This window comes from Haemaphysalis longicornis, unplaced genomic scaffold (assembly GCF_048455015.1).
Source record: "Haemaphysalis longicornis isolate Haplotype H1 unplaced genomic scaffold, Haemaphysalis longicornis Haplotype H1 scaffold_7, whole genome shotgun sequence".
NCBI classification, from domain to species: domain Eukaryota; kingdom Metazoa; phylum Arthropoda; class Arachnida; order Ixodida; family Ixodidae; genus Haemaphysalis; species Haemaphysalis longicornis.
In genome coordinates, this window is record NW_027526422.1 from 167799138 (window position 1) to 167863351 (window position 64214).

General features: G+C 47.0%; 1 protein-coding gene and 1 pseudogene across 1 annotated transcript; one reads left to right on the forward strand and one right to left on the reverse strand.

The window, feature by feature from the left end:
* The first annotated feature begins 19676 nt into the window (after positions 1–19676).
* On the forward strand, positions 19677–21095 carry LOC144145455 (uncharacterized; annotated as a pseudogene).
* Positions 21096–23851: 2756 nt separating this feature from the next.
* On the reverse strand, positions 23852–56191 carry LOC144145456 (uncharacterized). The gene is made up of 8 exons (XM_077677078.1): positions 56148–56191; positions 48125–48211; positions 42305–42462; positions 37591–37786; positions 36099–36206; positions 33707–33807; positions 31473–31584; positions 23852–24619 (listed from the first exon to the last, which is right to left on the reverse strand). The coding sequence occupies exons 4-8, from the start codon at positions 37705–37707 to the stop codon at positions 23888–23890; spliced, it is 1170 nt and encodes a 389-aa protein (XP_077533204.1). The 5' UTR covers positions 37708–37786; positions 42305–42462; positions 48125–48211; positions 56148–56191; the 3' UTR covers positions 23852–23887.
* Positions 56192–64214: the final 8023 nt, after the last annotated feature.

The window sequence follows — 64214 nt, forward strand, 5'->3', positions numbered from 1 at the left end:
GGTAGCCAAATATATGGTATTTTTCCCAATTTCCGCAAGGCTTTTGGCACTGTATGACATTCGGTCCTTTTGCTAAAATTATCGGGTCTTGTCTTATGGCCTAACGCAGGTGGGTGGTTACAAGCCTATCTTCTATGCCGAAAGTAATACACTGTTCTAGATAGGGCGTCCTTACCGCATGTATCCGTCTTAGCCGTTGCGCCACAGGGCTCCGTTTTGGGGCGTCTTCTTTTATTTATATAAATGATCCTGCTGCATGTGTAGGCAGTCGTGTCAAGTTGTACGCAGATGACTGCCGCTTATATCGCGATATATATGCACAAAGGATTCTGTACAACTGCAAAAGGACCTCGACTCACTATTGTCGTGGTGTAGCAAATCCGAAATGAAGCTTGAGCAGTCAAGAAGCAGTGTCGTTAGGCGCACAAGGAACAGCCTCTACTTAGTGATTGCTACAAGGAACAAAAGATGTTACGTGTTGTTACGGAATATACGTACGTAGGGGTTGTCATTAACACCCCCCTCTCCTGAAATGATTTTGTTAATAAGGTATGAGCAAAAGCCAGTCGCGTTTCAAACTTTTTTCGACGTAATTTCAAAAAAAGCACTTTCTGCACTTAAAACCCTCTCTACGTATCAAATGCACGCCCAGTGCTAGTATACGCTTGCAGCACCTTGGAGCCAGTGAATAAACTTATTATTGATGAACTAGAGCGTGTCCAGAAACGTGCCACCCAGTTTGTGACTGGCAGTTACAACTCCCGGAGCCTCTCAAGCACTATTGTCAACGCACTGGGATAGTTCTTACTTTCATCGAAGCCTAAATATCTCAGATTGCCTATCTTGGGTAACATATTCTACGACGGAACAGGCATCGATATGCATTATTGATGATGAGGATGTTTGGATTTTTATGGCGCAAGGCCGATTGAGGGAAAAGAGCGCCAAAGGGTGATTATTTCCTTTGAGTGACGTGAAAGCCAAAGTAAAGCATTTCAGTAAAAATACACGAAGTAAAACACAAGCTAATGAAGTTGAATGGTGTGAAGGGCCATATAGCAATGATGCATGGTGAGAAATGAGATGTAAAAACTTGACAACAGTGGGAAACTTATAAACACACCAGATGGAAAACATGGGCTCGTTTTCTTAAGAGTATGACGGGTGAAACGGGATGTGTTGTCAGTATAGTTGTGGGAAGGGTTTGCATAATGTTGTGTCAAGTGCCTTGCATTGGATGAGCATGTGGATTACGGATAGGGCCCCTCCACACCCACTCGACATTGGTCTTGGTGATCCAGTGAACAGGTGGGAGTGTGTTACGTGTGTGTGGCCTATCCGTAACCTTGGTAAGGTGACTTCGGTTTGTCTACTGTTTGAGTCAGTTGTGCGTCGTCCCAGGTGCGGCTTTATTACATGTACATTGTTGTCTGTCGGTTCACTCCAGTGTGTTTTCCATGTATTATGCAGATCTTATCTGATGAGTGGCTTGAGGTTAGTCTAGGGTATTGTTCCTTGTCTAGAGTGTTTCTGAGTGCAGCAGCAGTGGCCCTTTCATGAGCCTACTCGTTGCTAGCGATCCTAGGGTGCTCTGGAACCCAGCACACGGTCACATTCAGGTTTGAGGCATATGCTGACATCAAAGATTTAAATACGAGATTGACAACATAATTTTTGCAAGACCTTTGGGGCGATAATGTGCGCACGACTCGAAGTGAATCTGTGAAAATGATGGACTTTGCGATATTGCGTTCGATAATGTAATTTAAAACAAGAAGTATATCATATGATTCCACCGAAAAAATGCAGGAATTCACATTCATGGTTTTACAAGCTGAAGTTGGGTCCGTGTGCAGCACAATACACCGTAGTGGACGTTTTCGATTCATCAATAAAAATTCTGCTACCCCCCATTTTTCCTGGAGATGCATGAAATGATACATGAAACTGACCTTTAGGCAGTTGGAGGTACAGTGTTTTTCTTAAATTTGGTAATCGAAAAATCACATAATACAGGGCGAAGATGCAAAGATACCATGGGGCCACAGAATCAATGACAGATGTTTTTAAGGCGTCTAAAAACGAGACTACGTTCAGAAGCATTGTCCCTCGCCTTGAGTGAGAAAGGCGCAGTGGACGATTTAAAAAGAGCTGACATGTGGATGTATCATTTATTATACATTTATTAGGATGGTGAGTCATTCATGAAACTTTGAAAGCATACAGTAAATCGTAATAATTGGGCTGATACCCTAAGCCCCATTTGTCACATTTACGTACAGGCTTTGGTCAGGGCTAGTGCGGAAAGCACCAGATGCAACCCGAAGGCCCAAGTGCTGCACTGGGTAAAGCATTTTTAAGCTGTATTCCCTCCTGAAGCATATACAACACTCCCTTAATCCAACCGTTACCCTACCAGGCTTGTAAACACAAGCAGCAGAAGTTGCTTGTCAGCACCATACGAGTGATGCGAGAGGGCCTTGAGAATATTTAATGTTTGAAGATATTTTTCTTTGATTTGTTTTATCTGCAGGATAAAGTAAATTTTTTTATCAAGAACTTTACCTAGGAACTCGTGGTCTTTTTTGACCGGGATTGTGACACTTTTCAGTTTAATGTCTGGGTCTGGCCTGATCCAACTTTTTTTGGAGAACACAACACAGGTGCTCGTAACTGGGTTCAGTTTAAAACCGTTTTTATCAGCCCAAACAGATAGTTTATTGACACCAAGCTGAACTTGTCGTTCGCAAATTGATATACTGCATGATTTAAAATTTATTTGCTCATCATCAACATACATCAGGCAGGAGATGGTTAGTGGCAATGCCTTTCGGAAAGAGTTCATCTTCGCTACAAACAAGGCACAGCTCGAAACACCACCATGCGGCATGCCATTCTCCTGCACGTGAACTTTTGAAAGTGCCGAACCAACTTTGAAACAAAATGTTCGTTCAGACAGGTAGCTGGAAAGAGTGTTCAGCATGTTACCTGATATACCAAAGGATTTGAGGTCTATCAGAATGCCGTAGTGCCATGCGGTATCATATGCCTTTTCAATATCAAAAAAACTCCCCCCACCTTCCCGAAGGGGATCGTGCGGAAATGCGAATGCATTGGGTGCACCGATGAGTGCGCTGCGGCAAGCAGTCACGGAGAGAGGCGCGCGCTCCACTGCATTTATATATATTTTTCCGAGCGCAGCGAGCGGAGAGAGGGTACGCGGAGAGGAGACAGAGACCCGCGCAACACGCCCGCCCCGCGCGCGAGCTCTCTCCGGCGAGCTCCGCGATGCGAGCGCCCTCACAAGCCCGAGCGCGCTCCTCCTCTCCACTCACTCTCCGCTACTCCGCCCGAGCTCCGCCATGCTGGCGCCCTCATACGCCGAGCGCGCTCCTCCTCTCCCCTTGCCCTCCGCTACTCCCGCCCGAGCTACCACCTGCTCCGGTTGCTAGGCGCGCCACAGCTGTTGCTAGGCGCACGCCGGCCAACGCACGACAACCCCCGACTAAGAAATGCATTCGCATTTAAGCGCGCGAGCTCTCTCCGCCGAGCTCCGCGATGCGAGCGCCCTCACAAGCCCTAGCGCGCTCCTCCTCTTCACTCACTCTCCGCTACTCCGCCCGAGCTCACGATGCGAGCGCCCTCACACGCCGAGCGCGCTCCTCCTCTCCCCTTGCCCTCCGCTACTCCCGCCCGAGCTACCACCTGCATCGGTTGCTAGGCGCGCCACGCGCCACAGCTGTTGCTAGGCGCACGCCGGCCAACGCACGACAACCCCCGACTAAGAAATGCATTCGCATTTAAAAATACCGTCATTCAATATTGCCCATTTATGTAGGCATCTAATGTAGGACTCCAAGGCAACCAATTGATCATTGGTGGATGGCCCCGCCCTCAAGCCTGCGTGGCAGCTCTCAAGACCTTTGTACTCTAAGAAGTACACGCGTCTCCTGTTTATCACCTTCTCGAGAAGCTTGAACAGGCAGCTTGTGAGGGTCATCGGTCGATAGCTAGCAGGAAAGGATGGGTCCGCCCCCTCCTTAAGGAAAGCCACTACAATGGCCTCTTTCCAACACCTTGGAAGCTACCCCGAAAGCCATATTTTGTTGTATAGGTGTAGGAGTGTCTCAAGAGTGCCTGTCTGTAGGTGTTGTATCATGGTGTATGTAATATTATCTGCGCCTTGAGCTGAAGGTTTACATGTGCTCAGGACAACCCTCAACTCATACAGTCTGAATTTAGAGCTGTAAGCAGTATTTTATTTGTCTTTGTCATGTAAGGGCTTTTTCTCTGCAGATGTTTTGTGCTGCGTGAAAGTGTCTGTGTAGTTTGCTAAACTAGGCACATGTTGGAAGTGTTGTGCGAGTGTGTTAGCCTGGTCTTCCAGTTTGTCCCATGTTGTACTAACCAGGGGCAGGCTGTGTGTCTGATGTCTGAGTTTTTGTATACGCGTCCACACTTTGTGTGTGTCATTGTAGGAGTTTATGGATGTCAAGAAGGTGCACCAACTCTGTCGTCTTGCCCCAAGGTTCACGTTTTCTAAATGATTTACCCGCTTGAACAAAAGGAGATTATCCGACGTGGGGTACCGTCGAAGGATACCCCACACTTTATTCTGGGCATCTCACGCCCGCCTACTGTCCTCATTTCACCACGGCCTCTTCTGGTTTCGCGGGGCACCAGAGGCGTGGGCAATGGACTTTCGGATGCGTCGAGGATGTTTGCCGTGTGGAGTTGGGTAGCTTCTTCAACGTGTAGGTGTCCAGTGGATGTGTAGTGTAGTTTAGATGTTTCTTTAAATGTTTTCCAGTGTGCTCTTGCTTCATTGAACCTGGTTTGGGAAGCTGGACTGCGTGGGCCTTTACATATATATGTTAGTGAGGTGAGGAAGTGGTCACTACCTAACGGGTCCGTGCCCACACCCCACTCAAGCCACGGAAAGAGAATATCAGAACCAATATCCAAGTAAAGATGTGAGGATTTATTGTGTCCTAAGTTTGGTATGCATGCTCTTTTTTGTTGAAGAAACATGCTCCCGAGAATGTTAGGAACTTCTCTATCAGGCCACCCCGGGCATCCGTGCGAGAAGAGACCCAAAGAAAATTGTGCGCATTAAGGTCGCCTATGAGAATGAAAGGTTCGAGTAACTGATCTACCAGACCTTCGAAATCTGAGCTCGAGAGCTGGAAGTCAGCAGGGATGTAAAGAGAGCATAGTGTTATAGGACTGTTAAATATTATGGTTGTAACGGTCATGGCGTCTAGGCTGGTCTGCAGTTGGACAGTGTGGCACGCCATGGCACGCCACGGCCACACCGCCTGAGGATGCGCAACCACCATCTCTGTACTTTCTTAAATACCATTGTGCGCAGAGTTTAAAGGGATTTCTTGGAGACATATCCCACTTGGCTGATTGGAATGCAATAACCCATAGACATCATCATGATTTTTAAGAAGGCCTCTGCAGTTCCATTGCATGATATTTTCGGTTTGCATTATTTAAGTTTAGAGCGACTTAAATATGCGCGTGTTTATGTGTAGACTTTCGTTGCCTGATCTCTTGGAAGGGGTTTTTTCACTTACTCAACTGACCTGAATGCCACAGCCCGTTCCTTCCGCTGTAATGCAAGCCGGAACAGCTCGCCGTCCATGTCGTCGTCCGATGCAATAAGGGTCCCTGAAAACCAGACCCCCTGAACTTGGCACCCTCTTCGGTGCCCTTCGTTGGAGCCGCAACTGCCGAGGGCGTCAGGAGCACCCCGGCTGGCAGAGTGGGTGCGGAGGTGGGAACTGCAACGCCTGTCTCCGTCTCTACCTCCTTAGTGCCCTCGCGTGTGCTTTGGGCTGGTGGAGAGAAAGCAGTGGATGCAGCCGCCTCCCCAACTGACTTTGTTACCACCACAGCCACTGCTGGCTCAGCAAGCGTTGGGGGGGTTGGGGGCCGGACGGGCCGCCAGAGGCAACCCGATGGGCTGCGGGGGCGGGACCAGGTCTGACTCGTGGTACTGGGTTCCCACCGGAGCGTGACGCCGCTCCGCCCCCCCCCCCCCACTAGCCACGTCGGCGTACCTCCCAAGGGGCAGAAAAGGCGAACCTCTTTGGCGCCTCTGGGAAGGTGATTTTTTTCTGTTATCTTTACATTCATGACTGATTTCTTTACTTGGAACGTTTCACAAGTGCGAGAGTATTCCGCTTGCGGACCGTGGATGTTCGGGCAGGTGAATTTGGTTGCAGCGCAGTTGTCAGATAGATGATAATGCTGGGCGAATTCGGCCCATGTCGCTCTGCTGCGACAGGAGTTAGTACGATGCCCGAGCCGCTGGAACTTAAAACAGCGTCGCGGGATCGATATTTGCGGCCAGACAAGACGACGACTGAAACCAGCGTTGACACTATACTGCAGTGTGCATCGGTCAAAAGTCAGTATCAGGTGCTTGGTGGCTATTTTTGTTGTCTTACCTAATGACGATGCGCCTTACTGCTGTCACGCCTTGGTCGTTTAGGCCTTCGAGCAGATCGGTCTTTTTCTCGGTTAGAAGATCTGACACAGATATCACACGCTGGGAGCTGTTGAGGCTGTGGTGGGGTGTGACTCTGATATCCAGGTCTGCCATGGGGCTTTGCCTGAGCAGAGTTGTGGCTTGCTGCTGCGTGTTGACCTCAACTAAGACCTCATCACTTTTTAGTTGTTTAGCATTGTATATCTTGCAAAGGATGGCTTCAACAAACTTAGATACAAGGAATGCGGATTGTGAAGAAAAAGGCTTGGATTTGTCAACAGATTCAATTATCACAAAGCGGGGGTAGTTGTCGGGTTTGTGGGGGTTTATGGAAGGAAGACGTGAAAAAGATACTTCAGTGCGGACCCCTTTCAGGATCTGATCATGCTTGTAGAGGGGTTTTCGATTTACCATATGGCCTAAGATAAAGCAGGGGACGGGGGTACTTTCTTCGCTCGGGTTACCCTGATACCGAGAGAGGTCCCGGAGCTCCCTGTCTGGTAAACAGACACAGAGCCCACACGCCGGAGCTTGACCTGGGCTCCATCGGCCAGCTTTTGTGGTTTGAACCCTCCACCTTTAAACATATCGCCAAGGTAGGTTACAAATTTTGTATGGGGTCTCGGTGTCCGCGGTGTCGCCAATACCGTCACCAAGATTATTCAAGGTGCCCCTTGCGGGGAATATGCATGACTACATCAAGCCACCTCGCAACATGTTATCACGTAGGACCATCCTATGAAAGTACGCCAAGATATGTGCCGAACAAGCGCTTTTAGAAACGCATTTTTTTCTGGAAGAATAGATGAGAAGAATTTCCCCCACGCCAAATTGTTACCGCCCCACTCAGTGTTTTCTTCACCTAATAAACCATCTTGGGATTGTGCTTTTTTGATGTTTTCGAAGAGTTTGTTAGTTCATGGTATATGTATTTTATACCATTCGCCGCGTTCTGTTGAACTAGTTATTAGTTGTGCGTAATGTGTTACATACTGTCGTTTTTGTATTCTTCTGTAGTATATCCTCTACAACAATGCTACTTGAGGGCGCTATAGGTGCATGTATAGATGTATAGATCCAGGGAGATATAGCCTGGGCGGCGTTTGAAGTTTGAGACGCGCAGAGTAAACGATGTTTTCAGAGGAGTTTGAGAGCAATGAATCAACGTTGGTGGACAGCTAAAGTTTTTTAGGCACTTATACATAAAAAGCGTGGACACGCAGTGGCTAAGGCTAGAAGGCTATCGATGAACAGCCAAAGTAACCAAAAAGATGTAAGGCAGGTACAAACGACTGAATGGAAAGAAAAAATGAAAGGTAAATCTTTGTTAAAGCTATGATGGGTTGATGAATTAGTCATCAGAAAGGAACATTTCTACGATAACTCCAAAGGCAGTGCTTCGCTTTTTGAGGCTAGAGCAGGTTGCTTGTGAACTATGGGCTTTGTGGGGAAGTATACACAAAATTATGGGGTATGCTTGGTCTACGGAAAAGAAACAGAAACTATGCAGCACGTAGTGTTAGAATGTGAGGGTATCCATCCAAATCTAGAGTGAAATTTCCTCCTTCCAGAAGCCTTATGATTTAAGGGTAGCATAGAGAATGTTAACCTCCAGGATATTGAGGCGACTAAAACAGCATTAAAATTCTGGTGGACGAAAAGCAAGGAAGGAAATATTAACTACGATAGCTACCAGCTATAACAAAAACAGGTGTTTTGAGGCTGCCCTAAAAGCACCGGTACAATAATCAAAGAGTATAAAACATAGATACATTAGTTTATTTTGTAAGATGACGCGTCATTACCTCGTTATGAAGGGATACAATTAGCAATAAGATATTCAATCAATCAATCACTATAGGAATGCTAGAACCACATTAGGATTCGTCAAAACGCACCACCAACTAATGAAAAGTACAAGCCTTGAAAAGCGACCGTGACTTGACGACCAGCCTACGCTGCCCAGCCAGGAAGAAGATGCGTGGATAATCTGTGTTGTTTTCGCGTGAATGCTTTAGTAACATAGAGCTTAAAAAGGGCCTGGCCAATCGATAAGGTGTACCCCAGCTCCCAAAGTGTCCTATGCACTTTTCTAGAGCCGTATTGTTTCTTTTAAGGTACTTTGTTTGATTGAAATTAGAGGACCGTTATTACCATCAGGCTGGTAGTCAAAGCAAAGTGACGCCTACGCCCCGGGGCGCCTTGGAAAGAACACAAAGCCGCTCGTCTGCAGTGCAAGAACTATTGAGGTGGTGTTGACTATTGACAGTAACAGCTGTTTAGGCTTTCTTCGGTACATGCGGCTTGTTAACAGGAAATACCACACGGGGGAGTGGAGAGGAAGAACATGATAGGCCTAGAAGTGGAGAAGAGGCAAAGAGCCCACGAGAAGTTTTGGGGAGAGCGGGCCTCAAGCAAGAAACACTTCCCGTGGGCGCAATCGAGCCTTGTTCTTAAAACAGCGTCGCGGGATTACATCGACCGAGACGATTACATGGCTTCGGGTCTCAACAGCTTGCATTATGTGAACTTAGACCCCGATGCACATCAGACGTTGTGGGACGAAGCTGCCGCTACGCTTGCAAGATCAGTTGAGCCCCGCCTGCAGTGAATACCGTGGTTCTCAGCCTTGTATTCCTCGGATGTGGATCCACAACGTCAGCGTGTACAATGCCTGGACAACGGGCCTTAATGAGAGCCTTAGAGGAAGTGAGAAAGCTGTTCAAGAAGCACACCAAACCGGTGGACGCACCACAGACGAGCTGACAACGTGGGTCGTCATAAGGATGCCTATAATTCAGTTCTACCTTGGCATCCCCGAGGTAGTATTCATACTCAAGCACCCTGAGTCTCCGGCTGAAATTTGTGATTACGCGAGGAACATATTAGGCACCGCTCAAAACACCGTGAAAGAGTTCCATCAAAAAACACAGCTGTGCCACAAGAATCGCTCCGCGGGCTTGTGGCAGGAACCATTCATGGTGTCAATTCCTATAGTGAGGCTTCCGACAGTGCGATGGGCCACGCAGCCGCTGACCGGACTGATGGCTTCAGCTGTTTGATGACGAGGAAAGTGGTAAAATAAACATCTCTTGCTTCCAAACAAGGCATCAATATTAATATTCATACAAACTAGTCTGCATCAACAACAGATCAATACGTTTGTAGTATTTTCATAAAACATATCTCAAGCTACATTTTATTAATACGGTATACATGAACGTAGCAGTAATTCGATACACATTCAGAAATATTTCAGTAGGCCTAAATATACCAAAGAAAAACACAGCGCATCTACATTCCTTTTCCTACTTTCGAAAAGAGGCAAGCTCTTGTTTTATTACCTCGCAAAAATATCATCAAAGCTTCGGGGTTGCGAATTAACAATACATATTATAGCCAAGATTTCAAACCAACGCATTGGGTGTATGATTGCCACGCATGGGTAAAGTACACGTTTCGTTCAGCGGTCGAAGCGAACCGCCCTGACATTGACATTGAGCTCAAAGAAGAAACATCTTTTTTTATTTTTTTCTGTTTAAAAAGTATTACCCCCGAGATATTCTTTGTTTTCATACCTCTTACATCTAAATCTATGCGCAGGACATTCGCGAAAATCGCGGATAGAACTGTTGGCGGAGAGATAGACAAACATTTATAATATTTGAAGCCAGCATAGTCACGGTCAGGGACTTCGGTGGCAAATCAAGCTGGTGCGGTTAGCTGCCCTTTCTGCCAACATAGCTGCGTGCCAGAAAAACCAGCGTAATCTACCACTACTTGCGTCAGACATAATGATACAATGTGAACGAAGCTTGTCAGCGAATACAGAAGGGACCATACGTACAAGGATGTATGGTTTGTGGGCCTTTAGTCGTATCAGGACTATTTTCTGTTCTCTCGTGACCTGATCGGTGACGGTATAGTATAGTTGTCTCGCTAGTCAGTAATGTAGAGTGAACTTTCGAAACTCAGAAAGTTGGGGTACATGCATGGTCTGAATGTGACAATACCGTTACTATGCGCATTACGTAACCTGAAATACTTGCACCCACCCATTCGTTTTTGTAGGTATCAATGTTCTGTCCTTGTATTATTTTCAAAAATTTTGTTACCTGCTCCCTCATGATCTGCAAGGATAACATTTTGAGGAGCAGTGCAAAACATAAATAACGTGGAAAAGTTCCGGGCTCAGCTCTTGACGTCGCGGCTCGTTTATAACGTGTAAACAAAAAAAAACTGCGAAAGGAAATGGGAAAGCCTGCACTTCAGTGACGTTTTAGGAGGGCACAGTTTTTAAATACTACTTTCTATCTCCCTAGAAATAAAAGCACACTGGCGCAAATCAGTGTCATAGCTGCCAGCATTGTTTTGCCAGTAGTCGATATTCAAATTCGGCAGTGAAACATTTTAGGTCGAGAGCAGCGAAGGCATTTCGGTTGTGGGGACCAGGGTTTTTACGGCGGCCTAGCTCGATTCTCGAGATTCGGCTGCAAGGCTAGCTCCGCTGAACACCGCCACGGATCGCCAACTTGGAGCAGCGGCAGCGAACAGCAAGGAACACAGGACACAGAATTCGCCCACTCCGACGTTTATTGCACTGCAATAAGGGACGTCGCGCGCGTCGCTCTGCACCGCCAAGACCACCTTAACCAGGATGGGAGAAACAGGCGCGAGGGCGGTCAAAGGAAGGCCAAAAAGGAGCAAGTCGTACTTACGGCCGCTCCCGACGATGGTTCGTATCCAAAGAGAGCCTCCCTCCGTCGGGCGCCCCGGACCAGGCCGCCGGAACTTCAGGGCAAACCTGTCATGTGAGGGGTTCGGCCGCGCCCCCCCGCTCTCACGGGCATCCTGCCGGAGGGGGAAGCGCGCGACCGCGAAGAGAGAGGTACCACCCCTCTCGTCTCCGCGGCGGGCCGAGAGGGATAGGAAAGATGGCGGAGCTCCGCAATTCCCACATCCCTCCCCCATTTCACCAAAGCCGCTCGACCTCGAGGGCCCCGGCGAACGATGACCTCACCGTTCAGCGCCTGGGAAATTCATCCAGCAGCTTCAGCAGGTCCCTGGTCGGCCCCTGGCCCTCCATGCGCTGCTCCATTGGGGTCGCTGCCGCCGGATCCGCCGGCCGCGGTTCGAGAATGGAGGCAACGCCTCCCCCCGAAGGCCCCGGAGCTCGACCGGGAGTGCCACGAATGCGACTTTGACGGGCTGGCTGACCTCCGCCGCCGCCGAAGCCAAAATGGCGGCCGCGAAGGCCGGATCGGCCCGCATTTCTGCCTGGACGGCCGCGAGGTCGACGCGGGCCACCGCCTTGGAGCGCGACGATGCCGGCCCCTTTGCTTTTGTGTCGCCAAGGTGCCGCGCAGACGCCTCGTGGTGGTCCTTGGCCACGACCGCAGGCCCGCAGGCCCCGCAGTAGTCGGCGCCGGGATCCGCGGCCGCGACGCCGTCCGGGAACCGGGCGTGCTGCTCGCTCATCGTGCGGCTGCGGAAAATCCAGGGCACCCGCTCGGGCGCCAGGTCCCTTTCGATCACCAGCTGGTGGCCCGACGCCGCCGCGGAGAAATAGCAGCGCGACGGCGCGTGCCCCTCCTGGGACGTCCAAGTGGCCACGCTTCGTCCCTCCTTCGGACGGGACGGTGTCTCCACCCGGGGGGGGGGGGGGGGGGGCGCCGCGGCTGCCGGTTTTCACGAACGGTGCTGCCGCTCCTTGCGGCGTCTGCTTGGCCCTTGCTGGCCTGGCGATGTGGACGGAGTCACCGGCCGTGGGGCGAGGTGCGGGCCGTCCGCAGGATAGTGCGGACGTGGCCGGCGGTGCTGGAGCTGGCCCAAGGTGCGGGACTCGCGGGTGCTGCTTCCGGGGGTGGGGCGGGGGGGGGGGCATTTCTCGATCCGTCACCTCTGCCGGGACCAACGTTACTAGAATAAACTCAGTTTGAAAGCTCCGCCGGAGAGGCGGGCCGCGTGGCGGGCGCGAGAACTAGTGGCGCTGTAGTCGAGTCTTTAGCTACTCTCGGCACGTCGTCTGCTACTGCGGCGGGCCACCGCAGCAGCCGTCCGCGGCGGGCCACCGCCCTGACGTACCGCGGCGGCTTTCTAGCACTGCTATTGCTAAACTTAAACATATATCATCTTCCCGGTCGACAAGCTTAAGCATCTTCATCCTTCCAGTCGACGTTACCACATCCCATTTGTGCACTGTTTGAGTACATATGCATACGACCGTCTGTATGCGCTTTGACTTGCATGCGTTGCTCATTGGCTGGCTAAGAATCGACGGTGGGCCTATATTTGATCTGTGTAGATTGGGTTTAACTTCCATATGCGGGAGTTTCTTAGCAAGTGAGCATTTTCAGCGTAGTTTCGAAAGTACTGAGCTGTCTTATCTCGACGAAAAATACCCAACACGTTTGTAAAAGCCGTGCCTTTATGCCTGTGCAGCAACACGACAGGTTTTGTAAATCTCGTCAGTGCGAGGTTCCGTTAACCAGTTTCCGATGTAGAGTTCCTATTCTCAACTTTTATATGCACCGGGCTCGTCTCACCTCCTCCGGCCTCAGCCCTGTTTGTGGTGCATACGAGACATTGGATCACCGAAGATGAAAGTTCGCCTACAGTTCTGACGCTCAGTTTATCTCTCGCAGATGCACTCGACTTTTGCGAAATCACGTTAAAGCTTTAATCCACAATTTAAAGGTGCGGATTCAACGCCTAAGTTCACAAGGATCTTTGACCGCCTTTTTGATGTTTTGAATTCAAAAAATCCCTTCACCTGATCGTACAAGGCACCTCTGCTAAAGGCGAATGAGGATTCAATGAGGACTCTTAAAGGCTGAATTGTACATAACAGGACTCCAGGATGCACAAGGAAAATAAGCAATTGAGGGCCTCAAGAAAACCGTATTTTTAGGACTCCCCATACGTATGAACAGTGTCATGGCAACTTCTGACAGGCTTGTGGAAACAAGGAAGCTGCAGAATTCGCTCACGCACAAGATGTCTCAAAACCACCTGAAAGCATTTTTTGGTTGCGTAAAAGAAAACTGGTGTCAAAAAATAACAACCCTACTACCTTCCAAAGGAGCTGCATAAGGCAGTTGTTTAAGCAATTCCATAGTAGCCGAACGCGAATAAATATGATCGAATACGCCTTCAGCCGTTCGCGGGCGTAATGCGTATTCGCTTGAAACATTCCAAAAGTCAGGTACTCGGTGGAAGCAACAAAGGGGTATATGATTTTTATTCACCCGGAATTAATTCGAAAGGCCGTAGAAGGTGAGACCAGCCCGGCGCACATAAAAATTCAGCACAGGAACTCTACACCAGAAGCTGATTAACGGGACCTCCCACTGATGAGGTTCACAAAAACTGTCGTGCTGCCATGCGGGCCGGAACGACCACCCTCACGTGTTTTGCCTGAAGCCAGGCAAAACACGTGTTGTTTTGCCTGGCGAGCGTCGGCGTCAATAGCGGGCGCCTCCTCCACTCCAGAAGGTTTTCATTAAGCTCGTCGGTGCAGTGCGCGTGCTTTGCAGCGACCAACATTACTAGTAACGTTGGGAGCTTGTGTGTACGCTTTGCTCGTCGGTCATTTTTGGAACTGTTTTCGGCCATGCGAAGGAGCTTGCACGTAGGCACGTACGTCATGTACAAAGCATGGGAGGAGCAAGAGAGTCATCCACGGTTCGGCATGCCGACTTGCTTTGCGCCGGGGTGCAAGAGCGGCTACCGCAACGGCTACTCCACTTCACGCCACTTCTTCGGGCCACCAAAGGACCCTACGGAATTCAAAAGGTGGGAGCAAGCTTTACATCGCAAAGATAAAAAGCTAACTGCGAAATGCAAAGTCTGTGACATTCATTTTGAAGATGACGACATTGTAAAGCACTGTTGTTGCCGGACAAGAAATTTTGATAGCACGCGGAAAGTGGGAGCTCGCGCCCGATGCCATTCCGCGTTTGTTCCTTGAAAAGTTGGAGTGGTTTCCACTGCCTTCTTTGGGCTGCACTGCTTATGATCAAGATATGATGGCTAGAGTAGTTAAGCTTTACATTGTGATGCGAATGTTCTTTTTTTTTTTGCAAGAAAAGCAATCAGGAACTAGAGCTGTCTGAAAAAGTAAAAAATGCCAGAACAAAGGTGAAGTTGCTGTAACATTTTGCACTCTGCTCTAAGGATAGCCGTAGCGAAAACTTGTAAAGCATTGTAAAATAGTGTAAAATCGTGTAAAGCATGGTTACTGTTTTTCTATAACGCCTTTTTTGTAAATAGCAGGAAACATGAATATTTTTTTCTAGAATGTTCTTGTATTTGTGTAAGTCCACTTTTTCGCACATATCCTGTTTGTGCCTCTTGTCTTCAGTACATTGTTTTGTTGTTACTTCATTATTTTGCATTGTACGCTTGTTTTTCTTGTCTGCTCATTATAAATCTGTACCTATTATGCCCACGCCCCTCTGTACCGCCCTACCCGGGCCTTGAGGGTGACCTCAAATAAATAAATAAAATATCAAGTCACTATCTTACAAACGTGTTGGGTCGTTTTTGGTCGAGGTAAGACAGCTCAGTAGTTATCGGAACTACGCTGAAAATGCTCACTCGCTAAGAAACTCCCGTATATGGAAGTTACACGCAATCTACACAGCTCAAATATATGCCCACCGTCTAATCAGCCAACCAATGAGCAACGCACGCAAGTCAATGCATACAGACGACCGTATGCATATCTACGTAAACAGTGGACAAATGCGATGCGGGGTGTCAACTGGAAGGATGACTAATTTTGAAGTTTGTCGACTGCAAGGATGATATATGTTTAAGTTTGGCCATAGCACTTCTAGAAAGCCGCCGCGAGCAACTCCGCGGCGGCCCACCGCGGCACGCCGCCGCCCCCGCAGTAGCAGACGACGCCCCGAGAGTAGCGCAAGACTTGACTGCAGCGCCGCTAGTTCTCGCGACCGCCGTTTGGCCCACCCTCCTCCGCTGGCGGAGATGCGGAGCTCCGAAACTGAGTTTATTCTAGTAACGTTGGCCGCGACCACGGGAACATGATGATGATGATGAACATTCTCCTGCCGGCTGACGCCCTCTGGAGTCACCTCCCGCAGCCCATTGCTGACCTCGCGGCGTAGGCTTCGCGTTCCGTTGGCGCGCCTCGAGGAGCTTCCTCTGGCAAACCCTCCTGTGCGCAACATTGCGCGCTGGAGGGCGGTGACCCGGTCAGCTATCTCGCCGGTTGCGGGTGTTGTAGCGGTGCGTAGGGAACCTTCCTTCCGCACCTCCATCGAGCTCGCGACCTCGCGAGTCCGAAGTGAGAGCGTCGGCAGTTTCTCCCCTTGGAAAGTACTGCTTCAGCTCGCTCACGTGAATGGGGCCGCTGATTCGACTAGACCTCGGGTCTTTCAGTTGTAATTCAGCCGCGAGATCTACTAGGCGACTACGAACGGTCCTACCCACTTGGGTGCGAGATCGGCCGCGAACCCTGCGCTGGCATCGCTCAGCGCGTGGTTACGTTTCAAGACAGTGTCGCCCACTTGGTACGCCACGTCTCGATGAGCTCGGTCACAGGCCGCCTTTTGGTCGGTCGCGAGTGGCTGAACGGTTGCTCACGGCGTGCGTTCAGCAGCACTAAAACACCAAGCGACTCTTTCACTCCCAAGACCCGCGCTCACTGGAACTACGTTCCTAACGCCAGAGGGCTGCCAAATATTGTGCCACTAAACTGAGTACTGCTGCTCATCACACCATTATAGATGAGTGCGAATGTGTTCTTCTGCATCGCATTATTGTACCCACAGCCTCTCACCTTTGTTTACCATATTTTTTAACAGCGGCGCTGTTAAGCGAATCCTAAGTTTTTTCCGTCCCCAGTTTGAAATACCAAAAAAATGCCGAGTGGGCACACGGCCGGGCGTGCCTACCAGCGACCACATGGCAGTTAAAAACCCAACAAAATGCCGATAACGTGAGTGTGCGTGCCTCAAAGTGACCGTCTAGCGTCCACGGCGCGTGTTTGTCAAGCCAAGCATACCCACTTGGGTATATTGGCCAAGATTGGGGCGACCACCTCGAAATTAAAAAAAAACAAGATGCCGAGCGCTCGTATGTACGTGCCTCGGAGCGACCGCTCAGCATTGACCAAAAAAATCCAAGCGTTCGTCCACCGCAACCGTGGCAACATTTGCTCGGAACGAGAGAGACTCCAGCGTTTGCCGTAATCGTGGCAACACTCGCTCGGAACAAGACAGACATGACATAGCTTGCGCCCATAGCGTGCGGTGATGTACAATGATTATCACTGCCAACAAAACGATGGAAGCTGACATTTGTAGCAACAATGATGGAGTAAAGTTAGTTTCGGCAGTGAAGAAGGAGTAAATCGGCTGAAATTGTGGGGATAAAACATCGTGATGGTCCTGAGGGTTTTGTACGGCTTTGCTACCTTTAAATCTTTCGCGTTAGTCCGAGTTTCCTACTTTTTGGTTTTCACGTGCTGATAAGGGTCCTGCGGTGCCTGTTTGGTGACAATACTAGTATGGAGGCCGCATGATATACCCAAGTAGGGTAGTCAGTTATGAGGGCTGAACCGACGGGCAGAAATTTACCAACACAATCAATTTCATGTCAACTGGCAAGGATGCGACCAGCCATGGCAGCATTTGCTTTGAAAGGGTCCAGCAGTGTGCGGGAAGTCACCGGCAAATTCTTTCCATGGACAAAATATTGTGACAGTTGTTATAGGAAACGTAGCATAAGTAGAGGCATTCCGCGCACAGAAATGTAGCATATTGTGAGCTATCCTTTGCATACGATGTTGTAGAATGAACTTTCAAGAGATATTTCGTGCCAAGCATTTGCTATCACTTCGCCTTTGTCACACTTGTTTCCGACATTTTGTAGAGTCAATGCATTGTCAACAATGCGCCAGGGCAGCTGGCTGAAGGCCAAGGAAATATATTGTAAAATTGTGAGTCATTCTACTCCATGTATGCGGACTATCAGCGAAGGTGAGGTGACAAAGAATTTGCAACAAAGGTACAGTGTCTTCACAAAATTCCTGCTGCGACAAACCAGTGACGTCCGTACTGGGGCGAAAAATTCCCATTTCAGATTCATAAATTCCATAGTTGCCGCATTAGTTGCGCTAGGTTCCTCTACAACTCGCCGCAGAATCCCTGCATTCTATTTTTGCAGCAGATAGATGTTTACGTCGGTATTTGTACGTTGTTGGACGCTAGCTAGCGCCACCTATGCATACTTTACGTAGCCTTCCAGAGGCACACCATGTACAGAGCTTCAGCCTTTCAGTGTCAACTGAATTCTACTACATCTGCGGGTCGGAAACTTTACCCATGCATTTGACGTTTTTTCCTCAACAGCATGCTTACTTTGCAGGCTTAATATTTAAGTTAAAAATACCCGTATGAAAGAGAGTGAGAGTAAACTTCATTTGAAAATAGGAAGACGGGAATGCGGAAACAGTTGTGGGTGAAGTCCTATTTCCAAGACCCGTATGAAAAGGAAACAGTCATTGTTCGGCCATTGAGGTAATTTTGGGTCAGTGCTGGGACTGCTGGCGCCATCTCTTGTTGACAGCACGCACACTAAAGCGCACCAATATATTGTTTTCTATATTTCTCCGTAATACATGCGAACAGAAGTCAGCCCCTACGGGTTCCGTCCGACCATCCAGAACCTGATAGACATCTGCTCACCTTATGGAATAGAAGGCTCCGGATTCTCGCTCTATACAGGCGGTCCGGTCGCGCTGCGCGCCACAAAGCACGGTTGCGCAAAATACAGCGTTCCATCGAAGAGTACACGAGTACGCTCGCGTCAGACCGCTGGATGGGAATTTGTGAATCTATCAATGGGCAGACTAACACGTCCAAGGTATGGTCCATGCTGCGCTCTCTCCTCGGTCAGCGCAAGACCTACAACGGCGCGGCTCGTGTGGCCCTCCGGGAAGGCATTAGCGCTCAGGAGCTCGCCGAACAGGCCGCTCAAGTGTTTCTTCCTCAGAGGACTCGCCCTACAGACACCACGTACAAGAAGGATGCAAGTTCTGAAGACCGCGAGCTATTTAATAGTCCCTTCACCATGCTCGAGCTGGAGCACGCCTCGCAGCATGCTAACGCACGTAGTACTCAGGAGCCGATAGAATGTGCGTTGCTCATCTACGCAATATGCCCTACGAGTACCAGCATGCTCTTCTCGTCGAGTTCAACCGTGTCTGGGAAATAGGGGTACTGCCCTCCGCATGGAAGTTTTTGTTGTCAAACCCATTCCGAAGCCTGGTAAGCAACCACATACCTTGTTAAATCGCCGCCCGATCTCTTTAACTTCATGTGTTTGTAAAGTAATGGAGAGCATAGTCAAAACACGCTTGCTGTGGTACCTTGAAGATCGCGACCTTTTGGCTCCTACAATGTACGGATTCCGCCCTGGGCTATCAACACAGCATGTGCTCCTCTGCGTAAAAGAGGATGTTCTCGACTCTAATTCAGTGCACCCACGAGTTGTTGTGGGAGTGGACATACGCAAGGCATTTGATGACGTTCCACACAGTACCATCATGACCAAAGCACGTGCCCTTGGCATCAGAGGTAAAATGTACAACTTCATAGCGGGCTTTCTAGAAGGGCGAAGCTACCAAGTCGAAATTGGCCAAGATGTCAGTGCTGTACGAGTCAACCAGGTAGGCGTTCCGCAAAGCTCGGCGATATCACCGACCCTGTTTAATATAGCTATGTATCAGCTGCCAAGACGCCTTGCGGACGTACCGGACCTTAAACACGCGGTGTATCCTGGCGATGTCACTGTGTGGACGCATCAAGGATCCATCGGTGAGCAGGAGGACGTCTTAAAAAGAGCCCTCAACAGTATTCACGACTACGCGACGGAAACAGGTTCACACACCGCCCCAGACAAAACCGAGTTCGTCGTCATTTATGGTGGCCGACACACCCCTGTCAAACAGGAAGAAAAATGGTCTTCTAAACTTTACATCGGTGATCGACCCATAACTCTGAAATCTACTATCCGAATACTCGGTATGCACCTTGACGAGAACCGCAAAGCGAGAACTTGGTTCCAACGGGTTACGAGGACCAGCAAACAAATCCTGCACGCTTTGTGCAGAATCTCTAACCCCGCTCGTGGAGTAAACGAACGTGAAATGCGACAGTTTGCTCAAGCTTTTCTCGTTTCCCGTATCATGTATGGACTGCCGTATCATCCGCTCAACCGCACGCAAATTCTCGTGCTCGATTGGCTACTTAACGAGGGCAAACGCATTGTTACTGGCCTTCCAAGGTACACGCGCCTCGATGCGCTCAAGAGCTGTAGCAAGCTCAACCACCTTTCTGAGCTCGTCGACATGCACATCCGCACACAGGAGACAAGGCTTCGCGCGACAAGTGCTGGGCGGTACACGCTCATGCTGGGCGCGACAAGTGCTGGGCGGTACACGCTCATGGCATCCACACATTGCTCACTCTGCCCAACAAAACACCGCCGTGGGAAGTCACTGCACTCACCGATGGCAAGCCACTTCCGCCGATATGGACCCCAATCAGCGAGTGCGGCGCCTTGCCTATGCCAAGAGGTATGCTAAGGCTACGAGCTCCCTCCCCATGACTGAACGCATCGTATACACGGACGCTGCACTTCCGGTAGATGGTACCAGCAACACTTGCTATGCCACTGCGTGGTACCACCAGACAAATGGGTTCCAGAATCGACGCCGTCATTTATCAACAGAGGCGATGTACAGCACTGCGCAGAGTTAATGGCCATTCTAGATTATTTCAAGTGGGCCCTCGAAACTTCATCTGCCACTGACCCCGTTCACCATCGTGAGTACACTGTTTCTCAGGCTGCCCATCGAGCATGCGCTAATGTTCTTTACACAGATCATGTGCTGCAGAAGATCCGACACCAGGCGTGCCTACTCCGTGAACGCGGTCACGATGTTACCATCCTCTGGGTCCCCGGGCATTGTGGTATTCCCGGCAACGAGAGGTCTCATAGATTAGCGCGCGCTCACCTTTACATCCCGCTAGCCAGAGCATCCGATACTCCTTTTCCTCTCCTAGCTAGCCCACGCGAGCTAGCAGATCTGATGGTAGACAAGTATTTCACAAAACAACAACGTGCGGCCTACCTCACAGCAGTTGGCAATCCATTATTGATACCACCGCTCCCTTCGAAGATATTAACACGGCGAGAGTCTGTCCTGCTTCGAAGAATTCAGACAGGCACACTCCTTACTCCTTTTTTGCTGAACCGTTTCGACAGAGGTGACACACCGCCGCCTGTAACTGGCACCTGCTCCACGTGCAACTGCCGCGCTGATCTCGACCACCTGTGTTGGGAGTGTCCCCTCTACATTCCAGCTAGGCTTCGTGCCCTGGCCACCATAAAACGGGGACCCTGGCCTCCTTCTCTCCGGACATGAGCCTGTCCGGATCCCAAGCCTCCGGATCGAACCACCGAGCTCTGGCGAGCACTCCTCCTGTTTCTTCAAGACCCGGCGGCGCCACCGGTTGGTGATCGGCCCCTCGACAGCCACAAGATTCAAGCGGCCCCCACTTAGCTGCCTCCAATGCGTCCGGTTAAAAAACGGAGGCAGCCCAACCCTTTCCCTCTTATAAAACACCGTAGTCCTTTCCACCGCAGTGCCCTCGGCACATTATAATGTGGAATAAACGTGGTTTCATTCATTCATTCAGCCCTTCAGGCGTTGCCGCTTTACGCTTTACCAACTCTTTTTCATGGAGTATTCTTTCTTCTATGCTCCCTCCTGTTTTAATAAGTAGATTGTAAGCGGTTCCGGAAGCTTGGGGATTGCGGGAACACGACCGCGGATAATTGAACATATCTCCCATCAGGTGTTAAAGGAGCCATGAAGAGAAAACACAAGTTTGGTTCATTCAAACGTTTGCCTCGTTAGAATCCTTCTAACACCACTTTTAACATAAACTTCGCTCAAATAAGCTACATAAATAGGAAAAAAGGAAATGGCCATACGACCCACTAGCTCATTTCCTGCAACAGAACATATGATGTCACATGTGACAGCTCTGGGATTGGGGGAGGGCGACAAAAGCAAACGCAAATTAGGCAGAGCTGATAAGCTTGCCCAACGAGCCATTTGCGCTTAAATTTAGGGCACATTCTTTTCAAGGCCGTAAGAATGGTGGGACAAGCAGTGGAAGTTACGAAAGCACACGTAAACAGAAGTGCCGATGCCTACTGTTGTTGGTACTGCGCGCACTATGCTGGGTTTAGCTGCACAGGACTCCGGGGCTTTGGGGTTGTGTCATAGCGCTTTCATTTCAGCTAACAGGAGCACTTCTAACTGCACCCAAAGTGCTCTCGCGAGTTCTGGCGTCTTCCAGTGGTCGGGCAGGAGCAGGGGCGTTGTGTTTCATTGGTCGATGAGGAGCACTTTTTTGGCGCCGAGAGCAGCCGAGAGCAGTTCTCGGTGCTCCGTCGCCAGCGACGGAGTAACAGGGAACGCCGAGAAAGTCACATGGCCTCTTTTGCGTCACTTCTGGTTTTATCCCCGGGTGGCGGAGGAAAAATGGCGGAATCAAGCAGCCGCGGTAGTCGCTCAGTTGGTACGGCAGCAGCTAAGCGCGGCCGTCTGAACAAGGAATTGCTGCTACTTTTAGATGATGAAAGCACCACAGATTCAAGCGCATGCTTATCATCGGACGGCAGCAGCAGCGACGACGACGACGATTTGACATTGCATGAGTTTATGTTCGAGCACCTGTTCATCCCGCCGGAGCAGCGACCCAAGGTAGAGTCGTATCTGGAAAAGACGGTGGACGCTGTTATCGTTCGCAGCTAATTTTTGGGAGACAGGATGGTGACCCCTTTATCATGAACATGAACATCCGCTCGGCTTCTTCATTCGTCGCCATGCGGAAGGCAGACACAAAACCGCCGGCACGTATCTGGCAAAACTGGCGAGGAATAACTGCGTGCGGACATCACGAGCGCGCGAAATGCTCCGGGAAGCGAGCGCGGGAAACGTTTGGTCACATGATTCTTGACATCTCGCCCTCCCCCTCTTTTCACTGCTCCCGGAGCACCGCGTTTCATTCGCGGGACGAAAGCACATGTCCCCGTTACTCCCGTGTGCTGCTCTGGCTGCTCGCTCCACTTGCTCCTGTTCGCCCAATGGAATTCGCCATCAGACTATACTTGCCGATTGACGCAAGGAACGGTGTCTGACGTGACCGTATTTGTCAAGCGAGCAGTGTGTTTTACGAAACGGTTATTTTCTCCGTGAACAAAAACAAGCCAGGTTCAAATACGGTCAAAAACAAACCGAAGGCCACGAAGAACGAAATTCTTGCTCCGTGCCAAAGGCAGAAAACGGCTTGCTACGGTATGGTGGCGCCATCTAGGTTCACTAACCACAAACGAGGCCTCCCAGTCGGCTGCAGAGCTATGCTATAAATATCTTTGTAGGGGCCATAGCTCTATGGTCTCTAGAAATATCTTTCTAGGTACCATGGCAGAGCAGTCGGTTCCTGTGATGACACGAAAACGCACGAGTTAGCGGCAAAATCAAAATTCTAACTTAAAATAATTAATTTCTTTGTGAATAAAGCATCGGTTGCATTCGTACAAGCTCTGGGGGCACTATAAAAGAAGAAATCTTTCGAATAACACAAACTTGTATTATGTCTTCATGGCTCCATGGAATATTTAAAAAATGAAGTAATAAATGATGCGTGATCCGCTTTACTAACATTACTTTTCCTTTTATTCCAACAGTCCTAAACTTCCCTGTATCTAAAAAAGATTCTTTTTTGGCCAAAAGTACAGCAAACATACCCCGAAAAAGGTGCAATTTCCAGCAAAAATCATCTCTGCGACTAACCGTTCCTCGCCATCATCTGGAGTCGAAGGAGCGGGGGTAGACGTATCCGTTTTGGGTGGAAAATGGGGGCACCGCACATCTAAGAGACAAGTGTACACATTCTGCACACTTGAAAATTTCGACGTCCCCGCCATCCGGGCGCCCAGTTTGTACATTGCTTCCCCCCTATGACGGGACAAAAGAAATAAAAATAAAAATAACGGTGCTTCTTTTGTTTTTGTAATAAGAAAGTTCATTAAAAACCTAAAGACATTATGTTGTTTATTTACACCATTGTATTTTATTTATTGTTCATGGTTCTTTACTCTATACTTTGATGTTTCCTCCAATGAGCACTTGGGATTATTAGCTAGCCGGAACGCTCACTCTTTCAGGTAATTTTTTGTGGCTTACAGCATCACACCAATGTCTCATTATACGTCCCTACATACAAAACATATTGGGTGCACATCTTCTGTACCATGAGAACCTTCGTGTGCTATATTACATCATGGTTCAACCCGGAGACCCACGGACACAGATGTAGCAGGTCCCATACAATGCCCAAGCCCTTCGCACAACTGCTGCAACGTCAAGTGCCATTTCTCCTCTAAGCTGATGTCCCACACTCCAAGTAGTGTCTCGGCAATGGCACAGCAGGCGCCAGCCGCAGCGCTACTTTTCGATGCCGCCTTTGATGAAGACGTTGTTTGGTGCGGCGCATTGCCGCTGGACAGCACGGTGTTTGAGCGGTCTAATGGCTGAACAAGTGATGGTGCCACACTTTTGCCCATATTTACACCGACGACTCCGTCACACATCTGGCTGCTGAGTGGGGCTGGCGTCGCACTGGTGGAAGCTCTGCACGAAGTGCGGTTCGTTGCAGAAGAGGCACAACTGTCACTAACTCTACTATTCCTTGCGGTATTGTCCTGTATATTTGAAGGCTCTGTGGCATTGCAAAGATTATGCAAAGCCACCAATGCCGACGAAGTGGCCGCTGAAGGAGTCCTCCTGAAAAATGCAGTAGCGACACCCGGTGTGCACCTGCAAAGTCTTCCTGGCTCGATGGCGATGTGCACATCTGGCGCTAACTGCTTCAGTGCCAGTGCCAAGCTCTTTCCACGTGTGGGACTTCCGCGATCCACCAGATGCTGGTAATCCACTATCCATGTCAGGCGCTCCATTTTGTTCCTGGCGATCAGGCAGGAACGCAGGGCGTTTCTGTTTGTTAAGGCAACCTGCAGAAAACAAACGCACGCTTAGGAAACCAGTATAGGCTTAACGGCCAGAAGCAGAAAAAAAGCTTTGTTATGTGCATTCTTTAGAGTGACTAGTAAGGTGTGTTTTGGTTAATGTTTTAGGGTTGAAAATAACAAAGGCTGAACTCCGGCTGGTAGATCTGGTACTTTATGCGTATTTCGGGCCGCAATGCACACGAAATCCAGTTTATGTGCAAGGTACCATGTTGGCACTGGCGACAGGTGTTTGTGTCATGAGATCAATAAAGTTGACCTAACGTGATTATAAATTGTCATGCTCAGCTCTTTCTGCCAGTAATAAAAGTAGGAACCAGGAGTAGTAGAGGGGAAACCTGTACTCACAATTCGGCCTATAGACATACCTACAAAGAGAAACGCCCGCCTGACCCAATTACTCCCGGACAGGTTCATTCATCAATGCCTAGACAAAACGGCTACGCCTAGGACTTGTTATTTCGGGAGTACATTCGTGTCACGACGTAAGGGCTGAATGAGTCCTCGGTGTTGAGTACAATCCCAAATTGTACTCCTAAGCAGGAAAAAAAGGGGAATTAGTGTCATCGTAAATTCGTCATCACCTCACTTACCCCTTCACATATCCAAGTGCTTTTTTCTGGTATCTGTACCCCTTACAAATATCTGAAGGGCTGGTTAATGGTTTCCCCCTAACCAAGACTATTAGGCTGATAATGAATTTCAGGACAAAATTGTAGTTCTGAAATATTCTCGAATACATTTTTTATGGATTGGTTTATCCAATTGGTTTTTCATGCTAAATAGTACTAACAACAATACACAAAACCATTATCAAGGATTTCGGCCTGCGATGCTGGCAGAAGGGTGTAATGTAATTCGTGAAGTGGCGCACCCGACGAGTTGAAAATGCCCAACTGATGCTGTCAACGCCTTCCCAAACTGCTGCATAATCGCTTTAAATTTCATGACCACATTCTGATTACAGTGGAAGAGCTCAATAGTGACGAAATTTTGAAAAATTACACCATGGAGAGAGGAAAAAAAAGTGACATCATTTTTCGGGTGTTTCTTTTTTATCGCAAGCCACTTCATATATTGAACTGAGTTTTGTTGATATAACTTACTCAGGTATCTAATCAACGCAGTAGAAAATTTTTCTATAAAACCATTTTCTAGGGACAATCAGGATTCGGGGAAACTGCCTGCTTTCACACATTCCTCAATAACTAAAGAGCCCATTGATATATTCAATTCGTTTTTGCATAGAATTGCTGCCCATAGAATTGTCCGAAAACCACTTTCAGGATTTATTCCAAACCCGCGCCCAAAGAGTCCAGTGGTACTTTTAGGTTACACTTCTCTGGACATACAATGCACTTCAATTTCTCGCGTACGCACAGCGTTCCCCAAGTGTTGGGATTTTATGCAACCACACGCTCCCGGTAGAAGCTTGTTATTCAGTGGTAAACAATAAATAACAAGGGTAATACCCGTTGATGGCCTTGAGGGCCACTATACACACCTGACAAGTATCGTTCATACCTACGGAGATAACAGTTATCATGAATATTCGTTTTAGCGCACCGTCTCGGTACAATTCGTTTTAGAAAGTCTAATACCACGAGATTTCCGGGCGTTTCCCTTCCACACACGCCTCCGGTAGGAGCCCACGTATTGACAGCTGTCCAGACTACCTAATTGTGCACAACTCTATGGTGAAATACGTAATAATGACCGGTCAGAAATAACTCGATAACTACCATTCCATTAGGGTCCTTTGTATAGTGCTCAACTGGGCATCGCCGGGTACTACCACCGGTACTCATATCAATATATTTCTCCTATGCGTGCTAGCATGGACACCACAACTAAGGTGGTTTAGTTAGAACAGCCTTCTGAAGAAAATTTTGACGTATGGTCCTATTCAAGCAACTCTTGACACGTACATCTGTAGATACGGCACAGAGGCGACAGGCAGGCAGGGACAACGACGGAGTGATGAAAATGCTCAGTGGTGTTTTTTTGTAAGCCTCTCTGGTGCCCTCATAGTACTGGTACCCCACAGTGATTCGTGTGACCTCGGCCATTTGGCCTGTGCCTGTGATTCAAGTGACCTCTGCCTTGGTCAACGCTAGGAGTAAAGACGGTAAACTCGCTGCTGTTATGTTCTTCGGGTATATTATACATTGGCGGCGACCCGAGCGCATAAAATGCACGTCTCCACGTAGCGATGTCGAGACATAAAGTGTGTATTCATTCGCCAGGCACACGCGCTTGTTCCGGGTGCCATGCCCTCCTTCCGGCGGCAGCCCACGTACTACATCTCCCCTCTCCGCCGGCGTTGTGCTTGAACGAACGTCGAAAGTTGCCGAGGGGTGTACATGGAGGTGAAACATTGCACCGACCTCACGCTGCGTCGGCTTCGCGTGTACATGTGCGACGTGCTTGGTCATCCTGGCTCTGGAGCACGTGGCTCGATAAGTTGCGCGTTACAGTCGTAGCCCTCGGCGTTCTGTATGACTAGGCCGGATCGTCTTCACGGGCGGCGTACGTTTCAGATGCGTTCGGCTTGGAGCTCAGCCTTGTTTCTGAGATAGGACTTGAGCTATTTTCATGCAGTAAGAACGTCGTCACATGAGCAACTCCGCAGACAATAGCCGTTTTCGAGCGGCATTGAGTGGTAGGCGAGAAGTGTTTCGTACGGGTTGTTTGTCTTTTGAATGGATGCCTTGATAGCCTTCACGGACGCTTCTGGCAGTGCTGCACTGTTGGTACCATGGGCTTGAGGTGATGTGACAAAAATTGTACTCGCGTACAAATTCCGCAAAAGCCGACGCGGTCGTGCAGGCAAACCGAGGGCCGTTGTCGGATATAACAGTATTGGGAATTCCATGTCTTGCAAACACCGACTTGCAATGTGCGATGACAACGTGAAGCGACCGGGATTTGTGGCGTGCGATTTCTGTGTATCTAGAGTAGTAGTCTTATCAATACCAATAGCGGTCGCCGCAGAAGAAAAGGTCCATTACTACTATTTCCCATAGTGGGCTAGGAAGCTCTGTTCGCATCATGCAAAGTTTTTGTTCTGCTGCTGTTGGAGACATTGCATACAGCTGATGATGAGCCGCTGTGTGTCGTCTCATATGCCTGGCCGCGACACTGATTCGTTGACTCGTAATTCCGTTTTTTAGGCCGAGGTGATCAGTGTTCAGGTCATGCAGAATTGCTTGGCGCAGGTATTCGGGCACCATTATTCTGTTACCAAACAGGACCAACTTGTGTTGAACTGCTATAATGTAACGTTCATTTCATAACGGTTTGAGTGCCTCTCCTAGATGCCGGTGGTGAAGTGGCCACCATTTCTGCTCACATAGTAACTTGCTGTAAGCCCAGTTTCTGTTTCTTGATCATTGCTTAAAGGATTGGGGTTGTACCCGGTGTCGTTGACGTAACAAAGCTCACATAGGCCTCTACGTCCGCGACAAAGTCGTCTTCGCGTGTTTTCTTAATGGGAGAGCGTGAAAGGAAGTGAGCCGGTATAAAAGTTTTCCCTGGGATGCATACCACGTTTTGCCGGTACTGCTTAAGCCGCATGCGAAGCCGTTGTAGTCTGGGCGTCAGTTACGAGATGTGTTTTCTGCCCTGTAATGAGACTAGAGGCTTCTGGTCTGTCTAGCGTTTGGAGTACATACCGAGAAGGTAATCTCTGAATGTCTCGCATGCCGAGACAACTGCCAACACTTTGTCTATTTCCGCGTATCTCTTTTCTGTGTCTGTCATAGGGCGTGACGCATCGTATACAATCTTCAAACAGTCACCGTCTTGCTTCTGACGGCGTATGGCGCCCAGCACATAAAAGGATGCGTCTTCTGAGACCATTGTATGCTTCCACAGATCGTAGAGTGCTAGGACAGGAGGAAAATTCACGAGCGTTTTCAATGCGTTGAAAGCTTCTCCTCTGGTAGGTATCACACAAAACCCTGCTTGGAGCTAAGCATTGAGGTCAACGACGTGATCACGTCAGCCGTGTTGGGCACGAAGCGCGCTAGGTAGGTTGCCATGACTATAAGTCGGTGAAATGTATCGTTCGGTGTTGGTGGTGTTATATCCAGAACGGCATTTAATAGATAGCGGGTGGATATCACGTTAATTGATTTGCTGTCCCAAAAAGTCTAAGCTTGTTTCTAGGAACACGCACTGTTCTGCGTCCAGCGTAATACATGTTTATTCGAAGCATTGGAGCCCTGCATGGCGCCAATGATCGTGACGATGATCGATTATCTAAACACTAAAACATCGCTCACGTGAAAATTACACCTGCCATCGCTTCCATCACTGATGTCATTCAGCATTGTAAGTTCTCTGGAGCTGAGGCTATACCGAAGACCTGTTAAGCAGTGTCTTCCGAAAGGTGTAATGAAGGTTGACAGTGCGCGGCTCATAAGGCGATGCCTCAGGGGGCGTGTCAAGCCCCTGAGCTGATGCCAATCTTGGAGAACACCTTTTGCCTTAGATAACTCCGAAAGTGAGTGAGTTGCTAGCCGAATCTGACCTTGAAAGTTTTATCGCCATACACCACGGGCATGGAGCTCGCACACGCCCCCGTAAACCTCTTCACGCACCGAGCGGACCATGAGTTTCGGGATGCGCGCACAGCCAGGCTTGCTTTGACGATTGGTTTTGGAATTTTGCTGGGAGCTATTCTGCCACCTTTTCTTTGCATCATTGTGGTGCCACGAATGTGGCGTATTGTTATGGGCCGGTTCCGACCAGTGCTTCACAAAATGGCAAGCCGAGTAGCGTATACTCACGTTGGGTTATTAACCGTCCCATACTTTGCGGGACTGTTCCGACTTTTCATACAACGCTTTGAGTACCGTGTTGTCCTCGTCGGGACAGCTATATGTCCCGGAATTGTTGCTGACAGCCCAATTAGGAATTTTTTTGCGATCCAAAGCGTGCTCAAAGAGCCACGTCACTCTTCAGAACACAAAGTTATTAAGAACGTATCCAGGCAGAGCTTCGGGTAAAGCTGACCTTCCACGTGAAGTGCGACAACATTTAGGGGTACATTCTTCAGCAAGAGCAATGGTTGCGAGCATCATGCAGCCAGAACAAGTACCACTTCAAGAGGCCGCAAAAATAATGAAACAATAGATTCGTCTGGAAAATACCGACATAAATAAAACTGGTTTCGTTGCCTCCCTATATTACCCCTATGCTATGCTACCTATGCTATCCCTATGCTAGCCCCCCTCTCTTCCGTCCCGACTTCCTTCATTGAAGAGTTGGTAAACCTAAGCTGGTGGCTGCTGCCGTGTGCACAGTTCCTCCGTTCAGACAACGAGAAGTGGGAGGCCAAACTTAAAACTGTAGCATGTACAAAAAAGTTGCAGCAGACAAGGCTGCAGCAAAAAGACGACCATGAACTCTTTATCCGGCAGAGTAACTCTCTGAAGCTCTGTTGTTGACGCACTGGTTCCGATGCTCGCGCTTGCCAGAATTTAAGGAGCAAACCACAACAGTCAATATTATGTGCACGGCACCACAGAGTGTGTCAATGGGCGTCAAACAAAATATACACAAAAAACACTCTCCGTGGAGAGCGCGTGTTGTATGCTAAGCACACGCCTATGAGCCCATGCGGAGGCAGTCTCCTAAGAATTGGGTACTGAACCAAATTGTCCTGAAGTACAATGTTGCAGAACCCTCAAGAGCTTTGGTGTAACGGCTCTTTAACATTGCTAACGCAGTGTTGACGAAAGAAACGGGTTCGTCTGTCTGACACCAACGTCGAGATGCAACTCTTGCTGAGTTCAAAGAAAGGAGTCTACTAAGTTGCGAATATGCATTCTGGAAATTCTTTGTTACTCCTACTGTAATATTTAACCAGCATTTATGAAACGCCTATATATTGTACCTTTACATGCGGTTTCTTGCGCTAGACATTTATGTTCATGCATGTGAGTAACTTGCTATTTGCACTTTTCAAAAGCAGTATCCTGACTCCATATCTGAAGACCCAAGTAGAAAGCACCATCTGTGTTTCACTTGTAATAGACGAGCACCACACTTGCAGTTAAGCATGTCTGCAATAAATCTGGTGCTCCCTAAAAAAATTCCTTTAGGAGCGTTTCTTCGCATATTCTGCTGCCGGAGGTGTTCAAATTCGTATAATATACGTAGTTCGATGTGAGTGTTACATTGCTGATTTCATTTCGCCTCAGGAATATTCGGTACCACATTTTAAATAGAAATTCAAGTGCAACGTTAATGTAACGACAAGTTGCAAGGTTTCGAGTGTAACTTGAAAAGCTTGTAACGGGAACTCGTTTCGAAATTGGGAAGGAACGAGGAGGGAACTTTCGTTCCTATATTGGAGGAACGTGTACAACCCTGAGGAAAACTGAGGTTTATGACCCACGCGATAGATGCCATCATTATGTAAGTACATATTTCAGCTTTCGCAAGCCATAAATGATGTATGTGACGGAAGCATTAAAAATCTGTTGTTCCAATGGCAGCTAAGTGTTTCAGCGTCAGCTTACTTTATCTGCAATGGTACACTGCCAGCAACACAAAGAAGCCATCTTGAAGTTCATGACATTCGCATGAATGTAGGCTAAGATTTTAAAGGTAAGCTAGCACTTTCCACAAAATAATAAATGAAAAGAAGGCAGGCAGGCGAAAAGCAAAAACGCCCATTTGTACGAGATTTCAGCGCACGTTAAAGATCCACATGTGGTCAATTATAATTGATAGCCCTCCACTACGCCGCTCCTCATCATTTGCGTTGCGGCGGCGGGTTAATCCCTACAATCAATCAAAAGGAAACCCTGTCTTAGTATGCACTCACCGGCCCTGTGCTCCGTGGCCAAATCAGGAAAGTGCGTAGGTTCTCCATGCGGGGAAGTACGTCACACAGGCTGTCAGATAGCGTCCACCGCTTCAGCTCCAGCCTTTCCAGCCTGCACAGTGAGCAGAAGGTTTTTCCAGATACAAGCATGAAGTCACAGGAATCGAACCCCTAACACCACCGAAGAAACTAGACAAGTGATGCTAGCAAAGTCTACACAATAATCAACTATATCGATTTTTTTTGTTGAACACCTGAATAATTTTTTTAAACGAGAACTTTTTTCCATTATTATCTACAAGCGAACGAGCGAAAATCGTAAGAACAGGCTCTTATGGGACTGCAATTCCGTCCCCACTGGAGTGGAGCCCAGTACACCATGTTTTATTAGGCGGTCTTTTTTTTCTCATGGAGAAATGACCTGAAGATATGGAACAGGCAGTCATGAAACAGCACTTTTGTCACCTCCGGAACACGGTAAAATGTGCTATAGCACGTTGGCTGCCCTTTTCGCATCTGTCAGAGCAACGCTGGGGCCCTTGCTGTCTGGATGACCTTCACACCTTACGTGGAGCTGCGACGCTTGCAGCTTTGAGCGTAACAGGACCACAAGTACTCTTACAAGTTAAAGGAAAGTTGGGAAATGAGTAAAGTAATACCAAATCCCGTGTAAACTGGAGTAGTGAAGTTTTCTTCTCGCAAAATATGGCCCCAAAATTTCCCCATCGTGTTATCTTATATGAAATAAATAAAATGTTATTTCGGCAACTGATCAAGACGACCTGAACAATAGCCTACGAAACATTCTGAAATGGTGTGATGAATGGGGCATGATTCTTAATGCTAACAAGTGTGTGCATCTTCCTCTTATTCGTAAAACAACAACACTCAAGCATGTGTACAAACTAGGTTCAGTGCTGCTGGAAGAGGTGAATAACTATAAGTATTTAGGCGTGACACTAACAAATAACTTGTCCTGGAACCTTCACATCAACAACGTTTGCTCTTCTGCCTTCCGAAAGCTTTGTTATCTAAAAGACAAATTTTTAAAATTGCCTCGCCTAGCGTAAACTTTTAGCTTACGTAGCATTAATAAGACCCAAGCTCGAATACGCATGCACTGTTCGGGGTCCGCATACAGAAGTTAACATTGATAACCTTGAACGAATTCAAAGAAAGCTTTGCGGTTTATACATAACAAATGTTCCGAACTGATTCACCCTCCGAACTAATGAAAATTAACAACCTACCTTTACTCAAAATTCGAAGACAGCAATTCAGACTTGACTTTCTTTCCCTACTCGTAGGGAACAAATTAGCACTCGACCCTTCACTGTTTGTATCGCCCTTAACAACAAGTGTTACCCGGCACCACCAACCCCACGCGCTTACTCCTTACTTTGCACCAACTAACCTTTTCAAGTTTTCTTTTTTTCCCCGCACTATCAGTGAGTGGAATGACCTAGCCACCACAAATGTGCTGTCATAAAGTGGTGTATTGCTGTAGAACTGTGCTCACTTGTATCGCCCACCCTGCTTGGACCTAGTGTCCGCAGTATGGTATAAATAAAATAAAATAAAATAAAATATCAGGATATTGGGAAAACCAAAATAGCAGTCCAGCAACCATGACAGCACAAGTGCCCATTGTCCCCGGAGCCTGCACATGCATGTCCCAGTTATTTTCTCACGCCGATTTCTCTACGTTATTTTCTGTTCTTTTTTTGCTTATATACTTGTTTTTTGGCAGCACTTCACCGACGTTTCCTGATGCCAGAAATACGTTTATCGACATAAGCCATTCATCAGCTCAACGCTACTTCAGAGCGTTCATACAGAGAGTTTGTTACGAGCAGAACCAGATGTTGAAATTCGTGTTAGGCCACTCTAACAAGAAATTTTTCCGCAGATATCGCGAAGTGTACCCCGAGGCAGAAATTAGGGAGGCAGATATTCTCAGTTTTGACTGAGTCCGCTACTGGTCACATGTGGATGTCATAGGTTGCGAAGCAATAGAGCCCTAATGACCACCAGTGTGAAAATACGATAAAGGTTGTGATCTGGCTGTGCTGTTGTGTGAATATCAAGGGCATTATACAGAGCATTCATTAAGCTCGGGCAAATATGCTTGACGGTACCGCCATTCCGTATCAATTGCTTGTGCTAAGTGCATGAACATGCATATTTCAAGTTCACTTTTCTTTGCACTCACATGCTGTTGAAGCTTCACTCACCTTGAAAGTCCAAGGAGCATTGTACTGAATCCCTTCCCATCTTCGCCCCCTTCAAGCGCCAGTCTTCGCAGATTTTTCAGTTTGCCGATGGAAGTAAAGAACTGCAGTATATCGAAACGTTTTTTTTTTTCTTTCAGAACTTCCGCCAAGTTGGGCTTTAAACACACAGAATCATTACAAAACAGCGAAAATGTATTGATTGGGAAAAAAATCCCCTCATAATGCGCGAGTTTCCCACAGCAACTACAAAAAAATCTTGCACAAAGCGCACGCACAAAATTATTCTAAGCCTTTTTAGGCAAACTACAGAGGCTCCAATACAAAAAACTAATTTTAGATCGCAGTTTGTCACTCTAACGTATTTCTAAACCCGCACTCGTAACATAACAAACGTAAATGTTTTGCCAGTCTGTGGCAACCTGTCATGCAATGTGAATACCACTAGTTATTGTCTTCACCACAATGCAATCGTCTACCCACTACTATTTTTTGCATTTCTCGCAAACCATCATAAGCCAACTACATCAAACTAACAGCCCACCCCACGCAAGCAATTTGCAATTCCATCTTCCCATTGCACGCATTCATTTGTTAGAGTCTTGCTGTCTTTAGCCTTTAGAAGTGAAACCAAACAACCTAGCACAGGAGACAATTCTGCAAATCACTGGTCTGGTAATCGCTAGTGATACTTCTATTACTATGAGTGAGTGGTCATTTGGGTGCGCGCAATTATACCACCATTATTAAATTCGTCTCAACACTGCTGCTCCTCGGTTCCATAGAAAGCGTTTTCTAGTAAGGAGACAGTTGTCCTGCGCTTGTGCTGTACTGTACCGCAAAAGTACCAACAATCAATTCTGGTCATAATAAACACTTGCCGAAGGCACCACCATTACGCTAGCACTCAAGTGTTTACTCTCTACTAAATCAGTTTACTTTCATGCTTTTATTACACTAAATTGATATGCATGGGACCAAGTGTGTGACTTTAGCAATCATATTGATTACAGTTGTCTCCCAAGAAGTAAGAGGCAAATATCTTGGACTGAGATTCAACAACTTCTACTCCCTCCCAGAAAAACCCACTACATGTTCACCTTTGTAGGCGCAACAGTAATTAGAAATTCAAAAATAGAATTTACCACCAGTATTGGAATATAAAGGGCCCCAGTTGCAACTCCGTCTTTTTGTGAGATGCCCTGATGTATGCATCACCATTCCCATTACTGAAATTTTATGTTTATTGTAGCCAGCACAAAAAAGTGTAGTTTTGATGTTTCACCCATGACACAGTGTCATTCTGTATTAATACAAGAGCTGTTGCCTTCGCCAAATAATATGGCACTACATGATAGAGAGTGCCAAAGATAATCAAAAACAATCCGCACAACTGCCAATGTCTAGAAGGGAGCCTTTTCAGCATTGCAGCTACCTACAACTACCCATCCCAGCAGGTGCACCTCGGCATAACGCAATTTGGTTTTGGGTATCAGTTTTATGGAAAATGAATGTGTGGCTCTTTTTTATTTGGCAATCAAACAAGATTAGGAGGTTTAAAACCACCACCGTATTTATTATGTAATTTTATAAAATGTACCTGTGATCTAAACTTTTAGACATGACGTAAATGTTTCTTTGCGGTGCCAGCTGTGTAGGGTAGATGTGTGTTTATATTTTTTCCCATACGCGCAAAACATGAGTGCAGGGAATTGAAGTGGTTGGTTATACATGCAAAAATACAGCATCTTTCGGATGCCGCAAATATACTTCAAAAGACATTGGTGCCACTTGCACAAGGGGTGAAAGAGTGGAGAAACAGGAGAGTGCGGGTTTCACCTAGCTTATTTTGGTTTTGCCAACTTTTAGTAGGTTTTGCTCGGCTTTGCTAAGTTTTAATAACTTTTGACGTAATCTTGCTAGGATAGGCTAAGTATTTAGGGGTGACGCCAAGTGTAGCTGCATTGTACAAGGCCGTTCCAGTCATTCCCCCGCACTGGCACGGGATCCAATTGTGGAAGAAATCAGGTCGGCCCCCAGGTCCGCTGTTTCTCGAGGGTTGCACCACTGCTACTGGCTGCGATGTATTTTTTGCATTTTCGTACCCCAAGAAAGACTATCAACTTTAAAATGGTATACCAAGGGGTGCGCATAAGCATATGCCCCTTGAGCTCACACTCCGGCAGGCGCAAAAGCCAGCTTCAGTGTTTTAACGCACTATCTGCAGCGGTGCATCCATTACAAGAAAACAATTTTCTTGTTTGATTTTTTTTCTCATGCCACTCAACCAAGGTTAACGCAAAACATCTACGATTTCAATATGTAAACGTAAGCGTATTCGCTGAAAACCGACAAGTATGTACTATGACAACTACTGGAGAGATTGAAGTCGTACCGCAGCAGGCCAGTTGGTGCAATTTCCCAAGGCCAATTCCTCTAGTCGGGACAGCAAGCCGATCAATTCCATTAAATACTGGCTTATGCCTTGTGCTGTCGTCAGAGACTGCAAAGAAACAAAATTGATGGCACATTAGCCGGTTCAAGCATTTTCCAAACATTTACAGGCTGGTTCTTCTAAAGTTTGTCCAAGAAGAATGACAATTTCAAGGAATGACAAGGCCATGTTTCTGTCTAGAAGTTGATCAATGACAGCAGTCCCAATGTGCACCTGCACTGCATATTCGCTATGCTACATCAGTACTCTTCGTCAATCTGTAGTTCCTTTTTGAGCATAAACTTTTCCTGCACAAGATTGGTGTTTGGAAAGTCAGCATTGCACTAGAAGTTTCAACTAAAACGAAAATATCCAAAAGTTTTTTAATCTTCGCTGCAATGAAGATAAAAAAAGACGCACCGACCACACAAACTCCTGACATTCCAGCATACATATAGGTACTTAGCCAACCAACGATCTGTGGTGACGATGCTGTCATACAATTTTCTGCTGGCTGCACGACGGAGGAATTCGGTCTACCATAATCTGTACTCGGAGGTTGCGCAGTGTAGTTGAACACCGAAGTCTTTCCACCAGTTTCTTCCAATGCAGAATATCCTTTATTAGAGCACGCGAATTGTCAGCGCCCGCAAGGCAACATAGACGGACTGCCCTTCCACCTTCCTCGCAGAAACTCTTTGTCTGAAAAATACAGCTTGTTACCATCGCAGCGTGGTCTCTCCCCACCTTCTTGCCAAATAAGAACGAAGTAAAATCTCGTACAAAAACATAAACAGAATGTGAAAACATCTGTTGAATGTTCTGAGAGAACTACGACACCTAAAAAGTTTTAAGTGCAAATACGAGTTATTTTTCCAGTGATATAGCAAAATGTTGAGGTTATAGTTGCTGTCCTTTTCTGGCTGCTTTTTCAACTATTGCGAGCCAGTCATTGTCTGTTGCATAGGTGGTACTCTGGTTAGCGCTTTCGGCCATGTAACTATACAGTAGAACTTGGGCGCAACATTAAACCCTCACAATATCCATTCGTGTTTTGGGTATGTAACGTAATTTAAATGCGATTGTTCTGCCGCAGCTCACTGATGGTGATGGGACTTTCAAGCAGGAAAGGACGTAATGTCTTGCATTCAAAATATCACTATTTTATTTACTTTATACGAAGCGTGTCAATAAAAGTCATGTGTCATGCACTAAGTCAGCACCGTTACAAAGTGAGATGGGTTAGAACCTTTGGTGCCAGAGTGATAAGTTCAAAAATTCAGGCTTTCTAATGATGCCTTCATGTTTGTTGTGCAGAAGGTATTAAAAAACAGAAAGGAGAACCACGCAAATTCGAAAAGGCACCACATGGCACCTCTGCAAATCAAGCCGTACGTGCAAGCGATTTTCTGTCGAAAGTTCCTCTTTCGCAGCCCACTGGTTAAGCACATACCAGCACACGCAGCCGGTTCTCCATAATCACAGCCGCGACGGTCTCCTTGGAGAAGGGCCGCAAAATGAGTCCATGGGCTCCTCGCAACTCCAGCCGCTCCAAGCCCTTGATGCGCATGAGATCCACGAGGCAGCCCAAGGGTGCTCGTCGGTCCCGCTGGTCTTCAGATTCATGCCCGGGGTTGTTTGGCCCTCCCCTGTTATATTGGCAACGTACTCACAGGTTATCAATGCGCGTGGAGAGCACTTTAGTCGTAACAATTTACAATACATAAGGACTGAAAAAAAACTGACGGTGCTGCTTCTCCGCTCTTGGAGGTAACATGGCAGAGCGTAGCAGTGCTCATTAGAGCACCCCCCTCCACCATGCGAAATCTTGCAGCGCAGGCAAAATCTGTGCCAGCGGCACTGATTTCACTTGAGATAGCAGCGCGTCATCTGCTACGGCTCCGCCCACTTCACCACAGGAGGCTGCACCTATATTGCGCGCGTCTTCTCAGGTACACAGCCTAGCCGCGGTGCTTTACCAGAAAGCATTCCAGCTGAGTTATCAAAGCACGCATGCATGCTACACCTAGAAAATTTTTAATGCACCTTGTAGTTCCAGAGGGTCATTTTTATTGCAGCCGTCGCTTTAAACATGCCAAACGTTACCAAGCAAATAATCACAGAACAAACAATACTGAATTATCAATCTACGTTTTCGATTGAATCGAATATATAGATAATTATCACATTTAAATTTGCTCGCGGCTGCATGCATGCGTCCCTTGATAACTCATTTTGCAAACTCTTTTAGAGCACTATGACTAGAAGTTTAGTACGAGGGCGCACGGGGGGCATGGGGTGCAACAGTAACAGACGACGAGAAGCTAACTCTCGCTGTACTGCTGCTTGCTCAAGCACCTCGTCATTGCGCGTGGCCCCGGTGGTGGCGCTCTGCAGAGCACCGAACGAGCTTCCATGTTATTTTCAACAGTGGCTACGGTCGTACACACAAAAACGTAAATTGATTTCCTCTTGAAATGAGCGCATTCCAATGTTTTATGGACAAGGACGGTAGATATTTCAGAGCTCAAGCCACCAAACGGAGGTGCTCCTGCATGCTTTTCTGGATACGAACAGTCTAGAATCCTCAAGTCATCGCGACTGTCAATAGACCACAAGACACAACATTCTCTCTCCAGTAATGCTGAAATGTCTTATACCAGAAAGATTGTAAAAGCACCGCTCTTTCTCTCTGCCACAAGGGAAAGCAGTTACCTATGAATGCTGTTTTTACTTTGAGTTCTTAGTGTTGCAATAGGAGCGACCGATGCGTAGATATCTCCGACAAAAGTGCACATGTATACCTACGCATAAGGGAGGCGAGGCAGGAGAAGTCATCAGACTGAATCGCCTTCATTCATTTTTGGTTGTTTAGCACACAAAAAGGTGTTTTTATAGTTCATAGCAGTGCTGGGCAGGTTATAGATACCTCGAAGTGACCTTGTGCAGTGATGTAAGCTTGACAACACAGATTTCTCACTAATTCATCTGCAAGCAAAAGTGTCACACCCTTCAAAATACGAAACTACTAGTGTAGCGCTCTTCACAACAAAATTAGAACACCCATCCACTCCCATCCGCAAAAAATATATTAAGAAAAACCTGAATCCCTTCAAAAACTCGCTGTATGATTGGGGATATCAGCGGTGAAAGCAAAATCTAACACTGTATTGCCTGCATTGTGTAGTCTGCATTGTGTAGACTATATTTGTAGTCTGCATTTTTACAGTCCTTTTGACAACTCACTCAGTCACTATGCATTAGGGTGCCCTGGAATGCATCTATCGCCGTTCCGGTCTTTCACAACACGTTTAGGGCATACATACGTCTAGCGCCACTTTTATCTCCATTTTTTGCATACTGCAACACAGTTCTATGGCGGTTTAATGCAACCAATGTGATAACCTCTCCTTAAACCGTTTTGAACCTGTATTGAATTACCTCGTATCGTGCTGAATTGCGTTTTCCGCTTTTTCTTGTGTGTGCCAGCCCCTTCAAATACTCCTTGAATAGTAATCAAATAAAATGTGATTTATGAGCGAATTACAAGGCGCATAGGCGGATGCTGCATCTGGCTTCTTGTTAATTCCATTTCACTATCTTGGACGTCTTCTTCCACATCGCCAAAATTTCGCACCATAAACTACATCGGTGGAACCTGAATTACGAAAACCATCTCTTTTCTTCCAAATACCGCATTATCTTCGTTATTCCAATTCAACCTGCATCACACTCAATCTGTGGAGATTCCATTCATTTAAGGACCCGCCGCGGTGGCTCAGTGGCTAAGGCGTTGCGCTGCTGAGCACGAGGTCGCGGGTTCGATTACCGGCCGCGGCAGCCGCTTTTCTGATGGAGGCGAAAAGCAAAAACGCCCGTGTGTACAAGATTTCGGCGCACGATAAAGATCCCCAGTTGGTCAAAATTAATCCGGAGCCCTCCACTACGGCGCGCCTCATCGCCTGCGTCGGCGCGTTAAACCCTACAATCAATCCATCCATTTAAGGGTTCATGTTAGAACAGTTTTATGCAAAACGACCGAAGATAGCATCGAAAAAGGTACTAATTACGCACTCACACACATATGAGCATGCAAGCAAGAAAACCGTTCTCTTACTCGGTGTCCATTGAGGAATACCCTAACGCCCTGCCTGTTGCATCACGCATTTTGCCATTTAAAAGTCTGAATTGCTCGGGAATTCACTCAATCTACACAAATACACACAAAAGCCCTATTCCTACTTTTGGAGTAGAGGGCAGAGCAATGAACGAGACGAAGAGAAGATGAGACAAACATAAGCGCTTATTAACAACCAAATGATTTATTGCATCGGGGTGCCAGTTTTAAGCATGTTGGTCGAGTACCAAAAACAATAAGGAATCATACCCCCCACGTGGCACGAATCTCCATGGCGGGCTGTCTCGCCAAGCTGAGGTCCTGGTCCGATGTCTTCGCCTGGGAGTCACCCTTACGCCGTCTGTAACGAGGTTCTGGCCAACTCAGTGCCATGCCCCGTTTAACTACAGGTGCCCTTTTTACCCTACTCCTTAATTTGGTGTGAATCTGCCCTGCCCTGCGAAGACTACGCCTTCTGCACATCGCCTCCTGCCGCCAACGCCCCGGACGCGCGCCCGATTTCATGGCGTGGATACAAGGTCCACATCATGGCCCCCTGCTCGGATTCCTTCGGGAAAACAGAGTGTATCTGTACATTTATATTTCATTATTCTGAATTGCAAACTTCCGCAGCAAACGATAGGTGGTCCGGGTACGGAAAGAGGAACAAAAAAAGCCGCACCAAATTGATCCCTAGAAAACGCATAGCAATGGTGACAGGACTCACGCTTCAAATTTGGAGACAGTGAATGTGCTCCTCGATGATCGAAACCCCTCAGTGTACTAATACAATCTTCATCGGGCTGAGCAATGCAAAAAGCCTCGTAAATATCGCGTGCCTTCTGCTACCGATAGCGACGCAGTATACTGCATTTTGAGAACAAACGGCGCTCAGCCACAACTTTTGCAATGCGCATCAAGATGCGCGGAAACAGACCCATTGAGGACATTGACATGTGCACGCAAACGGTCGTTGATGAAACGGCCCGACTGGCCTGTGTAGCACTTTTTGCAATTTAGTGGGATGTTGTACACCTCTTGAGATTTGCACTCAACATAAGGCCGAGCATGTTTCTTTTCAGAGGTAATAGCTGGACTGTGCTTGTAATTAACTTTTCTGCACAGCGTGTAAGATTGTTCGGCGTGGTGAAAACAACGCGAACGCGCGCTCTTCCAAATACTTTTGTTGATATTGTGCGAAACATTATGTACATAAGGGATCGCTGCCGCGGTAATTCTTGCCACATCCGGCGGTTCTCGACTGCCTTTGTTGGCAGTAGTGACCTTAACAAGAAGTGATCAGCCACACATTTTAAAGTTTGGCTTGGGAATCCCGCCTCGGCCAGCCTACAGGCCTGTGAATTCAAGCTTGCCTCGACTGAATGCTCGCATGACCGTTTTATGGCCGCCCCCAGGCAATATTTTGCTTTGCCTCCCTTCACAAGTTTCGAGTGGTATGATGAGTACGGGAGAAGGTGCTTTTGAGAGCGGGTGGCTTATTCCCAACACACGTGGGTATTAGTAAATGTTAGTTCTAGATCTAAAAATCTTATTTTGAAGTACACGAAGGTGTCCGACGTCAGCTCTCAGGGCTTCAACTCAACCTAGAAAAAATCCAAGATTGATTCCCTGTTCGGTTTGGTGCTGGTTTCGTCCGTTCGTCCGGTGCCACCTGTCTCCTGTCATCACTGCTGTTCATTTTTTAAAGACATTATTATGGTGCGGTTTTTTTTGTCCCTCCTCCCCTACCGCTCCTTCTTTCTTCCTTGTTTTTTGGTGGTCGCCCAGAATGTGTAAAACTGGCGCCCTGATGCAATAAATCATTTGGTTGTTAGTAAGCACTTGGGTTTGTCTCGTCCTCGCTTTTTCCGGATTATTTCGCTGCCTTTTGAGGTACATTTTGCGGTACATTGTGACACATTTAAGTTATGTACCAACCGGCTCAAGCGCCAACTCTTCTTCAGTTCCTAATCCTACAATATTGCTTAATAATGTTACTTCCGAAAAATGATGACAAGCAGCCACCACCTCAAGGGCAAATATAGCTTACCTCTGGCAAGATACCACGGCTTGGAGACTGTTGAGTGCAGGAAACAAGGAGGACACGAAGGCGAGCTGGAACGGGTTCACCTCCAGCGACACCCGTTTCACCGTGAGCAGCTTTCCAGCATAACGTCGCAAATGGTCCACGGTTTCTCCCTCCAGGATCTCCACGAAAAAAAAGGAAGAAAAAGTATAAAGGAAATTTCCCTACTTGACCAACTGAATAAAAAATGCGGGTAAAAACTATCAGGCATGTAACTTGGTGATAATTGTGTTGTTATTTACAAAAACAACACAGGGCATACAGTTCCAAATCAATAATATCAAGTAGGCCAAGTGTGGTGCTTTTGTGCAGGAAAGGATGGCATGAAGGTGAAGTGCTCATTAAATGTGATTATTGGTAGGCTGTAAGAGGCCCAGTCCAAATGGGGAGAGGTGGTCGTAATGCTACATGACAAAATACGGGAAGGTTGTAAAATACAAAGGGCTTAAAGGAACGCTCCTTGCACACAAAAGGACAGTGAGTTTCCCAAGGTCTAAAAGGCAGCCATGGGACCCTCCGTCTTTTATAATGTTTTCAAATCTCACTTACGATGCACTGATTTCTTACCCTGGGTTCATCTACTAGAAAACGTGAAGGGTGTAATGGGATGAAGTACTTGCAAAGTTAACAAAGGACACCGCTTTCTAGCAATCGTCACAAGCAAAACACTCAAGCAGAACATAATACTGAGGCCATTCCTCGCTCTTTTCACATCGTGATGTTGCTGCGTCAATTACAAGCAGTGAATGTTTACCACGTGTGTCACAGATTTTAACCTGCGGAAGGGTACCTCTGCAGTTGTTGTGTATTTCTTTTGAATGGCTTTTCTCGTGCAGTTTTTTTTTATCTACAGTTTGTTGCTTCTTCGTGTGTCCCTTGTTTCTTGCCAAGATTGTGTGAGTTCCTTTTGTATGGGCGATTTGATGCCCTATTAATGGACGTGAAAAACGTCTACATCATGCTAGAGTGCAGCTGTAGTAGCACCCTGGTCACCTATAATATTGAGCAAACTTCTGCAGCCTCCAGGCTCCCAGCTCACCATAATTTCCAAGCTGGGAGCATACGCAGACATTAACGCCTATTAGGTCACCTCAGCAGCATGTGTCTGCTTGAAATCTGTGGTCCTAATATCATGACAAAGCTTGATGGTTCTGTAAGGACAATGTGTAATTGTGTTTTTTTTTTTGTTTGCGGAGTGTGTTTCCAAGTGAGTAAATGCCATGTGGCTCAGCAATACAAGTACTGTTTCTTCTGTTAAAAAGGGAACCTATTGTGAAGCATCCAAGTGTTGCGGGCTGGTTATTCTGTTATTTAGAAAAGGTGGCTTCAGTGGGTAGGCTAACTTTGTGGGGTAAAAAAACCAGAGAACCAGTTTCTTTCCGAGGACCAACAATCAAAATATCTGCACCCATTGTTACAGCTTTTTCAAACTTATTCCGTCTTTTTTCAACATTCCTTCTGCGTTCTTTTGAATTAGTTTTTCCTGCAAAGTAGTGTATGTCTAACACCCCTCCCGCATGTTTTAATACTAGTCAATCCTGCTTAACTCAGCGCCGCTCCCGCGTTCCTTTTCGCAAAAGTCGACCCCTCTTTTACCACTGTTATTTCCTGCCATACCTCACGCTTAAACAGGCGCGCATAGGCGGATCTCGGTTTGTGCGTGCTCGTGCGGAGTCTGGAGGATAGGGAGAAGGGGCATGCACGCGAATCTATGGAATCTATAGACCTTATGCAAAAGTGCCGCCATCTACCGGAAGAAAAACGAAACGAGCACGCGACGCCATGTTGGGGGCTGGCGGTCGCGGGATTGCTTGCTACGGAGCGTGTGAGGGGCTTTCTCGGCTTGGCGATCCTTTTATATTCAGATTTAGGCGCAGCAAAATGAGTGACGAGTGATCTGTGGACCTTTCTCTGTTGCCCACATTTGCGGGCGACTTCGTAAATACGCATTATGCATCAAAAAAACAGTCGGGGAGGCACCGGCAGGGAAGCTGTTGGAGGCTGTCGCATTTCTTCTTTTTTTTTTGGCTTTGAGAACGCAAACATTGGAAAGCGCATCCGTGTTGGTTCGCATCCTGCGGGTTTCTCAGGAGGTCATTCCTGAAACGCTTCGAAACTTGCAGGTTGTCATGAGGTTGAAATGGGGGAGGGGGCACTCGCGATACGCTAACGATCCTCTGGGATGCAGAGGAAACCTGCAAAAGAAAAAAAAACACTTTACAAAACAAATTGCATACCTAGAATTTTTCAACAGCGGAGCTGTTGTAGCTGGCCGTGATGTGTAGCGCGTAATGTGTGTGGCGTGTAACGCGTTAAACATTGCCAATAAATTACCAATAAGTTGCCAATGAATAATTAAATTACCAATAAATTACCGAGCGCTGGTGAGAGCGTGCCTCACGGTGACCGCCGAGCGTCCCTAGCACAGGCGAAGGCTTTAGAAAAAAAAAACTGCGAGAACCTTCAAAAGCGAGAAAATGCCGATCGCTCGTGAGCGCGTACCTCGCGGCGACAGCTGAGCGTCCTTTGCTCGCGCCGTGGGGAACAAAACTGGGTGCAAACTACCGCTTAGAAAATTCCGCTCGAAAAATTTGATCTTGCGAAAATAGGCTACCGTCGATCAGCAGGCGACGAGCGGTAAATGACCGACACACGGAATTACTACCTACGTTACTTGCGCTACTCATTGCGCTACGTGAAGGTTGCAACTCTCGCGGATCCCTTATTTCCTGTAACGTTTGGCAAACGAAACAATGCGTAGTACTTCTATAAAAGCCTACCGAACGTCCAGAATAAAAATAAAATGCGGGCGCTTAAAGCACGAACGGCGGACTCAAAACTCTACCCGCACGATAAGGTACGTGCTGACCGATGCAGTGCGCCATAACTACCAGCAGGCAGGAGTGCTCCGCGGCAAATACAGGGCTAGAAAATAGCTCATTTTGGGATCTTAGTCCCGCACATATTATTCGTTTCGTGACTATGCATGCGATCTAGCTATAATATTACTGCGCGAAGGGAAGTCGACACCCGCAAGCGACTTCACGTAGGGCTCGAGTCATGCTTCCGTTAAGAAATTAAAAGAAAATATGATGTGTACGCTATTTCCGTGGTCGTCCTCGTATCATATTTGTGCACAGTAAGTTACACGGCAGTATTTGGGCATCTTGGACAACGATAAATGCCGACGTGTGCGTCGCTAACCCCGGGCTATTATGTACTCAGCGGTATCCGGAGATCCGGGAATACCCCAACATGGCGAAAGCGCACGCGGTTCCCGCAAGAGGGCGCCAGTTTTTGCATAAGGTCTATAGGTTTTGTGCCCGTACTGATGACCACAGCGAATTTTAGGCAAATACCTATTTTGTTTCTTGGGTCCGTATCATTCCTACGGATATGAGACTAAACTAGAAGCTTAGAAGGCCTGTTATGGTGTTTTAATAGAGCCCATAAATGCTTACTTCGCCATTCAGCTTACTTTGGCGTTTTTGCCTATATGCCACTGAATGGCCATAAATGACTATTGTCAGTGCCTTTTTTATGTCAGCATCTATATGAGCACTAGCCTCAAGTTTCGCTTTCGGGTGCAGTGTGACATCTTTCTTCACGTTGTCTGTTCTGAATTCTATAGGGTTCAACCTGGTCCTCTAGTCAAAACAACTGCGGAAAACAACGGCTAGCACCAGTAGAATGGCACGCGTATTTTAAGGGAAAAGGGCCACAACTTCTAATAAAAGCTCTGGAGATGGTGGTAGTTTCTATTGTTGCCCCTATTTTCACAGTGATTCTTGAATTCCACCACGTGCTTTTCAAACATTACTTTTCCAGCATGAGCAGTCACATCCCTGTTTCAATGAACATAATGAAATACAACTGGATTATCGACGATACCATTGAGCATCGAACACTGTGAGCAGATCCCTCCCACGCTGAAAAGTCAACAGCAAAGCGTCATTGCGCAACTGCATTTTCTTACACCTTAACCTTTCCACTGCCTATTGCCTCTCAAACGTGCTTTTGCATCAAAACTCTGTTTCCGTGCTAAACTGCTATTTAAAAACTTCTTTTAAGTGGGTGGAAGTGTACCTAAGAATGTTGGCACGTATTGATTGTTACATTTGAACATCATCGTATTTGAGAAATATGCTGAAGTCGTAGTCCGTCTTACGTTTAATATTTCTCTCTGTTTCTGTTGCGCTGCAATTGAATTGCGTCACGCAGACATCAACTACACTCAAGAACAACTGACGGACGACAACGGAAATTCCCACTGCACGTCATCACCGCAGCCAGCTATTCCTCCGCGCGGCACAAAGCTTGCCTTACTGGGAGCATTTTGAAACGCGTTCGCGCTGACGTCTGTGGCAATCGTTTCGGCGGAATGATACACTGAATGTCCATTTGCCTGCCTCAACCTCCACCCGAGTATAGCGCTCTTTAAAAGTATTATTTCTAGCTCTGAAGTATTCTTTATCCCGCCTGTGTGCCCGTATGCGACACTCGAGCAAGTGCCAGTAGCCAAAGAATATGAATGTGAGCAGGGCGCTTGTTGAATTCAAGCGGTGGATCGCCTTTGGTTCAGCGTTTTTTATTTTGGACAATTGAAGGGCTAAGTTGAATGGTTGGCACCGATGTGCCGCCATTAGCTATACAAATTTTGGTTTTCGTGTCACACATGCAGGTCGGGCATGTCTGCATTTGAAATTATTTCCACCTATGTAAATATTTGTGGTGCCTATTTTTTCCTACGATAGAAGCCTTAAACGCTGTTTTTGGTGCCAGTTTTTTGGCGCCTAAAACGCACTTTTTTATCGCTAAAATGCCGGCCTCTACTGACGACATATCCCTTGTGCTGGTGGGAGGCGCACACGTGGACATCAAACAGCCGAATGCGACCTGTCAGGTGAATCCACTAATCGAGCGGATTGCGCAGTGCGTTATACAGACATTAAAAATCCTAGGACGCGGGAGGAAGTTAGACCACCCCATGTTTCTTCCTAGAATAAACCTCGAGTCATTTGAAGTTTTATTCAGCCTAATGGCTAGGAGGTACGTTTAATCGCAAATTATAAACAAACGTGGTTTGCTTCGTAAACACCGTCGACTAGTCCTTCTTCGAAGGTCATCCATCTTCACTTAATAGATCGGGACTATTTCTAACTATGAGCAGATATTTTGGATTAGCCAATACGCAAAATAAACTACGTCATTAATCCGCTCAGAAAGTGGAAAGAAAACAAAAACGCTCAACTAAAATTCTTGTAAAAAAGGTCTGGTAGACATGATTACAGCGTCTTCAAAGGAACTACACCAACAAGCAATTGATATTCTTGCTGGTAGAGCAGGCCAATATGCCCAAACCTAGTCAAGAGATGCCCTCTTCATGACGCCCCATAAAACTACTATTGAAAATTATTTGGGCAGCGTTGTGCATTTTCAGTGGAAACGCCAGCTTTGCGGAAAAAGGGCAGACACAGAATGAACTCAAAGCTTCTCCTCTCTCAACCTGTCTGCATATTTGATTGCACAATGCCAGTATGGCCATTTTTAAGCAGTGCACTGACGACAACTACAGTTGTGGTGTTGCTCTTAACTAGACGACGTAAACAAAACTAGTGCGAGTGTCATTTCTTTGTGCACCATAGCAGCAAGTAGAGACTTGTTCGCTTAACACTTCTGACGCCCTGACAGAGCGTATCTAGATGCATAATTTTTCTGCTGTGAGAGTGAAGCAGAAATGGACTAAATGCTCATGCGATGACAATAGATTATCAATCAACTCACCAGATCCTCAGGGCCCACACGGTGCAGTTTCCTTATACAGACCTTCCAGTTCAGAACACGGACATGCCTAAAGTCAATTTTCTTGCACTGGCCAAAAACCAGAAACAAAAATATCGCTCTTAATTATAACCGTACGAAAAATGCAAACCTCCAAAAAGCCTCAACAAAAATGGCAAAACAGGGGACATGTATTTTTACCACAAAAAAGTGTCCCGAATCAAACCTAATCCAAATATTGAATGCGGACTTAAACATCACCACAGCCTTAAGGGTGACCCTTAAAATCTAAAAGCTTCACACACCACAGGCCTTCCGATGCATCGTCCACAATAAAGACATTGATGTCGGGCTACGTCAGGCATTACGGTGGAAGAATAAGGTTCCCTTAAGGTACCTATTCCAGTTGGAGCAAATCAGGGGTGATGAAACAGGAAATGCGCTGCCAGACGTGGTTAAGACTGATTATGTACCTTTAGCAACTGCAAAACAAGAACATCGCTCATTCGACAAGCACCGAGAAGAGTTCTTTTGCACAAGGAACGTTGTCCTTCCTTCATCTCTTCAACTAAATGGTGTTCTACTTTTGTAGGCGCTGTCAAACGGCTCTAAGCACATTAGACGAAAAAAATCACACAGTGCAGTTTTCGAGCATTCAACAAAATAATCACCCACTAAAAATAAGTGCTTCTGCAGGCGAGAACCCCCACCCCCTGCTTTTGAAAGCTACTAATGCATCACTCAAACTTCCCTCTGATACCCAACACGCTCCATGAGTCGGCCCTGATGATCATTTTAGAATTACAAAAATGCATCTGAGAAGAATAATTTTCTCGGGTACCATCCACCCCAAAGATTTGCCTACATCGGTTAAGATGACACAATTGCAAGTCTGCAAGACCCTTAGCAGATGGCGAGCGTGTGTAACCTCTAAAACCTTTGCATGGACAACGAAGTCAATCTTAACCACGAAATTGTTCAAATCAGCAACCGTGAGATACAGTGGTATGAAACTGCATTTTACACAACAGCAGTTGAAGCAACTGTGGGAAACGATGCTTTCCTTTGCTACGCATTGCAGATAAACAAAGCTCTATACTTGTGCCGAAGATTCAAATAATATCACGAGTACGGATTTCTGGGCTAGTTGGTGATGCTTTGACGAAAAATTCATAGCGCATAAAAACAAGGACAGAGAAGAGGAGAGACAACACGGAGCGCACTTTCAACTAACTTTATTTGGAAGTCACGTACAAATATATACCCCCACACTTATCGCATCCCCCTCCCCTCTAACGCCCACGTGTTGCAGCCTTGCCAAGGAATTCTGACTCCTTATCAGACAGATTTAGAGACGCCACGCTCACACACGTGGAGCCAGCCCTAAGAATCATTTCTGCCTCCATAATCTCGCGTACAAGCTGTTCCCTATGCCTGGCTCGGACAACGCAAGATTCGAACAGTGGCACGCAGCCGCAGTCATGACAATGAACCGACAGATGGCCATCCCGGTGGTTGCTAACATTTAATCTATGCTCCCTTAACCTGTCGTTAAGGCAACGTCCGGTCTGGCCGATATACTGTCTCCCGCATGACAGCGGCACCTCGTACACAACTCCCACCGCGCATTCCACAAAGGGCGTGCGATGCTGTTTTCCACACAACACCGGCCCTTTGCGGTACGGGTTAGTCATACTGCACAGTCGATTCATTTTGTTAGGAGCAGATAGTACCACTCTCACATTTATCCGACCGGCTATCTTCTTGAGACGGTGCGATGTGTTGTGCAAGTACGGAATTACGGCTACTTTTTTCTTTTCTGTATTCTCCGACAGGCACTTTTCAACGTTTAAGTTCTTGAGAGAACCCTCAGCTACAGAAACAAGAACAGCCGCAGGGTACCCAGCTGCCAGTAGGCGTTCCGATTGTTCCTTAAAACTACTCTGTATGGTATGCCAGCAGGATCTACTCAGGGCGTTCTTAAAACACATACTGGCAATGCCTCGTTTCGTCAATTTAGAATGCGCCGAATGATAGGGTAGCAGAGGCTTGTTTGCCCGGGGATGATAAGACCAACACACATGCTGCTCAGATAGCGTTAGGGAGATATCAAGAAATTGTAGCACCTTGTTATGTGGAACTTCGTGCGTTAATTCCAACGGGTTAAAACATTGCCGAAACACGTTTAAAAGCTTATCAACTGCCTCAGGGAATTTAGCAACGTTGTTGTCAAAGAGAACTAAAAAATCATCAACGTACCTAAAAATCTTTACAACGTGCAGACCCTCTAGGCGGTCTGCGAGGCATCTGTCAAGGTGGGATAGAAACAAATTGCTTAAAACCGGCGCCAAACATGACCCTATGCATACCCCTTGTTTCTGGACATAATATTTTTCATCCCATTCGGCGATGGTTGACTGCAAATAGAAGCCTAACAACTCCAAAAATCCAACAACCGTGACATTTGCAGAATTCTGAAATCGCACGGCTCCAAAACAATCAATGCTTTCCTCAACGCAATTCATGAGCATCTCTTGAGGCAACGAATAGTACAAGTCTTTGATATCTACCGAGCAAGCTAGGAAGCCTTTGTCAAAATTCTGTTTTAGGAAATCTATGATTTCATCTGAATTCTTTACCATGAAAGGGTCGTTAATATTTAAAAGGTTAAGATTCTCCTGCAGAAACAGTGCGACTGTCTTCTGCCAGGTACCATTTTCCGAAATAATCACTCTCAACGGGCACCCTTCCTTGTGGCTTTTAGCAGTGAACATGACTCTTAGAGAACCCGACTTGCTTTTCTCGACGCTTTTTGCTAGCCGACTCAGATTCAATTTGCTGCACAATCTCCGGCCCTCTGATTTCAGCTTACTCAACGAAACATTATTGCGCGGACGTAAAACAGAAGTGATAGCCTCAAGGGCTTTTTCTCCAAAATGCGCTTTCGTCAGTACAACAAACCCACCTTCCTTGTCAGCTGGGAGCACTGCAAGGCTACGTTCCCTCAGCGTAGCCGCCACTTTCGCTATAGGCACACTCGACACAACACTACTGTTCCTCATTAGCACATCTACGCCTTCTGAAAGGCATCTGTCCACCTCCGCTTCTGGGGCATATCTTGAGACCTGCCGAACGAGTGACAGCAGCTCCGGAGCTTTCATTTTCGGCTCCACGGCAAACTTCGGTCCCAGGCTTAGCACGTCCCGGAGGTCATCCGACAGTTCCGCATCCCCGACAGTCTTCACGACGCACCTTTGTCCTGTGGGTCTCTTGGGTAGGTCCGCACGTAGCTGCTGCAGCACCTGCTGCCAAAGGAATTCCGTGCTGCTGTCCACAATGGCGAAGAACGAGCGCAAGGCCCTGTTCCCACCCGGTGTCTCCATTGGATCTTGAAGGCATGTGGTCAGAAGACGTCTGTAGATGCGTGCACGATGTAGCCATTCTGACCTGAGTATTCTGCTCATTCGCGCACAATGTCCCGTAGAAGGTGCGACACCACCTAACGCCCATTTCACTTCTTGTGGAACGAGTCTGTGTCGGATACAAAACGACAGTGCCCGAGCTCGGCAGTTGGCGTTGGCAACGAGGGAGGCGATGTAGCATGGGTCAATGTCATGCGGGAGACAGTATATCGGCCAGACCGGACGTTGCCTTAACGACAGGTTAAGGGAGCATAGATTAAATGTTAGCAACCACCGGGATGGCCATCTGTCGGTTCATTGTCATGACTGCGGCTGCGTGCCACTGTTCGAATCTTGCGTTGTCCGAGCCAGGCATAGGGAACAGCTTGTACGCGAGATTATGGAGGCAGAAATGATTCTTAGGGCTGGCTCCACGTGTGTGAGCGTGGCGTCTCTAAATCTGTCTGATAAGGAGTCAGAATTCCTTGGCAAGGCTGCAACACGTGGGCGTTAGAGGGGAGGGGGATGCGATAAGTGTGGGGGTATATATTTGTACGTGACTTCCAAATAAAGTTAGTTGAAAGTTCGCTCCGTGTTGTCTCTCCTCTTCTCTGTCCTTGTTTTTATGCGCTATGAATTTTTCGTCAAAGCATCACCAACTAGCCCAGAAATCCGTACTCGTGAACTATATTTCTTATACATCGGGCTCTTTGTGTTCCTCCATTGACCCATGCTACATCGCCTCCCTCGTTGCCAACGCCAACTGCCGAGCTCGGGCACTGTCGTTTTGTATCCGACACAGACTCGTTCCACAAGAAGTGAAATGGGCGTTAGGTGGTGTCGCACCTTCTACGGGACATTGTGCGCGAATGAGCAGAATACTCAGGTCAGAATGGCTACATCGTGCACGCATCTACAGACGTCTTCTGACCACATGCCTTCAAGATCCAATGGAGACACCGGGTGGGAACAGGGCCTTGCGCTCGTTCTTCGCCATTGTGGACAGCAGCACGGAATTCCTTTGGCAGCAGGTGCTGCAGCAGCTACGTGCGGACCTACCCAAGAGACCCACAGGACAAAGGTGCGTCGTGAAGACTGTCGGGGATGCGGAACTGTCGGATGACCTCCGGGACGTGCTAAGCCTGGGACCGAAGTTTGCCGTGGAGCCGAAAATGAAAGCTCCGGAGCTGCTGTCACTCGTTCGGCAGGTCTCAAGATATGCCCCAGAAGCGGAGGTGGACAGATGCCTTTCAGAAGGCGTAGATGTGCTAATGAGGAACAGTAGTGTTGTGTCGAGTGTGCCTATAGCGAAAGTGGCGGCTACGCTGAGGGAACGTAGCCTTGCAGTGCTCCCAGCTGACAAGGAAGGTGGGTTTGTTGTACTGACGAAAGCGCATTTTGGAGAAAAAGCCCTTGAGGCTATCACTTCTGTTTTACGTCCGCGCAATAATGTTTCGTTGAGTAAGCTGAAATCAGAGGGCCAGAGATTGTGCAGCAAATTGAATCTGAGTCGGCTAGCAAAAAGCGTCGAGAAAAGCAAGTCGGGTTCTCTAAGAGTCATGTTCACTGCTAAAAGCCACAAGGAAGGGTGCCCGTTGAGAGTGATTATTTCGGAAAATGGTACCTGGCAGAAGACAGTCGCACTGTTTCTGCAGGAGAATCTTAACCTTTTAAATATTAACGACCCTTTCATGGTAAAGAATTCAGATGAAATCATAGATTTCCTAAAACAGAATTTTGACAAAGGCTTCCTAGCTTGCTCGGTAGATATCAAAGACTTGTACTATTCGTTGCCTCAAGAGATGCTCATGAATTGCGTTGAGGAAAGCATTGATTGTTTTGGAGCCGTGCGATTTCAGAATTCTGCAAATGTCACGGTTGTTGGATTTTTGGAGTTGTTAGGCTTCTATTTGCAGTCAACCATCGCCGAATGGGATGAAAAATATTATGTCCAGAAACAAGGGGTATGCATAGGGTCATGTTTGGCGCCGGTTTTAAGCAATTTGTTTCTATCCCACCTTGACAGATGCCTCGCAGACCGCCTAGAGGGTCTGCACGTTGTAAAGATTTTTAGGTACGTTGATGATTTTTTAGTTCTCTTTGACAACAACGTTGCTAAATTCCCTGAGGCAGTTGATAAGCTTTTAAACGTGTTTCGGCAATGTTTTAACCCGTTGGAATTAACGCACGAAGTTCCACATAACAAGGTGCTACAATTTCTTGATATCTCCCTAACGCTATCTGAGCAGCATGTGTGTTGGTCTTATCATCCCCGGGCAAACAAGCCTCTGCTACCCTATCATTCGGCGCATTCTAAATTGACGAAACGAGGCATTGCCAGTATGTGTTTTAAGAACGCCCTGAGTAGATCCTGCTGGCATACCATACAGAGTAGTTTTAAGGAACAATCGGAACGCCTACTGGCAGCTGGGTACCCTGCGGCTGTTCTTGTTTCTGTAGCTGAGGGTTCTCTCAAGAACTTAAACGTTGAAAAGTGCCTGTCGGAGAATACAGAAAAGAAAAAAGTAGCCGTAATTCCGTACTTGCACAACACATCGCACCGTCTCAAGAAGATAGCCGGTCGGATAAATGTGAGAGTGGTACTATCTGCTCCTAACAAAATGAATCGACTGTGCAGTATGACTAACCCGTACCGCAAAGGGCCGGTGTTGTGTGGAAAACAGCATCGCACGCCCTTTGTGGAATGCGCGGTGGGAGTTGTGTACGAGGTGCCGCTGTCATGCGGGAGACAGTATATCGGCCAGACCGGACGTTGCCTTAACGACAGGTTAAGGGAGCATAGATTAAATGTTAGCAACCACCGGGATGGCCATCTGTCGGTTCATTGTCATGACTGCGGCTGCGTGCCACTGTTCGAATCTTGCGTTGTCCGAGCCAGGCATAGGGAACAGCTTGTACGCGAGATTATGGAGGCAGAAATGATTCTTAGGGCTGGCTCCACGTGTGTGAGCGTGGCGTCTCTAAATCTGTCTGATAAGGAGTCAGAATTCCTTGGCAAGGCTGCAACACGTGGGCGTTAGAGGGGAGGGGGATGCGATAAGTGTGGGGGTATATATTTGTACGTGACTTCCAAATAAAGTTAGTTGAAAGTGCGCTCCGTGTTGTCTCTCCTCTTCTCTGTCCTTGTTTTTATGCGCTATGAATTTTTCGTCAAATAATATATTACATAAGTTAAACTGCAAAATACAAGCTAGTGACCGAGCTGCTGACCAAGCTTTATTGTTAATTGTTTCCTTCACTTGACTTTTATGTCATCCTCATTCATTATTACGAACCTTTCGACCATGTGCCGAGTACGTGCTTACTGCTGAAGCTCCCACCCTTCCCCTTGACAGCCGGAGGAAACAGTGAATCAAAAAATTTCAAAATATGGCTTTCAATCAATCAAACTCAAGAATCTTGCACCTAATCGCACGTCTGTTAAGTCCGGTGGACGACGAAAATCAGTCCTCGGCACTTCACTGTTTTTGATATACTAAAATATTATAACTAATAATATAGCCTCAAACGTCCGCCTGTTTGCAGATGACTGCGTATTTATACAGCAATAACAGATTCTGCAGATATACGTACGCTCCAGACGGATTTACCAAGGTCAGGGTGGTATCGTTCTTGAGAAACGAAGGTTAACACGGATAATGCTAAGCACCTAATGTTTACTTCGTAGTGTACAGATCTGACCCCAAATGAGTACACTGTTTGCCATACGTTACGAGCCAGTCCAGTTGTTTAAGCATCTCGGTATTTTTCTTAGTTGAAAGTTTACCTCAGTAATCATATAGAATACATAACCAGTGATGCTTATAAAAACTAGGCCTGCTTATACAACGTTTACACATTTCAAACTGTGAAACTGAACAGCACGCATACATTTCTTTATATCGTCCTCCGTTAGTCTACCTGGTGAATTGGGAACGGTAGTGATTCCTGTTACCTCGCCTTCTAGAAACGTGTTTCAAGGGCCGTTGAAATTGTCTGCTTAACCCATTACGTTACCGTCACAATATTCATCGCAAATTTTGCTGTTTGAGCGCTGTGTTGTCACATAAAAACCCATTGATGTACTCACTGTGCTATATATAGCTCAAGCACCCTCCCTCAGGTATCATTCATCGGGAGGGAACCTGTCACTTCTGAGGAGAAGTGCAGGGGCGGTGCTCAAAAAAGATTTCTCCTGTGCGCTACACCGATTGTCGCCCTCTTAAATGCCAAAGCTGCAACTCCCCAAGCATGGGCATACAGCGGGGAAGAACCCGTTTTTATCCCACTACTCTCGCAGAGGCACATAGGTGCTGAGATAGAAGGAGCAAATGTAAACAAAGCTGCTGATGACAAACCAACGACAGAACCACTCTACACACAGTGCCAAGTAAAACGTACCTTCTAAACTAATCTATTGCGATCTATCTACAAAAAACATTCAACAAAAACGTCATCTGATTGATAGCCAAAATTCAGAACACTAAAATTCTAGCAGAAAGTGAACGCTTCGTAATATTGCTGCGATAAATGATCAGTGCCAGATAATCTGTGTCGCATATTTTTATGAAAACTATATCCTTATAATCTTAAACTATAACAAAAAACATTTTGCTTTCACTTACCAAGAAAGGAGAATTTGCAACAATGTTCCATGCCTTGCAAACCTGGGCAGCCCTGTGAATATGGAATAAAATTGCAGTTATATCAGACTCTTCCCGAAAAGCGTCAGGTATTCAGGCTGCTTGGGGCGCTAGGCTCAGAGTTTTGTCAGCCAAAATGCGTGTGCACGCGTTCCCGCATATGCATGTGGGACTCATGCATGTGACCCATGTTTATGCGTGAATACACTTGTACGTGCATGTGTGTTGTTCTGTTCAAAGGTAATTAACCCTCGAGCAAAGCTTCCAGGGTGAGCACAACTTCAAGCCATATTTTGGAAAAATAACTTTTACAATTTGTTTTCTAAATGCAACGTTTTACTAAACTAAGCCAATATAGAACGCGTGTCAAGTAGTTGAGTATGAATTTTTACTGATTTGTTTCAAGTATTTGAGTATGCATTTTTACAGTTTTTCACGCATTCTCGCACATCGATTGTAACACAGTTTAGTGCATTCAATTTATAAAACTGTAAAGTTCTTGGTCCCAACCAAACTTGAGACACTAGGTTCCACCTACATTTACAACATTAAGGTTAAAAACAGCAGCATAGGTAATTCCACCACACAATACATGTAGTACCAATGAAGGGGCACTGGTAAATGTGATTCCCACTCACATCTACCGACAACACCATAAGACTTTGTGCGAAATAACTACTTGGCTTACTATACAGGTTACGTGGGAAATCCCTGAAGTCTAATTCATACAGCCTCTCTGGCGAACCCGCCTCCGCCCCCCCCCCCCCCCATTTCAACTGTAATATTTTTAAAACTCGCTTGCCCAAAGTTCGATAGGCAGCAAAGGGAAGCAGAGCGAGAGGTACTTAAAGGAGCCATGAAGAGAAAACACAAGTTTGGTTCATTCAAAAGATTGTGTCGTTAGAATCATACTGACACCACTTTTAACGTAAACTTCGCTCAAATAAGCTACATAATTAGGAAAAACGGGAATGGTCATGCGACCCACCAGCTCATTTCCCGCAACAGAACCTGTGATGTCACATGGGCTAAGCTCTGCGATTGGCGGAGGCTGGCAGAAGCAGACGCAAATTAGGTAGAGCTTACAAACTAGACGAACGAGCGATTTGCGCTTAAATTTAGGGCACATTCTTTACAAAGCAATAAGAATGATGGGACAAACAGTGGAAGTTACGAAAGCACATGTAAACACAGAAGTACTGATGCGTTCTGCTGCTCGTACTGCGCACAGCATGCTTTGGTTTAGCTGCACAGCACTACGGGGCTTGGGGTTGTCTCAGACGACACTGGCCGATTGACGCAAGGAACGGTGTCTTACGTGACCCCATTTGTCGAGCGAGCACTGTTTCAGGGAACGAATATTTTCTCCCAGAACAAAAACAAGCCAGGTTTAAATGCGGGCAAAAACAAACCAAACGCTTGCCACGGTATGGTGGCGCCATCTAGGTTACGGAACGTAAAGAAACGCGGGAACAAACCACACCGCTGTACAGGGTGGAGACAACCTTTGAACGGTCCCGTGCCGCCGCAATTGGGCCAACGGGCTCAACGCGTTATTCTTTTCGTTTCCCACGAGACCTAGCAACGCGAAACAGACAATATGATTCAAACTTCTTCAGTAAATCGCGTTGCGGCGATAATTTTAGCGCGGTTTTGACACAATGACTTGCTTCGGCGGCGAGCGAGCAACCGAACATGGCGGCGCCAGCGTTACGTGTCTCTACCCTGTACGGCGGATGCGTGAATGAAGGTACTCTAGGCTGCAGAGCGGTCGGTTCCCGTGATGTCACTTGGGGCCACGAAACGCACGATTGAGCGGGAAAATCAAAATTTTAACCTAAATTGTTTAATTTCTCAGTGAATAAAGCATCGTTTGTATCCGGACAAGGGCTGGGGGCACTATAAAACACGAAATCTTTCGAATAAAACCAACTTGCATTTTCTCTTCATGGCTCCTTTAAGAGACAGCATGAGCATGGCACAGGCTAGGGTTACCTTCTAAAATATATGTCCACAACCACGAGTTCGGTTTCTCGGGCAACTCGTGTTGCATTGGGAAACATTCATACCGCATGCGTCTTCCGAATAAAAATTAGTTGAAATAGGCGCTTCTTGATGTTGGTTTTCTTGTCCTCCTCTGCACGCGCTATAAATTTTTCTGCAACGCACAACCAGTACCCAAAAGAAACCCTACTCAGTTCGCCAACCAATGGCGGCTGGTTGACGATCAGAAAACAAACCTTTAAGCCTAAGTGGGACCATTCCCATACCCAACGCTGCTGCCTAGCTAACTGACGCATACGCATAAACTGGCACCTACCAGTAGTAGTGTATCAGATTATACATCAAGCAATCAATGAAATAACAAATCAATTATTTATACTTCAAGTATTAAAGGAGTCATAACTACAACAAATTTGTGCCGATTCCTGAAAAATGATGAACTCTACCACAGCGGCTTGCATTGGTACCCAACTATATCAGCGTTATGTCTCGAATATGCGAAAACTAATTACTCATCCCAGAAAGAGGGCTTCTGGGCACGTGAACTTGAGAAGCAAAACTGAACGATTTTGGCTTAGCCCTTTTTTATTGCATGGTGTAAATTTATATATCTGCACCATCTCACCGCCAGTTGATTATTAAGTGATATATTTGTGTTTATAAAGCCAACATTAGAACACGTAGTCTATGAGCCCTAATGTTCCTTTATTTGGTATAATTAGTCAAGTGATAACAAAACGGCGCATTTGCTTCATATCAGTAGCTGATTGGTGAGCCTCAATTCTTTATGAAGCATACATGTTTTTATTTGAAGGCAATAGCGGCCATGGGATGAGAAACAGGGAATTTGCTTTTTATATGATGCTCATTGCTAAGCCTGAATGCCTTATGAGGCATCCAGGTATTTATTTGATATCAAAAGTGGCCAGCTGGGGCAAAATAAGGCATTTGCCTCTAATCAGTAGCTCATTGGCGAGCTTACATACTTCATGACGCATCCAGGTCTTTACACGGGATACAAAATGGCTAGGTGGTAAAAACAAAGCATTTGCTTTTTATCATTAGCTTAGCGGTTAGCCTCAATACGTAGCTGGTGATATATTCCAGTTTTCTTTTAGTTATTTACACAAGGAACCCAAACATCTTGCCACAGGTGTGAGGGAGGATAACGCCTTCCCGAGTACTAATGTCTTGTGTGCCTCAACTGCTCAAGTTAAGTACGCCAGGGGCCGCTGAACAGAACTAAAAATCATCAGGCAAAATGCTTGACTACTGAAGACAGATTACAGGAACACTAATTGCGACGTCTTCAACATAATGGATAACAAAATATAAAAAATTTGTTAGTCTTGTATTTGGGCATAGTAGCCTTTCCTGCAGCGCCTCATTCTTGCAGTAGTTATTTTCACGTACTCAATAATTACTAGGCACTGTAGCAGTGACTAGGACCAATCACACATAGGGCTACGAGGGGCTTGCAGTTGCAGAGTAACAGACGATGGAAAGTACATTCTCTGGGACATGATGTACGTGGGCTGAGCTTGCATAGAGCTTGCACCTGTTTTCACCAGCAAGTGCGGCACAAACCGCAAGCCACAAGCTTCTGGATTCCACATTAGAGAAAGCCAGAAACTCAGAAGTGTTCTGCTGTATCTTCACTATGACTTCTGCCAGGATTTTTCTTTCCTGTGGTGTGTTTAACACATGCGTCACATTTAAAGCTTACCTGCAGAGGGAAGGAAGTGGAAGTAAGCGGAAAATTTTCTCAAGGGCCGTTGTTCCCATGGCAAGGTCAGAAAACGACCGTCGGCTCCATGATACGGGGTCGGAATGCAAAGCCGAGGGGTCTAAACTGGTTTTGTCATTCATGTGCCCCAGATCTCTTTGAGTTCGCACCCACAGTGGGGCACTGCTCCATGTTTCTGCACGCTGTGGCTTCTTGCCTTTGGCACACCTGAACCAGGCAGCCGCACCAGCCGGGCTGCTTACACACCCTGGGGCAAAGTTCACTGTATTTTGTAGGAACTCTCCTGAACCACTACCACGCACCTCTTGAACACAATTGGCACTGTCACAGTTCCTTGAAAGACAATTATCGGCTGTTCCAACGGGAGCCAAAATTAGTGCAGCTGCATTTTCTGCACCCAGTCGTGAAGCACTGCTTCTCACTAGTTCGGCGCAATTGGCATTGTGACTGTTTTCTGATGAGCAAAGATTTGCTGTTCCTTTAGAGGCCGGAACTGGTGTAGCTCGGACCACATCTATTCCAGAACTTGACATGGTTTTAACAGGTGTCCTTAGCTGCAAGAAAAAAATGAATGCCGTAATAAGCAACATGGTATTACTCCTGGTACATAGGTACGACTACCACAGCGCCTCTTGTACAGGAACAGCTGTTTAGCACTTTACATCAGATGTTTGATACCCAGAGGCATTGTAGCATTGTTAGCGGAAAGGCATTTTCCCTCTTCCACGGCGTCATTTGACATGGCTACTTTAGGCTAGTAGCAACACCTTTCTGTTAGTTGACATTGTCCACAATCTAGCCAACCTATCTTTGTCGTTTTTCTCATTTTCTGAGCCTTCACTTGTTTAGCACCCCGTTTCAGAATGTGAGACCTAAACACTTGCATTCTGAGACATTCCTACGTAAAACATAATCAATGGTTGGGGAAATAATAGCTGACCCATCAGCTATCCCTAAAGAATGTCCCCAACCTGGTGGCTCAGTTGCCAAGGCTTTGTGCTGCAGAGCCCGAGCACGCGGGTTCCATTCCCGGCCGAGGCGGCCGCTTTTCTCTTGGAGGCAAAAAACGAAAACGCCTGTGTTTTCGAGATTTCGAGGTATGTTAAAGGTACTCAGGTGGTCAAAACTACTCTGGAGCCATACACTATAGCCCGTTTCATCGCCTGTGTAGCATCAGCGCGTTACTCTTTGTAATCACCTCAGATCACAATAACAATGTAGAAAGTAGCATTTTCACTATTAATAAAGCTATTCCAATGAACAAGAACAAGAAAAGCTGTCAAATGTAGTCACTGCATCAACACTACAAATAAATGAAGCGACTAGCACAGCATCATGCATCAGATGACGATACTGCAAAATATGTGCAAAGTTCGGATCGTGGTTGGGAAAGCACTTCCTTCTAGTAGCGTAGTGAACGGTATAACCCTAGCTGAAAGACGGAAGTGTGGAGCCCGTTTAAAGGGTGGGAAATTCAAAGTTAAATCGAATAAAAAGGCTCATGGAAAGACACGCTAGCGTACCTCATTTCCTGACACAGACAGTGTCCCGCAAGTCTCCTGGGGTAATAAGGTCCGGTCACGTGTTCTCCACTGCCCTGCGCTGTCTGTCCGTGGTTCCATCCTTTGCATCATAGAGACACATGAGCTGAAGCTCACATCAGGCTGTGAGTTGGTGCACTTCGAAGCCGGTAAGTGCTGCTGTGTTGATTGTTGGTTTTCTTCAAACAACTGTTTCGTTCTTGCTTCCAGCGTTTGCACTGACACGACACCACTTGTTTGGTGCAACGGTACGGCAGAAGTTGACTTAAAGTTGGTTGACCTCATGCCACATTCTGTTTGTGGCAATGAGGCAGGCGGCATCTTGCGCTTTCCAAGAATCTTAGGCAGTGGCACTGAAGCCTTTTCAAAACGTTGCTGACGAGCCTGCATTTGAGATTCCGAAGTGCACTGCCTTGTAACTATGTCTCTAGTATTTCTGGCAGCAGGCGGCGATACCTCAACCCCTCTATGTGCAGCCGTCCGGGGCAATGCCAAACAAGGCACTGTCACCTGCTGTTTAGCTTCAAATGACTGCGAAACCTGCACCCTCGAAGTTCCTACCTGTCTTGTGCTTTCAGCTGTCTTTAGAGTTGATGACGCAGTCTTTGTTGTTGAAATTGAAATTGCTCGCCTTACTTGTACATTAGGTAATTCTGGGATACATTGTGAAGATCGTTGTGCTACTAAAGACATCAGTGCTGATATGTTGATGCAGCTTGAGTTTTCATTGGTAGCGTTATTATTCCAACCAGGTACTATTGAACGACTCTGAGGAACCTCCAGATTACATTCCGGAGGGGAAACTGCTGCAAAGTCAAGAGGTGCAGGTTCGGGAATTGTCAAGTAGGAGGTTTGCAGGGCTTCAGTTGGAGATAAAATGAGTGTCGGAGAGCTTACTCGAATGGACGGGGCTGTCCAACCAGTGATTGGTAGAGGCTGCACTTGAGGCCTTGTCGATGTCAACTGTCCAGGGTGGTGGAGAAACTGAAATGGTTGTGGCTTACGGCCAATGCCACCTGGCACGACGTGAAGTGCCGGCACTGGAGCACGGGTAGCACAAGTTGCTACCCTTGGCCGAACACCGTTCACTGCCATTACAACCGAGGGTGATGAGGTTGAAGATGCGAAAGTGTACGTGGACGGTGCAATAAATAAGATGCGGGTTTCTTCCACGGACTGTGCTTGCGAAGGCTCAACACGAGGTTCTGGACGAGGCAGTATTCTGCGGAAAGTGCTTTCCCCGTATTTGGCAACTGGTGTGGCTGAGACTGGAGTCGCACTCAAGCGCCGCCGTACGGGGCGTATTTTGTGCTCCAAAGGCACAGCTTGCATCGGGCTCTTCATTGAAGATTCGGCCTCACCAAGCAGGGCTTCTCTGCATGGCTGCATAAAAACAAACATTCCTAGAACTGCATGAGTCTAGCTACAGCCCTCATTTTCACTGAACAGAAGACCGTCGCAACGTCTTAAGTAGCTAATGAACTCAAACTGACAGAGAACGTGACACTGTACGAAGAAAGGAAGAGACAAAACACACGCTAGACTACAACACCGTTAATGCTTTAACAAAAGAGGAAACACGCGTATAGCCAAAAGCAGTAAGAAAAAATAAAGCTTCGCTCGTGTAAACAAGACGCTCCAATCTCCACACTAGCTCTTATCATCATTTCGTAATTAAAGCACAGCCACAGTGCCCACACATAATCCAGGACATGCCCTTTCTTCACATGTGTAGACGCCAGTCACCCATTCATTGTCTGTGCTCATGAGACAGTGTACTCACTCAATTTTCGTGCCCCCTGCACCATGCTTATCATGAAGACCTCAAAAACCTCCCTATTCATTTGAGAAAACGAAGTCAAGAATATATTCGCGCTTGCATAGATTTCGGCGAGCACCTGCGCCTAGGACAATGGTAAAAAAAGTGTCCAGGCCCCACCTTACTAGAGCAACAAGCAGTTAGCCCAACGTGCACGCCATAGGGATCTTGTAAATCCCACCCGTCGCACAATCCACAAATTTGTTCGCATGTTTCGTGACGCATCCGGGGTCATTGCGTGGTTCATTGACCTTTCGCACCATTTCCGAAAGCTTCTCAAAAGCCGGGAATACGACCTGATTCCACACTTACAACGAGCGTGTCGAACACGAACCGGAACAGAACCGAAAACCAGAGCCGAACTTCAATTTCTGCTCGGAAACGAAATCGAACACAACCCGTATAGTTTCCGTAAATTTGAAACTGAACCTGAAACGGGACGAATTGAAGGCACCATTTTGAACCTGTTCCGGTAACGGACAGTTTAGCGGTTCTGGGAACGGTTAGAGGGAACAGAAAAATAACGAGTCGGTTGGATAACCATCTCAGTGTTCCGCGCACTCATGCGCATGCCCGACACCGATTATAAGTCAGTCAAACAAAACGGCAGCGTTTTGTGACTTGTGCCAGCGCCGTAAGAAATTATCCGGGTTCCCAGCAGGCCACCTTCATCCCCTGAATATTCTTACCGAACCTTTCTTCCGCATTGGCCTCGACCGGTTTGGCTTATTCCCTTCGTCTCTCTCCATCAGTAAGTGGATTGCGGTTGCTACCGAATGCGCGAGCTGCTATGTCATCACACTGCCCCTGCCAACAAGCTGCGCCACCGATGTTACCGACTTCCTCCACAAAAACATTCTGCAGCACGGTGCTCCGTGGGAACGGCTCACAGACCGTAGCCGTTCCTTTTTATTCAAAGTCGCCACCGTCCTTCTTCG

Excerpts from the sequence above, each read along its gene's own strand:
- LOC144145456 (XM_077677078.1), bottom strand. The coding sequence starts at position 37,707 with ATGCGCATCAAGGGCTTGGAGCGGCTGGAGTTGCGAGGAGCCCATGGA. Across the intron at positions 36,207-37,590 it reads AGAACCGGCTGCGTGTGCTG|TCTCTGACGACAGCACAAGG; the intron begins GTATGTGCTTAA and ends GTTTCTTTGCAG. Across the intron at positions 33,808-36,098 it reads GCACCAACTGGCCTGCTGCG|TTCTTTACTTCCATCGGCAA; the intron begins GTACGACTTCAA and ends GATATACTGCAG.